The sequence below is a fragment of the Vicia villosa genome, linkage group LG6, assembly GCF_029867415.1.
Source record: "Vicia villosa cultivar HV-30 ecotype Madison, WI linkage group LG6, Vvil1.0, whole genome shotgun sequence".
Lineage (NCBI taxonomy): Eukaryota > Viridiplantae > Streptophyta > Magnoliopsida > Fabales > Fabaceae > Vicia > Vicia villosa.
The window spans coordinates 158,676,424-158,748,512 of NC_081185.1; the positions used below are offsets into that span (position 1 = coordinate 158,676,424).

Genomic DNA, 72,089 nt, shown 5'->3' on the forward strand with positions numbered 1-72,089 from the left:
TCAATCATTGAAGAGATATGAACTTTGGAAGTTATAGGTCATGAAAAACTTAGAAAAATTCTAAGTGTTTTAACCTAGTTTTCTTCAAACTTTGGGCCTGTTTTTCACAAATTTCCCAAATGATTTTGGAAAAACTCCAAACTAATGAATTGAATTACATGTTAAGGGCTTTCCAAATTATGCTCAACCTTCTCCAAATTCATTTTGAGCTAAGAGTTATGCTTGTTCAAAGTTGGCCTCATGAAGTAAAATTATAGGTCATGTACCATTTTGAAACTTTGCAATTTTGTGCAAAAGACTTCACCAATGGATGCTACACGACCCATAACACATAAGAAAATATGCCATGCATTCATTTTCACCATGGCATGAGAATTGAAGAATATTCCCAAAACAAGAACATGTGATTATGTAATCATTACTTTTGAGAATTTATGGTAAGTGATGATTCATCAATTGGAATCTTCTCCTAAGCCAATAGAAAGCTTCTACACATCAGAAATATTCCCTAAGATCTGCAAGGATCAATGACTAGGGGGAATGCTCGAAAATTCCATCATTGCATTTTGGAGATTCTTTGCATTTCTTCATGGCCAAGAAACCAAAACTCCCTCATTAAGCAAGCTCACTCCTCCAATCTGTACAGAGCTCTTTGCCTATAAATAGAAGTGTCATTCTTCATATTGATCACACCAAAGCAACTCTATTCCTTGCTTTCTCTTTCTCTCCCTCATGCTTATGGTTTTCAAAAGTTCTTTGGCAAGAAGAATCAAATTCTTCAAACCAGAGCTCTTCTTTTGAAAGTAAGCACTCTAACATCTCAAGGAGGTTCATTAGAAGTGATCCAAGCACCTGGATCACTTCTGTAAGTGCAAGAACACCATCTTCACTTTCACTTTGGAGCAGAGTCAGTTGGAGGTCTGTAGATCAATTCAGGAGGTGTCAAGCAAGTCTAAGCATTCAGACACATTCCTTAGGGTGTAGTGAAGCTATCCAGATGGTCGCAAATTATCTGTAAGTGCAGAATCACCATCTTCCATTTCTACTTGAAGCTCAAGCAAGAGGGGTCGGGTAGATCATTTCAGAGGTTTTCAAAGCAATCCAAGTGCCCAGATAGCATCAACAAGGTCCAAGGAAGCTTTTGTGATCATCCATTTAAAGTCAGGAGCTTCCTATCATTCACACGACCTTCAGTTTCAGAGGTAAGTTTTTGAACTCCACCTCTTTAATTTAAGCACTCTTTGTGATAAAACTCGATACCATTTCATTCAGCATCATCAGGGGATTAAAAACCCTCTATCATCATCTGTTTATCTTTTAGTATAGTCATTTAATTTGATTTTTAAGTTTTAGGGTTCTTCACGTTTTTCAGTTAATTCATTAGATGTTAGTTAATATAAATCTGTGTTAGCTATATATTTAGAATCGTGAGTGAATTTATAACAAGTTTCATGTTAACACCTTGGCCATTGGTTGAGAATTGAGAGATCTGGAAATTCAAAAATCCAAGAGCTAGAGGTTGAAGACGAAGATGGCAGTTGGCACGCCATTTTCAAACATTCCTGGTCAAGTTTAAAATATATTTAGTGCAAGGTATTCATATAACGAATATATTGTTATAGCCCAGTGGTAAAGAGAGTTTATGTGTTGCGCGTGCCCAAGGTCTGGGTTTCGAATCCCCCTAGCCCCAGACCTTTTGATTTTATTTTCTTTTTTGCTCTATGCACTTAAACAACATATGTATTGCATTGGAGTCACCACTATGACACCAAGCGCGCGTTGGCTGGTTGGTGTGTGTTTTGAGTACTGGCTTCAAGGGCGTGGGTTCAAACCATGGTGAGGCCAAAACCCATTTTTTACTACTTTTCTTCTTCATTTTCTTTACAACTTCACACAACAAATTAACCAATCAAATTAAATCATTTCTTTTTGATTTTTCACACACTTGTCATTTAACATATCTATTTTATGAATAATAAAAAAAATCACAAAAATATTATTTATTTGATATATTTTTATTAGGTCTAAAATAACATATTTTTAAGTATTTTAAAATACTTTAAACATAGTTTTCTCTTGATTTTCAAAACCTAATCTCTTGTAAATATTTTTGTGATAAAACCCTAATCATGTAGGTCTTAATTAGGTATAGACTTTGTCTTTACCCTAATTAAGTTGACTTTTGTCAATTTTCAAAACTGTTTTCAAACTTTAATTAAACAGACGACCAAGGTTTTCAGACAACAAAACCTTGTATCATTTCAAATCTCTCCAACTGTTTCTCATAAACAGTAAATCAATCCATGGGCCTCTAATAGAGTGTAAGTCCCAACACCTTTTTCTTTTCATAGTTTGATTTTCAAAAACTGTATTTACAAAATCTTCTTTCTGTTTTTAAAACATTCTTCTGGTATTTGAAGGGCATTATTCCCGGTGAAACTCTTCAGATACCTATGTGACCTATGTCCATTTTCACTTCTTCTGTTTTCAAAAAAACCTTTAACTGTTTATCATAAATATTCAACTGTTATCAATAAACAATCAACTGCTGGTAAGGCTTTGTACATACATCTTCAAAGGCCTCCACTCCATCCAGGTTAGGCTTTACAAGCTTTCAATTTACAACCTTCATTTAAATTACTGTCAAATATAAACTGTTTATATATTGTTTAGGACTACGTCTGAGTACAACCTTAGGACAGTTAAACTATATATATATATATATATATATATATATATATATATATATATATATATATATATATATATATATATATATATATATATATATATATTATAGGACTATGGCCTAGGATTGAGAATGTATTCCCGGTGAAGGCTCTTTCCTAATTAGAGATCTTTAGTTCAAACCCTCAAGATGAATTATTCCCGGTGAAACATCTTGAAAAAGCCTTAGAACCCAAACTAGGACACATCCACCCAAGAGGAATTATTCCCGGTGAAACCTCTTACCCATTTGCTTAGAGCCAAAATAATTCAAAACCACATAGCTTTCTCTTGTGCTATAACAAGGACCCTCGATGACCCTCGATTAGCCTCCTCTTGGGCTTTGTACAAGGACCCACAGGCTTCTTAAAAGCATTCCCAGCTTACTCTTGAGCTTGTATACAAGGACCCATCAGGTTTCTAATAAACATAGGAACAGGTCTTTAGTCACCCTTTAACCTATCTTGTTGATTTTCTTCTACTCTTCAAACCAGACTTTACACAAGCTAAGTATGTCTCAATCTCATATTGAGTTCACCTTTTGGAATGAGAGACATGGACAGTCTTTGTCACCCTTATCTTCATTAATTTTCCTCCTTAGCAGAGTCTAGGTTCCATATCTGTCTATCCTTAGTCAGTGTCAGCCTTAATCTTAGGCTTTAAACAAGAAGTCTCAAATAGATAATCATTCTGCCATCATCAAAAACCCCTGGAAAGGGTTAGCCTCCAAAATCACTCCTTAAAATTCCAAATTCCCTAGAAAGGGTTAGCTTCCAAAAATTAAACTTTCAAAAGATAAAACTCTCCAGCAGAGTAAAATCCATGGAAAGGGTTAGCCTCCAAAATCAATCCTCTAAAGTCATAATTCCCTGGAAAGGGTTAGCTTCCAAAATTAAGCTTTTAAAAAACAAATTCCCCAGTAGAGTCTACTTTAGGTCAACCATTCAAAAAGTCACCAGTAGGGTCAATCTTCAAACCTGGGTCTTTCATTCATTTATTCCTGTTTAACAGAAGAACAATCCTCAGTAGGGTCAACCTTTAGGATAATCCTCAATAGAGTCAAAATCTCCTCTGAGTCAAAGATCCCACACTGATAGATCTTTCTTTAAAAAGTCAGCCTCAACCTTGGGCTTTGTACAAGGCACATACTCCTCTTAGAGTCAAAACCCTACTCATAGGTATTCCCCTATCCAGAGTCAGCCACAACCTTGGGCTTTGTACAAGGCAGATAATAGAGTCTCCCTAGTGAGTCTTTCACCATCAAGTAGCCACAACCTTGGGCTTTGTACAAGGCAGATAAAATTACATTCCCTGTGTCAAAAGATTCCTAACCTTTAGGATCTTTTCCCCATAGAGTCATCCATATTCAGTTTCTTTAAGAGTCCGCCACAACCTTGGGCTTTGTACAAGGCAGAAAACAATGTCTTCCCTAGTAAGAGTCAGCCACAACCTTGGGCTTCATACAAGGCAGAAAATAATATACTCCCTAAGTAGAGTCAGCCACAATTCTGGGCTTTGTACAGAACACTAAATAAAATCCATCAAATAAACACTCTCCAACTAGAGTCAGCCTTAATTCTGGGCTTTGTACAGAACACAAAACCTTTTAGCTTAAATTAATCCTCAGTGGAGTCATCTCCCAGAGTCAATAAAAATCAATCAAAAAAGCCTCAAGCTTGGGCCTCATACAAGCCAGCTAAAGTCAAATCTTTCATACAATAGATAGACATAGCTTATCTCTATAGAGAGATCTTTCTCCTATCTCACCACATTCAAACAAACATTACATTACATTTCAATTTTAATTAGTCTCCCATTTAGGATTTTGAAAGTCATGCTCTGTCAGTAAACCCAGACATGTTGTAACTTTCCCTAATTTGGTTGAGCACCTTTCTTTCATTCAAGACGCAGTTGACTGGTATACTTGCACATACACAAGTAAGGTCTCCCTCTTGAATGAAATGAATTCAGCTTTTCTGTCACTCTTTTAATGTTTGTGGTGGAATAGTAGAAATACCTCTCTGTAAAGATAATTTCATGTCTCTTTACTGTAAACAGAGATTTAATTCAAGCTTCAACCTTGAGCTTTAAGCAAGGCACCAAAAATAATTAATTTCCCTATTTAGTTCTTTGAACTACAAAAAGCTCTGACTTCCATTAGGGATATGTAGGCATGAGGTTCACAAGGAATCTCAGCGAACTAATAAAAAACCAAAAATAGTCAGTCAGTCTGTCTTTCTTTTCATTCAATTCAATTCCTTCTCCTAATACAAAGGAGAAACTTTCCCAATCAATAAGCAACAAACACAAACACACAAAGAAGGTTCCCGTAGAGTACTACGGATATGTAGGGTGCTTAAAACCTTCCCTATGTATAACCGACCTCCCGGACTCCAGAATTTCTAGTCTAGGTGAATCCCCACACTTAGCAAACTCCTAGGGTTTATTTGAGATCTTTTTCCCCTTCCTCTTTCGTAGGATAATTAAAAAGTTCGTGTGTTATCGTAGGAAGAACTGAAACAAAATTCATCCCGCAACGGGCACATTCTCCTTCCAAATTCCACGTGAAGGGTCTAGCGTGCCGTCCTCCCAAGTGAAACGAGGAGGTAAAAAAAACAAAACCACACAAGGCTGCTGAGCTTATTGTAGTTGACATAGATTTGGAGACGGAGGCTTGAGAAGACATCGTTGAATATATAATCTTCAACACAAAAACCTTCCTCTTCACACCTTATTTTCTAAGCAATAAGTGAAAGAGGAATGGTAATAGAGAAATCATTGGCTGGATTTCAGAACCATTCTGCCCAGGTTGTCCAAGGGTGGCATTTACCCAAAACTCTAACGAAATTACGATAGATGGTTCCATTAAACATGTCAAAGTAACCTTCCCATTTTTGTTTGTAAACAACTTTAAGTAAATCAAAGGCTTGTCTTTTCAACTCTCTGAAATCAACCAACTTCTCATTGATAACGAACAAAAGATTTTCGGAAAACAATTTTGAAAAAAAGAAAAAACTTTAAAAAAATCAGAGGAAACAGGTTTGAAGACACAAAAAGATGGAAATGAAATGAGACTTAAGTAGTGTTTAAATATAGTGGAGAAGATGAAGTGAAACAATAAGAGAACCGCATATTACCTCCTTGAAAATTCAAAAGATACGTTACGTTTTGGATATGGATGATCATTGCTATTCTAGTATGTTTCCAAGACGCTTCATGCTTTACCTCGGTTTCTCATATAACTAAGGAGAAAATGTATTTAGGAACATTTCTTTTTATTATATTTTTTATTTTTAAGCAAAATGATCTATCGCGTTAGATTCATAAATAACTAAGGGATAAAATAATAAGATTTTACTATAAAAGAACTCGTTAAACATATTTTACTCTAATTCTAACATATGTGTAGTCGCCCTATTCTTTGGGATAAAATAAACCGATTTTACTATAAATGATCTATTCCGTCGGGTTCACAAATAACCGAGGGATAAAACAATAAGGTTTTATTATAAAAGAACTCGTTAAACAAATTTTACCCAAATCATACCGTTCATTTCACGAGTATCAACGCTCAAGACAATACAATTAATGATCCGCGTGAAACATCAAAAACTTCTTTTAGAAAAGCATTATGAATGCCATAAACAAGTGAAGCATCATGAAGCGCTCAAGACATCCACCACTTTAAGGTTTTCTATGAAAAGACCTCTGCGTTGGATTGCAAGAGAAGAAAATTATATGAGTTTAAGGTTGTGTTCTTAAATATTTATTTGAGCAGAACATCATTTGTGTATCTAACTTTTTTTTATCTAACCTTTTTTTTAGTTTTATATAAGAAACAAATAAATATGAGATAAATCCATTGAGAATATACTAACACTCGGCATTTGATCTTGCCCAAATATCAAGGATTTGATGATCCAACATATGATCTTCATGGACAAATTAAATTTTATTTTAATATTTTGTGTAAACAATGTAATATTCTGGATAAAAATTGTAGTTTGTAAACAAAATATTTTATTAATATCATGTGTGAACAATGTAATGGGTTTAATTTTAAGAAAAAAAAATCAATCTATCCCACAATTTTAATGATAAACCGAGAGGTATGTGGCGCTAGATTTGCAAATAGTAAAAGTGTAGATGTTGGAGTTCGAACTCGAGTGCAAATAACTTTAGCCCTCGGTGTTATAAAAACCAAGGTGCCAAGTGGTTACTTTTCATGATCCCGTTCGTTACCTCGCTTCTTTAGCCGAGGTAAAATATTTTTCACATTCGAGGTGTAATGTGTTATTTGTTGTAGTGTTGATTACTAACCATCTCATTAAAGACTAATATCCTTAATTAATCATTAATCAAGGTACTACCACTTATTTATCGGGTCATTGAATGATAAACATGCTTAGGAAAAAAATTGGAATATTATATCATTAGTAATCACATAAAACAATTTTACAGTAGTTCATTCAATTATTCTAATCAAATATGAAAGTTTTTGAACTCCAAACTATTTTTTTTCTCAACGACTTATTTCATTCATCTCCAAATTAATATTGATTCTGCATGTGTCGTAATGTGTGTCACAATAACCGTGGGTTGGTCTATTTTAAAAACTAGGAATGATAATTGTTTTGGAAGCTTTAGTGACATCAAAAGATGTGGAAACATGAGCATTTATTTGACGTGAAAATTGTATCTTGGCACGTCCGTGGAAAATTTATGTGTCTTCTCATATAGGCTTGAGAATCTTATTATGTGTTTAAACCATTAGAGAGGTGAGTGATTTCGACCTACATTGGATATATTCTTGCTGCGTCCTTTATGGTTTGGTGCTCTCTCGGGTGTCTTTGATTTGGAGACGTCTATCTTTTCCTAAATGTAAAGTTTTAAATGGATCTGTGGCTTTGGTGCATTAGCTGTTATTTCCTAACAACGTGGAGCAGCTACTTTCTTTTTTATTTTCTTTGTTGGAGACCTTTCATGCTATATTTTTTATTCTTATTTCCTTCTTCACGTTTATACTGTGTGTAGTGAGGATTTTTTAATTCGTTTTTGTATATTGCGATCGGGGCAGTTAGAATAATTAGGTGCTACTCTAACTTCTTTCTTATGGGCTTTCTTGGGTGTTTGTTAGGGCTTTGTAATTTTGTATCCTTAATCTTCTCTCAATAGATCTTAAATATTTCAAACTTTGATCTTAAATATTTCAAACTTTCTGATAGAATTGATTCTTTCAATGGATCTTAGATGTTGTAAAAGAGTTAATTAAAGTGAAATATAATATTTCTTTCGTAACGAATTATAAATAATTTGTTTCAAATTATAAGTTGCTTTAAAATATCATTTCAACAAATTTTTTTAATAAATTTAACATCTATTATTTAACACTTTTTTAAGCTCTATATTTTCTTCTTCTCATATTATTAATTAACAAAATAACACTTTCAATTTTGTAAAATCATTCATAATTTTTCATTTATATATAAAATTAGTTGAATTTTTATTTTATGTGAAATGACTAAAATATTATATAATTTAAGATAGAAGGATAAATAAGTATATATTATTAAAAAAATATTGTAGTGTTATTAAGAAATATACTTCCTCTGTTTTTTATTATAAGTCGTTTTGGAAAAAAATTGTATTTAAATATAGGTCGTTTTACCATTCCAATGAATAATTAATGCTATTTTTCCTATTATATCCTTAAATATTTATTATTCTCTCTCCTTTCAATTAAATAAATTTATCTTCCACATGTCATTAATGAAGGATAATTTTGTAAAAACCTTCATAATTTCTCATTTTCATACAACAATTATTATTTTTCTTAATCTGTGTGAAAAGTCTAAAACGACTTATAATAAAAAACGGAGGGAGTAATTATTTTGAGACGGAACAAAAATAACTATATTTTAATAAATAATATTTTTATTACTATTGAAGTCATCCAAATTACTCACTTTTAAATTTTTTGTGAAAGATTAAACATTTTCTTATAAATTATGCAGAAGTTTTTAATTATGTTAAAATCATATACATTTTTGGGACTCTTCAATTTGTTTTGGTTATGATAAAAATAATTGATGCTGGTATTATAATATCCTATACCCATGTCCTATATATACCCTACATTTTGTGATCTCAACACACACTTCTCATTTCTCATTTTCCTATATCATAGTTATTTTCATTCCTAGAGAAATGGCTTTTGAGACTAAAACATGTTTTGCTTTATTTCTTGTTCTCTTGGCTGCATGCTACATGCAGCATTGTGTCAATGGACAATCTCTAGTGCCTTGCATTTTCATATTTGGAGATTCATACTCTGACAGTGGAAACAACAACTATCTTCAAACCACTGCACTTGCTAATTACAAGCCATTCGGTATCGACTTTCCAACAGGACCAACAGGAAGAGCTACCAATGGAAGAACTAAAATTGACATAATTGGTAACATGAACTACTAAGAACTTGTTTGTTTTGTTTTTGTTAAATTTAGCATTCTAATTAAATTTTGATCAATTAACACCCTTCTTGATCCAAATTTTATTTTGACATTCATTTTATAAAATTGATATTAAATGTTATTAATGATAACATCACATTTTTAATAATAGAGTGAACAAAAAGATAAAAATATATCCTATCTTAAATTACATTTTTAAAAATAGAATGAACAAAAAGATAAAAATATAGCATATCTTAAATTGCATTTAGAGTTGTGGTTATACATTTGTTTTTTGCATCCAATATTTTTGTCTGTAATTATATATATTTCATATCATATAGGAACTTTGTTCATATGATTGCAATAGAAGTTCCAATACAATATGAGACAACAACAATCTTATAAAAAAAGTTCATTTCTTTTCAATATATCATTCATTTTTTGTTTTTATATAACTTTTTTTATTTAATATAGTAAAACCTATATTTATTAGAATAGCGTATATCCTTGTTATAAAATCCAAAAAAATTAAAAATATCAAAGGGTTGTTATTTGCATGCACGGTTGCATATATATGCATTCAAATGGAGCAGTTGTCTTCACAATTTTTTTTAAATTTAATATTAAATCTTTAAATATTATTTATATTTATATTTATCTTAAACCCAAAAAACTAACTGTTTAATGTTGCAGGGGAATTACTTGGATTTCAAAATTTTATTCCACCTTTTGCAAATACAACAGGTTATGACATACTTAAAGGAGTTAACTATGCATCTAGTTCAGCTGGAATTCGCTATGAGACGGGCAAAAAGACTGCGGTATTGTATATTTGCACATGTATCATTGTCTATTTGTGCACTTCTATAATATTAAATCTAAAGTTGGACTTTACTATGTTTGAGTTTTTACAAAATATACATTTCTTCTCCATTTTTCAATATCATAAAATTATTTTTGAGAGGTTCATATGAGCTAAAAAGATATAAATGAACAATTTGGGTATGTTATATATACTAAATTTATGTTATGAAATATATACGCAGGGTACTAATATCGCTCTGGGATTGCAATTACAAAATCATAAAATCACAGTATCCAAAATCGTTGCCAAGCTTGGAGGTTTACCACAAGCTAGAGATCATTTGACAAAGTGCTTGTATTATGTTTATATCGGCAGCAACGATTACGCATTAAATTATTTTCAGCCAGCATACTACTCAACAAGTAAAGACTATAATCCCGAACAATATGCTCAAGTTCTTATTAACCAGTTATCCGTTTATCTACAGGTAAATATATCAATTTTTAAGAGAATTGTTCCATTTTATATTTCAGTCTCCCAAATTAGTAATTTAGTCTCTTTATTATTTTCAATGATGAACAGGATTTGCATAGTGATGGGGCAAGAAAACTTGTACTAGTTGGTTTGCCGAAAATAGGATGCGCTCCCCTTGCAATTTATAATGATGGAAATCCTGGATCATGTGTCGAAGAACAGAATGCTGCTGCATTAATATTTAGTCAAAAGCTTAGATTTCTTGTTGACGAATTCAATGCTTTGCGTCTTTATACCAAAACTATCTTCGTAAATACCAATGCTATCGCCATAGAGAATTATCCTGGTAAATATATCAATTAAAACAATTAAAAATTTCTATGATTTAGGTTTGATAATATAACATAATATATATATTTTTTTTGGAATTTTAGGTTTTCTAGTTACAGATGCTTCTTGCTGTCCAATGAAGCCGAATGGATTCTGCTATCCTGATTCAGTTCCATGCACTAATAGAAATGAGTATGTTTATTTCGACGGAATTCATCCTTCAGAAGCTGTAAACAACCTCTTTGCATTAGCTTCGTATGACAGCACTAATTATCCAAATATGACTCATCCAATTGATATTAGACAACTTGCTGAACTAATGATTACAAATGAGTATTAACCTGTTTGCATTGAAGAAAGATAATTTCAATATTTCCTTTCAATAAAAAGTTAATCGTGTATTGCATTTGAATAAATTTCTAAATTTCTAATTCTTAAAGTTGTATTGTTGGTTTAGTTTTATGTTGGAGTTATCTCTTGTTCTCGTTCAGTGTAATGTTGTTATCTTTAATAGAATTGAGTTTCTTTGTGTTCATTTTTATTTTATTTTATTTGTTCATAATTAAAAATGGTTGAATATGACAATATGAAGAGTTTTAAATCAAGGTTTTAAATTGCGGCTGCGGGCGGTTACGGATGCGGTTGCGGCCACTGTGGTTGTGGTTGTTGCGACCGGATTGCGGTTGTTGAGACGTGAATTTAAATTTATGAACATAAAATATTATATTTTATCATTTATTTTAGATTTCACATGTCTTTCATTTTCTCTCTAAATTTTCATATATATATATATATATATATATATATATATATATATATATATATATATATATATATATATATATATATATATATATATATATATATATATATATATATATATATATATATATATCATCAACAATTCGCCATCATTTTGAATATCACTAATCTTTTTAAAACATACCTTAAATCAATGATATAAATAGAAAGGAAGGTAAACAAAATAATTTTTGCGAGCATTGCATAAACTGATGCGGCCTGATGCAGTTGTTGCGCTGTTACGATACGGCCGTTGCGACATTATGATAAAAGGCAAAATCTAAATAAAATAAAGTTGCTTTAATTCATAAAAATGGAACGCATGCATACTTTTCTCAGAAATCTCTCGTTTCTTTCTTTAATTCGAATACTTTGAGTTTTTCTTACAATATTACAAATACGGGCCTCTAAAACTGAACACAAATATTGTTTATATAGAAACTATAAAATGGCTACCCCCAACGTTCGACTTCTCACAGCCAGCCACATCGCCAAGACATTCATAACTTCCTTTTAAAACCATTCCATATGTCCTTGAGTAACTACCTGCTCTTTGTTCAACTAATTGCATCATTTGACCAAGCTCTGGATGATGAAACCAACTTATATTTTTTTAAGCCTTCTCTCACTGTATAATCCTTATACTTCGTTCTGATGGAAGGTTCGACCGTACCACTAATGACTTCTCAAAATTGGAGTCACTTTCGAGTTCGACAGAGGATCCTCAAGTTTTTTTGAATCTATTTTCGACTTACATAGAAAACCACAAACCTCTCCTTTTATGATGTTGTAATCTTTAAATGTTTTTCTGCTTCCAGTAGAAAATTCTAGGCTAACAAATTGCCCCCCAAAAATGCAAATTTCGATTGGAAAACCTTTGAACCGAGAAATTATGTGTTTTTCTTTTCATTAATTTTTGATGCCACGCATGTCTTGTTGACATCACATGTCATGATGGCTACTTTCTAGCATTGTCATTTTCGAGATTCCGTCATCATTTCTGATAATTGCCCACCGCCCTAGATCAATTAAAAATTCTTATCTGCACACTTATGAAATCAATAGAAATAAAATTGTTACATATAAAAATATATGTATTGTCATCATAAAAAACTTAGAGATTGATTGCAGAATCCAAATCTTGTTCTAACAGTTTTCTGATACCTGGATTGGTTGTACAGGATCCTTATTGATGACTTGTTTCCATACTTTAGTTGGTTCAGTTTTTTTGATGGAACAATTTTATTCAGCGCGCAATCATGTCTAATCCTCAAGCAATATTGGGAATAAGAAGGTTTTCATTCATATTCTATCCACTGATCCAAAAGTTTCATGTTGAGATCTTTGATGCAGACACTTTCCCTTGGCTTCTAAGTTATGTCTACTTCAACCAAGACACGGGCATATGAAATTGGCAATTTCTTTGCTGTGCACTCGTCCGTTGTGATCGGTTTTCCAATGGCACTAGTGATTTTCAAAATACTCCTCTCTCCCCACAAATGTAATGGTAAATTCGGTAAAGTTACCCACATATGAAGCACATATAACAAATCGTCGTTAATTTCAAAGTTTGTTGACCAATATTGAAGGAAGAGGGCTTACCAAAGATGAAGTATAGACCCTGAGCCATAAATTTTTCCTTGTCTTCATGGTTTATGAACCTAACAACAAAATACCCTTCCTCATTGTAATAAAGCTTAGGCATCGCCACAAAATTTTAGGTTTTTTCCATAAACTTTTTCAATGCATTCATGGATATATCCTGACCAAGAGCGGAAAGAATCAAGGCATTCCCCCAATATTCCAGTTCATCCTCCACATCAGAATCTTCAATTACAATTTCTACTACTTCATTGACACTTGAAGGAGCAATAAATTCAATTGCCATAGCTCTATTCTGGTTACGATTCCCAGAGATGATTTCCACCCAGGGTTTGCTTTTGGTCTCCTCATTTATCTCTGGTGGTTTCATGGTTTCTTTTTCAGATTGTTGGATCTCCCGTTCTTTTTCTTCTATACTCGAGCTTTCAGCTGGTTTTAGTTGATCATCTTCCTCCCTTGCTTCGTCGTCTGGTTCGATTACAACATGTGTGATGATAGTTCTGTGAGTCGTTCTCTGACGCGGCGCCACTTGCTTCTTTGGCCCGCCGACACCCCTTTTAACCAAGTTCATCGGAAACATAGTAGAGAATGCCACATTCTTCTTTCACATTTAATATTTTAATTTTTTAATATTCGATGTAAACAATGTAATATTTTGGATAAACTTTGTAGTTGTTAAGCAAATCATTTTATAAATATTATGTGTAAACAATGTAACGAGTTCAAAAAAAAATAAAATTTCTTATCCCTCGGTTTTATTGATAACCTGAGAGGTGTGATGCGCTAGTTTTGAAAATAATAAAAGTACAAATTTTGGGGTTCGAACCCATGTGCAAATAACTTTACCCCTCAGTTTTTAAAAACCGAGGGGTAACGTGACAGCTTTTCATGACGCCATTCGTTACCTCGCTTATGTAGTAGAGGTTAAATGCATTTCACGTATGATGTTAAATGTGTTTCTTATAGTAGTGATGATAAAACGCTTGTATGAACTTTTTAACTTTGTATTTGTCAAGTTAAAGTAAAAAGGATCAAGAAAGCACCCAAAATAGCCAAAATGCTCCATTCAAGCATCAAGACACACTTAGCCAAAAAGAAGACCTCGCTAAGCTATAAATGGAAAGTTATAAGACATGAACCTCAACCAAGCACAAAAGCTCACTACCGTACACACTAAGCGAGATATGGTGGTTCAAAAAGCCTTAGGCGACCAAGGCCATTTACAAATGAGTTTGCATTTATTATTAATGAGGAATATTGTAGGCGTGTTAAAAAAACTCCAAACTCTGCCTAGCGAGAATGGCATGCTAGGACTCTATAAATAATGATTCACATTGTTCAGTTGAAGGTAACTTGGTGTAACTTGATTTAATTAAGTAGTTCTCTTAGTGGGGAGTGAGAGAAGTCCATTTTGGACAAAAACGTCACATGAGAAAAACAAAGAGGGAGATTGCAAGCCATTACTAGATCTAAGTTTTTTATCTATTTTTTTGGAGAATAGTTAACTTTGTATTATTCCTAAAAAACAGTTAAATACAACCGATCCATAGGATCCAGGTACCCAAACTACAAGGTATTCAAGTCACACCATTACAAATCAAGTAATACTAAGTTGCTCTAGGATAATATGATTTCTCACTACAATTGCCATATTGCCTCTCACTGCTATTATATACTGCAGTTCCTTGAGCACATGTTCTTCAGGATTTTTCTGTTGGAAAATAACTTCATTCCTCACCTTCCAAATCATGTGTAGTGTTTCTGCAGTAGCCACTTTTAATAGAGTTCGTCGCCAACCTTTTTTGCTTGTTTCGTTCATTATCCAATTCTTCTCTCTACTCCAATTCCCACACTTCCTGTCATACTCGATCCAGGTCAGGATTTGATTCCAAATCCTTTTTGTGTACCTGCACTAAAAATATAAATGGTCTATCGTTTCTTCAGCATGACAAAAGCAACAATCTTTATCAACAAGAATTCCAAACTTATTCAGTCTATCCTTGGTTGGTATACGCCCCATTAGTACAAGCCATAGATGAAATTTTGACCTGGGTCTAGCATGATTTTGGAACATAATTTTCTTCTATGGGACATCAGCTCTATCTCCTCTAAGTAGCAAGTAATTCCCCCTATTATGAAATTTTTCCAGCTGCAGCCCTTGATCCCATTTCTGTCTATCACCAATCAGATCTCTGCTCTTCACCATTTGCTTGATTATCCAAGAACAATCTGCTGGCGGATTCCACTGCATTATATCTCTACCTTTGATGTAGTATGCATTTAGCCACTTCACCCACAACTTATCTTTTTTTTGCTTGGACATTCCATAAAAGTTTTAGCATAGATGCTTGAGCCCATTCCACCAGTGCTATAATACTGAGACCTCCAGCATTTTTAGGCTCACACACTTTCTCCCATGATACTGGTGCTTTTTTACTGCCCTCTTCCTTCCCACTCCATAGGAACATCCTGCAAATAGATTCAACCCTATGTATAAGCTTTTTAGGTAGAGGAAACACTTGAAGCCAGTATGCAGTCACAGAAAAAAGAATACTCTTCACTAACTGACTCCTCCCTGCAAAACTCAACAGATTTGCAGACCAATGGTTGATTCGTGCCACAATTCTGTCTACCAAAGGCTGACATTGATTAGTACTCAGCTTCTTGCTTGATAAAGGGACACCTAAATATTTGAATGGTAGTGTTCCTTCTTCAAAGCCTGTGATCCTCAATATAGTCTCTTTTTCTTTATCTTTAGTGCCACCAAAGTATACTTTGCACTTCCTTGGATTGGCTTGCAGTCCTGTTGAATCAGAAAACATTTTAAAAATATTCATCATAAGCTGCAAGGATTGTTCATCACCTCTAGCAAACAACATCAGATCATCTGCAAAACAAATATGAGTAATCTTTAATCTAGCACACTTGGGATGGAATTTGAATTCAGGATTGGTGTGGAGCTTGGTCATACATCTGTGCAAGTATTCCATTATCAACACAAATAATAATGGGGATATAGGGTCCCCTTGTCTAAGACCCCTTCTAGCTTTGAGGATTCTACTGATCTTCCCATTGATTGTATACTTGTATGAGACTGTACTAATGCAAAGCATCACCCAAGCAATGAATTCATTTGGGAAATTGAGTTCTTGCATGATCTGTTCCAAATCTCTACAATCCACAGTGTCATATACTTTTTGAACATCCATTTGAACTGTACATCTAGGAGATAAATGTTTTCTGCTGTAACCCTTAATCAACTGGTGAGCTATAATAATATTATCCTGAATGTTCATGCCAGGCACAAATGCTGATTGACTATCATGCACTACTTCTCCAATCACTCTGCTCAATCTCCTGGTGAGTATCTTGGATATGATTTTGTAAAGGGTGGAGCAACAAGCTATAGGTCTAAGATCTTTGACTGTTTTGGCCTCCTTTGTTTTTGGGATCAAAGTTACCAACGCATAGTTTACTGCAGCATATATTCTTTTGTGTATAAAGAATTCCTGTACAGCTTGTATAACATCCGTTTTAATCACTTGCCAGCTTCTCTTAAAGAACTTAGCATTAAATTCATCCTCACCTGGGGCCTTTTTGTCATCTATACTTTTTAAAGCCAACCATATTTCCTCTTCTGTGACATGATGTGTGAGGCTAGTAGCACTCTCCCTAGAGAGTTGTTTTCCATTCCTCAACACTTCAATGTTAACATGATTCAATTTGTTGACAGCAGTCCCAACTAGCTTGCCATAAAATTTCATTATCTCTTCTTCAATAGCAGTGAAATCCTCTAATTTGTTACCTCCATTGTCCTCCAATCTAGGCATGTTTGTTTGTATGTTTTTCTCCTTCAAATTTGCATAGAAATATTTGTTGTTCCCATCTCCAAGTTGCAGCCAATCAATTTTAGATTTCTGTTGGAGTACCTTCTCTTCAGTATCATTTAGCATTTCTATTTCCTCAGTTAAGCTCCTGGCTTTCCTAATAAGCCCCCCCTTAAAAGGCTCCTTACTCAGGCCATTCTGAGTTTCCTCAAGCTCCACCCTACAATCCTGAATTCTCTTCAATCTATGATTGATATTTTTGTTTAACTCATTCAAAGCAGGTTTTAGTCTCTTCAATTTCTGCCAGATTCTATATTGTGGTCTACCATTCATATTATGAGTCCAACTGTTTGAGATGATTTCATCATAGCCATTAGCATCAGTACTACAGTTGAGGAACTTGAATCTATGCTTCCTTCTAGCTGGCAAGTTGTCTTTAGTATGTAATATGAGCAGCAGAGGTGAGTGGTCAGAGATAAAAGGGTTCAGGACAATTACTTCACTATCTGGGAATTGCAAATGCCAGTCAGTATTGCAAAGAGCTCTATCAATTCTCGAGTAGATTAGATTCACCATGTGCTTATTTGACCAAGTGAACTGGTTCCTTCTTGTTTCATGCTCTGTTAACCCAGCAGCCTTCATCATATCTTCTAAATCCATATATTCATTAGGTTGAACATCATTTCCACCTACTCTATCATGGATTTTTAGAACATTATTAAAATCTCCAATAATGATCCAAGGTCCCTTCAAATTCCCCTGTATCCTCCTAAGATTCTCCCACAAATCTTTCCTCTTGCTGAGTAAATTATGAGCATATATGGCAGATAAATAGTGAGAGAATTGACCCTGTTTATCATTGAATCTACTATGTATAACCTAATCATGTGGAGCTGTCAAACTTCACATCCCATTGTTGGGGATCCCACATGCTCCATATTCTACCATTAGCATGATCTTTATAATTGTCCAGATATTTCCAGGTCCTATTCAGTTTATTATTTCTAATAGTCTCTTTTTTCTCTTCTTTTACTCTAGTTTCTACTAAGACAGCACTACTAACCTGTAACCGTTTGAGATGGGCTCCAACCTCCTTTATTCTAGCTGCTTTATTGAGCCCTCTAATGTTCCAGCTTACTATCATGGTACCTCAAATCCCCCACCCTCAAAATAGTTTCCAATTTTGAGAGCATCAGATCCATTTGTGCAAGCCACTTCTATTTCATGAGGACTTCCCTTTGCAGGTGCTTTTCCTTTTTGACTCCCACTGGCTACTGTGGTCCAATCTTCCTTTTCTTTCTCAGCAGTTACCACCTTTTCCTCCCCTATAGTCTTGTTTTCATCTGATTGTTCTGGGCCTTTGGTAGTCTGTTTCAGCTGCCATTGTTGCTTCACGTCACCCTGTTTCTTTTCCACCTCTTTGTGAAGTCAAGACTCTCCATCTATTTTGTTTTGATGAAGACAAAGTAATAATCAAAAGATCATGTCAAAAAGTATGGAAAAAGCCTCAAGTGAATTTAATCAAATCAAGTACTCAAGATTCATCATGCGTAAAAGCTAGCATCAAAGAATTCAAGAATTATATTTTGAAGAATAGCATTGATCTTGATTTATTAAGGTATAAGCATGCAATTTATATTGATAACTTAGTGCTCAATATTCTTCTAAATATTTAGTTGCATGCATGGTCCTTTTGGTTAAAATATCAATCTTTTCCTATATTTCAAATCAAAGTTGTTTGGTGTCAGGAAACAGATTTCCTGTATTTGGAAACAGATTTCCTGAACTGGAAACAGATTTCCTATATTTGGAAACAGATTTCCAGAACTGTTTTTTTAACATGGAAATCGATTTCATATATGGGTAAATCGATTTCCAGTGTCAGTTTTTGAATTTTTAGACACAACGCTTCAGGGAAATCGATTTCCTATAATGGTAAATCGATTTCCAACGTACCAGAGTCAAAAAACAGTCTGTTTCAATATTTGAACGTGAATCATTTCTATTCCATCAATCTTTGCACCTTTTCATTGAATCATACTCATTCCTAGGGGTGTTAAGACACTATATATACTCTATATTTTCATATTTGAATTTCACCTCTTTCATTACAATTTACCACATTTTTGATCATATATTTTCATCATATATTTTCATACAAGTGTTTCATACTTGAACTTTCATTGAAACTTTTTCTACACATTGTTAGAAACGTTTCTCATTCATACATAAACACTTGAGCTCTATTATATCATTGTAAATTGTCTGGCTTGAAAGAGAAGATCAATCTTATAGATTGATATATGTTCATCAACTTTATTACTCAAATATTTTCCAGATTTGGTTTGTAAATTCTTGTTGTTCATAATTGTTGGAAACAAGTTAGTAGAAAGGAAAGGATTGTTTTCTTGTTCTACTTGGTTGGTTGTTCTTGTTGTCCAGGATTGTTGGAAGCAAGAAAGTCATTAGGGGAGGATTGTTCTCTTAATGTACTTAGTAAAAATCCAAGAGGATTGTTCTTGGTGGTTTTGTTAGAAGATTGTAGGAGGAGTCTTGGTATAGGCTTGTACAAAGATCTAACAATAGTAAAATCTCTTTCATGTTGAAAGGGGACTGGAGTACTCTCGGATTGTGAGGGGAACCAATATACATCATTGTGTTCTTTACTTTTCCGCATTTTATCGCTTTCATCACCATTACCAAGAAAAGAAAAGAACCATTCAAAAACCTTCAAACACTTAACCAAAAATAAGTACAAGTATTCTCTAAAACCGGATAAATTTTCAAAATCCTAATTCACCCCCCCTCTTAGGCGCACTTCATACTTACAATTGGCATCAGAGCAAGTTATAGGTAACTTGTTCCTAAAGATCCAGAATGGCTTCCGCAAATCAAAATCCGGTTTTCAGAGATGGTGGTTCTAACAACAAGCCTCCATTATTTTGTGGTGAATACTTTGACTTTTGGAAAATCCGAATAAAGGCTCATTTAGAAGCACAAGGAGAAGAAGTGTGGGAGGCTGTCCTTGAAGGTCCTCATGTTCCTACAACTATTGTCGATGGCGTTGTATCAGATAAACTTAAAGCCTCATGGAATGATAACGATAGAAAGAAGGTTCTTGCTGACAAAAAGGCTATCAATCTTCTTCAAGGTGCTCTTAGTATGGATGAATTTTTCCGAGTATCGGCATGTACAACAGCAAAGGAAATATGGGATACTCTTGTAGAAACTCATGAAGGTACCACTGAAGTTAAAAGATCAAGATTGAATACCTTAAGTCAAGAATACGAACTGTTTAGAATGAAGCCCAGAGAAACTATTCTCGAATTGCAAAAACGATTCGTTCATTTGACAAATCACTTGAAGGCACTTGGTAAGACCCTCAATACCGAAGAACTAAATCTAAAGGTGCTTAGATCTTTAACAAGGGAATGGCAACCGAAAGTAACGGCGATGTCCGAGAAAAAGAATCTATCAAAGATGACTTCTGCAACCTTGTTCGGTAAACTTCAAGAATATGAAACAGAACTCGGAAGACTTGAAACACATGAAATTCAAATAAAAGATTCAAAAGATATTGCCTTAAAGACAAGAGTCAAGCATCATGATAGCAATCAAGAGGATGAATCCACTAGTGAAGAAGATGATGAGTTTATCAAAAAGTTTGAAAAAATTCTGAGAAAAGAAAGGAAAAAGGAGATCATTAAAGAGGAAGCACCAACAAGGAAGATTAAATGCTTTGAATGTGGAGAAAGAGGACATGTCAAAAGTGAATGCCCTAAACTTGAAAAGAAGAACAAATACTTCAAGAAAAATAAAGATAAAAAATCAAAGAAAGCATATGTAGCATGGGATGACAATGAAATAAGTTCATCTTCAGATGAAGAACATGTGAATCTTGCATTGGTAGCAACACACCATTCCGATGATGAAGACAATGAGGTTAGTAATGAATTTTCTCCTTATGATATTGATGCACAAGGCGCAATAGATGAACTATTAAAAGAATGCAAAATTCTCTATAAAACTATTTCATCTCAAAAGAAAATAATATCATCTTTAGAAGAAAAGTTTAAAAAAGTTGAAAAAGAACATAAGGATGAAAAAGAGAAAATTATTAGTGTTCAAAAAGAGGATGTGTCATGCAAGAATTGTGAATCACTTTCTTTTCAAATTGTTCAATTAAAGAGAGTCCTTGAAAGGTATGAAAAAGGACAAATTGGGTTGGAAGGTGTCCTTAGGCAACAAAGATTCCCTAATGATAAAAGTGGTCTTGGATATGCAAAGTCTAACAAACCAAGTACTAGTAAAACTATCTTTGTGAAGGCAAGTGAACAATTCAACAAATTGGATAAAGCACAAAAGGTTCATCATCATCCTAAAAGGTTTCCTAAAAAGAAACCATATGTTACTAGATATAAAAGTAATTTTGTTCCTACTTGTTTTTATTGTGGTATTGTTGGTCATACACCTAATGCTTGCTATATAAGAAATTTCAGTGTGGCAAGTGGTCATTATGTGTGGGTTAAGAAAGGAACTAACTATGATGGACCCAAAGCATATTGGGTACCAAATCAAACTTAATTTGTTTTGTAGGTTTGCTTGAGGACCACTTAAAATCTATGGTGTTTTTGACAAGTGGTGGTTCTAAGTTTTGATGGAAGAATTAAACTAACTTTCAAATCTAGTTATAAAGTCCAAGGGTGATTTCACATATGGAGAATACCTTAAAGGAAGAATTCTTGGCATTGGCAAAGTTGGAGTACTAACTTTCACATCCATTTGAAGATGTACTTGATGTTGAAAGACTAAAGAAAAATCTTCGAAGGAAAGCCAACTTTCTGACAAAGGCTTCAAAATCATATTCACCAAAGATGAATGTTTTGATGAAGTCACTCATGAGGTAAAACTCATAGGTATAAATTATATTTATTTTCATAAGTTTCTCTACATTTTAAAGTCTTTTCCCATCCTTTTTGCTAATGACAAAGGGGGAGAAGATATATATGTGTATGTGTATGCTTGTCTCTAACTATTGCAGCCCAAAAGTAAGATGCAAAATCTATATGAATCAAGGGAGAGATTTGATCAAGAGGGAGTTATCAAAGATAGGGGGAGCATTCACATAAAAGATTCAAGTTTTTTCATGAGAACCAAGCACTTCAAATTTCAATGGTTTGTCATCATCAAAAAGGGGGAGAATGTGAAGTCAAGACTCTCCATCTATTTTGTTTTGATGAAGACAAAGTAATAATCAAAAGATCATGTCAAAAAGTATGGAAAAAGCCTCAAGTGAATTTAATCAAATCAAGTACTCAAGATTCATCATGCGTAAAAGCTAGCATCAAAGAATTCAAGAATTATATTTTGAAGAATAGCATTGATCTTGATTTATTAAGGTATAAGCATGCAATTTATATTGATAACTTAGTGCTCAATATTCTCCTAAATATTTAGTTGCATGCATGGTCCTTTTGGTTAAAATATCAATCTTTTCCTATATTTCAAATCAAAGTTGTTTGCTGTCAGGAAACAGATTTCATGTATTTGGAAACAGATTTCCTGAACTGGAAACAAATTTCCTGTATTTGGAAACAGATTTCCAGAACTGTTTTTTTAACATGGAAATCGATTTCCTATATGGGTAAATCGATTTCCAGTGTCAGTTTTTGAATTTTTAGACACAACGCTTCAGGGAAATCGATTTCCTATAATGGTAAATCGATTTCCAACGTACCAGAGTCCAAAAACAGTCTGTTTCAATATTTGAACGTGAATCATTTCTATTCCATCAATCTTTGCACCTTTTCATTGAATCATACTCATTCCTAGGGGTGTTAAGACACTATATATACTCTATATTTTTATATTTGAATTTCACCTCTTTCATTACAATTTACCACATTTTTGATCATATATTTTCATCATATATTTTCATACAAGTGTTTCATACTTGAACTTTCATTGAAACTTTTTCTACACATTGTTAGAAAAGTTTCTCATTCATACATAAACACTTGAGCACTATTATATCATTGTAAATTGTCTTGCTTGAAAGAGAAGATCAATCTTATAGATTGATATATGTTCATCAACTTTATTACTCAAATATTTTCCAGATTTGGTTTGTAAATTCTTGTTGTCCATAATTGTTGGAAACAAGTTAGTAGAAAGGAAAGGATTGTTTTCTTGTTCTACTTGGTTGGTTGTTCTTGTTGTCCAGGATTGTTGGAAACAAGAAAGTCATTAGGGGAGGATTGTTCTCTTAATGTACTTAGTAAAAATCCAAGAGGATTGTTCTTGGTGGTTTTGTTAGAAGATTGTAGGAGGAGTCTTGGTATAGGCTTGTACAAAGATCTAACAATAGTAAAATCTCTTTCATGTTGAAAGGGGACTGGAGTACTCTCGGATTGTGAGGGGAACCAGTATACATCATTGTGTTCTTTACTTTTCCGCATTTTATCGCTTTCATCACCATTACCAAGAAAAGAAAAGAACCATTCAAAAACCTTCAAACACTTAACCAAAAATAAGTACAAGTATTCTCTAAAACCGGATAAATTTTCAAAATCCTAATTCACCCCCCTCTTAGGCGCACTTCATACTTACACTCTTCTTTCTTTTTGCAAATGTCGCCTACTGTGTTTTAAATGGTGCAAAATGGTGGTCTCCATTCGTAATCCACCATTTGTGTCTGTCTGCCTCCTACCGGATTACATATGATTATTTCCATTTTCAGCTCCCTTGTAACATCAACTTCAATTAGAACTCTTGCATATGACACTCTCAATTTCCTAGCAGTACATTCATCCGTCATGATAGGTTTCCCTATACCACTAGCTATTTTTCCAATACTCTCATCTCCCCACATATGAAGTGGCAATTGTGGAAATATAACCCATATGGGGATAACTCGTAGAACATCCTCCTGCAAATTGAATGTTGGCGACCATTCATACAACAGGATTGGTTTCTTGTAGATTGAGTAAGGCCCACCCTTGAGTACAACATCTCTATCCTTCCTTGACCTGAATCTCACCAGAAAATATCCCTCTTCATGGTAGTATAAATCAGGCAAGGTCACAAAATTCCATGTACTCATCATGAATCTTTTCACTGCATTCATAGCTAATCCCTCACCTATTTCATAAAGGATAAGTGCATCAGCCCAGAAGTCCATTTCAAATTTTATATCCTTTTCTTCTATAGTGACCTCTATCATACCATCAACAACTTTCGGTGCCGTATACTTCAGCCCCATTCCGTTTGATGGTAGTCTGTTTCCTTTAATCACATCCACCCATAGTTGTGGTTGCTTTTGTTCACCCTCATTCTCCCTCGTCAGTATTTCCTCTTCTCCTTTCTCTTCCACAATTGTTTCTAGTACCGGTGTCTCCGGAATCTTCACCTCTTTCGCAGTGGCTAGTCCACTCGCACTCCCTTTCTCCATGGAACTTGGTGAGAAAACCCTAATTCTCGCTGGTGGGGTCTGCGTCGCCTTCTTCTTCGGCCGGCCTCGACCCATTGCAACCCTAATTGCGCCAACTCCCCTCACTGATTTCTCCTACTGATTTGATCCATAGCCCTAGGACTAGGAGTTTAAATCTCCTCAATAGTCGAAGATCCCGAGGTTCGTCTAAGTTTTTTATCTATTAGATATGCTAAAGAAGGATATTACTAGAGAATAGGATGATAAAATCTAAGCTCAGCAAGTTTTTTCAACTTTTGAACACCAAAGTTCATTTTAATTTATGTTATTTTTTCTTTGTTCAGAAATGATCAAACATGTGATAAATTATTTTAAAGCCATAGAACTATTAAACACTCCTTAAAAGACAATCACTTCATATAGAGACGATAAACATATACTTACTTTTTCTCCAACAGAACTATGTAAGTTAACTTGTTTCATTTAAAATATCAGAAATGATATAATGACACCATTTCTAACACCCTACACCGTAATAGTATATATACATGATATCAATTTTGTTTTTTAATAATTTATCATGCTTTGGTTTTTGTGCAAGTGTATTTTGCTTTGCAATTTTATACGGTGTAGGATACCAGGTGTATAAAAAAAGTGTAAAAATAGCACATCTCTAAAATATACTCACAAGTGGGAGGACTTATATGCTTAGACCTTGTTTTGTGTTGTCATTATCAACCATTCTTTCAATTATGAAAAATAAAATAAAAGGGAAAGGGAAATAACCATATTATGAAAAATAACCATAAAAGGGAAAGGATAATAACCATATTACAATGAAAGGGAAATAGTTCCAACATCAAACCAAGCCATCAAGACAACATTAGAGACTAGGACATCAATCCTAATTTATTCTTGTGCAATATGATTGCTTATTGACTGAATAGAAATACGACTGCTTATAGCATACACATGGGCTTATTTAAAGACACCATTCAGACTAAGTCTGTTTTCCAGTAATTAACTGAGCAAGTTGGTTGATATCAATTGGATGAGTCACATTTCCATAGTAACTACTATCATACGAAGCTAATGCAACAAGATTGTTCGCAGCTTCTGTGGGATGAATTCCATCAAAATAAACATATTCATTCCTATTAAAGCATGGTATTGAATCAGGAAAACAAAATCCATTACCCTTCGTTATACAACATGAAACATTTGTAACGGTAAAACCTGAAACACAAAAGATCATATTCACTTCAGTAGTTTTATTATTAATATAAAAATATTAAATGAAATTAATCAAAATGTTCACCAGTTGAGTTGTCTAGGGCGACAGCAGTAGTATTTATGAAGATAGTTTTGGAATAAATAAGTAGAGCATTGAAGTCATTCACAAGATTTTTAAGCTTCTGACTAAATATTAATGCAGCAGCATTCTGTTTTTCAACACATCCAGGTTTTCCTTCATCAATAATGGAAAGTGGAGCACAACCTATTTTATCCAGCCCAACTAGGATCAGTTTTCTTGCATAATTTTTATGCAAAGCCTGCCAACCAAAAAAAAAAACAATTTATTACAAACAATAAATCATCAGTGAACAATAGTCAACTTGAAGTAAATTTTTTATATATTATAAATAAAAGTTAGTTTAAATCAATTTTACTAATTCAATATTTATACCTGTAGATAAGTGGATAATTGGTCTATAAGAACTTGAGCATATTGTTCGGGGGTATAAGTTTTACTTGTTGAGTAATATTGTGGCTGGAAATAGTTTAATGCATAATCATTGGTGCCTATATAAACATAATACAAGCACTTTGATAGATGATCTTTGGCTTGTGACAAACCACCAAGCTTGGCAACAATTCTGGATACTATGATTTTGTGATTTTGTAACTGTAATCCCAAGTAGATATTATTAATCTGCATATATTGCATAACAGTATAACACTACATTAGTGGCATTCATTATCGATAAATACTTACCATATTTAATAAAACAATACATTTATAAAAATATAAAATAATGAACGAATAAATAATAATATAGGTTTATATATTCAATACCGCTGTTTTTTTGCCAGTCTCATAACGAATTCCACCCGAACTAGATGCATAGTTAACACCTTTTAGTATGTCATAACCAGTGGTATTTGCGAAAGGTGGGATAAATTTCTCAAATCCAAGTAGTTCGCCTACACAACATCAAACTGTTAGCTTCTGTTAAAACAAATTATGATGTTGCTTTCGATATTAGAAGATAAAGAGGATAAAAAATCCAACTTTTGAAACAAAGAGGTAAACAAATTTTAAACAAAAATAATTGGACTACAAATGTATTTAAACTTAAAACCAATAACTTAAAAACTAAATTTTAAATATGCGAAATTTTAAATTTAAACCAATAATTAATTTAAACGTTGCTTTTCTTATTAACAATTTTGATTTTTTTTGGTTCAAATATTCTTAATTTAATTAAAATGATAAATTTAATTTAAACAAAATAAACATGTTCTTAGTAATTGATATTGTTATATTATTGTTACCAATTATGTCAGCTTTGGTTCTTCCATTGGTAGCTCTTCCAGTTGGTCCTGTTGGAAAGTCGATACCGAAAGGCAAGTAATCTGACTTTGCAACGGTGTCAATATAGTTATTATTTCCACTGTCAGAAAATGAGTCCCCAAATATGAAGAGGCAAGGTACTTGAGACGAGTTAACACAGTGCTGCATGTGGCATGCAGCCAAGAGAACAAGAAACAAACCAAACCATGTTTTTATCTCACAAGCCATTTCTCTAGTTATAAAAATATCTAAGATATAGGAAAATGGGAAATGAGAAGTGTGTGTTGATATCACAAAATGTAGGGTATATATAGGATATGGCTAGGATCATCGTACCAATTATTTGTTTATTTTAACTACAACATATTGAAGAGTGCCAAAATTTTATAATATTTTAACAGAATTAAAAAAGTATTCAAAGTTCTTTAATACATCAACTTTTTAAGAATAGATGTCATATTCAAATGTGCATAATTTTTAAGAATGTGTTGAATTTGCTTTATTTCTGTGATAAAATAAATATTATTTACTAAAATATATTTATAAATAATTCTTTTGTTGGTCTTTAAGGTTGGTCTCTTAGTGAAGGTTAGAATTCTAGAAATGTGTTACTCTTAATTTTTAAAATTTGAGTTTTATTTTTGGCTTGAAAATTGTAATTTATTAGGTTTTTAAAAATTCATATGCTTTCTCAGTATGACTCAAGAACTCTATCAAATATTTGAATAAGTTACGACCCGAGTGCCTTCGAATGATTATTAGTTTTTCCTTCCTCATTATACTGGTGTTTCTTTTTTGATAATTTGTATTGGTCTAAGTTTAATGGAAGTTATTATATAAATTATAAAATAAAATAAGGGTAGAAATGGTAGTAAAATAGGTTACAGCAAAAGAAAGTATTCCCTTTATATATTATAGATTGACAAAGCCCCCGAGCCGATATCCGTCTTGAAACATGATACCGAAATAAAAATAAAAAACATATATATACTTTCACAATCTCAAGAAAAGTATTTTATTTATTTATTTTCTATTTAAAACTAATTTAATTTTTAAAATATCAAAACAAGATTTATTTATTTTCTTTTTAAAATATACATTTTATTTATCCATCTTATATAATGTTTTGGTAAATTCACACAAAATTGAATGTTATAAAATATCATGAGTAATAAAATTAAAATTTTTTTATTAATAAAATTAAAGAAAAAAACTTAGTAAAAAATAGAGTAATACAAAATATATGATAAAATGATTTAAAAAGTTAATATTGAATTGATACTTTAAACCAACTAACAAGTTGAAACAAATGAGTTTTACATAATGACTATAATTTGTTATGGAAAAAATATTAAATTTCACTTTAGTTAACGTTATTTTTCATTACAACATTTAAATATATTGAAAGAATCAATTCTAACGTAAAGGGCAAAATTACAAAGCCCTTACAAACACCAAGGAAAACCCAGAAGAAAGAAGTTAGAGTAGCACCTAAATATTCTAACTGCCCCAACCACCCACAGTATACAAAACAAATAAAATATCCTTAATATACACAGAATAAACGTGAAGAATGAAATAAGAATTGAAAAGAGAAATTTTAACAGAAAATAAAAAGATAAAGTAGCTGCTCCATGTAGTTTCAAAATAAAAGCTAACGCACCAAAGCCACCGATCCATTAAAAACGAAATCGCACACAGATAGAAAACCAAAAGATTAACGTGAAGCAAAGGATCACCGTGAAAATTTGAATATCCTTACTTCTTCTGGTTGCATGTCTTTTCCACATGTAATACATGTAGAGTTTAGAGGTGGAGTTGTTGAGGGGTGTGTGAGCATTAGAATGTTAATTTTATTGATATTTAAATTAGATTTTTAATAATATTAGTAATATTATAATTAAATAAATATTTAGTTAGTATTTTTTTGAATTAATTATTGGGATTAATAATAATATTAATAATAACAGTAGTAATAATAATAATAATAATAATAATAATAATAATAATAATAATAATAATAATAATAGGAGAAATTAGAGAATAAGGATTTAGAATTGACATTACGTTAAAAGAGAAGAACCAGAGAGAAGAGAAGAGGAAAACAAGGTTAAGGTTCAGGGAGAAACTCCATTGATAAAGGTGAAGAGAGCTTTGCTAGGAATTTCAAGGTAAGGCACTACAAGAAATCCTGCAATTTGTCAGGGGTTAAACCCCTCACTAAGGGCAAAAACCCCTCACAAATTCACAATTTGCGAGGGGACAGATTCCCTAGCAAAACAGGGGGTCGCAAATCCATTACCGAGGGGCTTTAAACTTCGCTAATTTGCCCGGGGCTACCCCCTCGCTAAATGAAAAGTCAAAATTGTACTCTGCAACCTACAGCAATAGGTACCAGCTAGCAGTCTGCAAGGGGCAGACTGCGTCAGGTATTTTGCTTGGGGATAAGCCCCTCGCAAAATGTTTATATTTTGAAAAAAAATATAATTTTCAATCGTACATAATAATTTATATATATATATATATATAATATATATATATATATATAATATATATAATAATTTAAATTAAAATATATATATAATAATTCAAATTAAAACAAAATTATTATAATACATATAATAATTAATATTTAAGCAAATATATTAAAAATTAAACTCCATACAAAATAACAATAATATTTAAAAATAAGTTCAAAATAATTAACACAAATTGTTCCATACAAATTAAAATAAACTTAAATATGTAAATTTAATTATTCCCCCCATCTTGTTCCTCCTCTTCTTCATCAGCTCCTCCATATCCACTAGTTCCTCCAAATCCACCACCACCCATATTTTGTGAAGCAAAAAATTGATCAAACCTTTGTGACCGCTCATTTGCAATTCACATTGCTTCTTGATACTCTTGTGCCTGCCTCCTCATTTCTTCCTGAAATTCTCTCCTCATTTCTTCCCGTAATTCTCTTTCTCTTCTTTGCATTTCCTCCTGTATCTCTAATTGTTTTTTCTTCATCTCTTCAATTTCCAAATTTCTTGCTGCTACTTGTTGTGCTGCCTCAGTATTTGCCAAGTTTCTCACAGTTTCAAGCATTTCGGCGGTTAATATAGGTGGAGTGGATGATCCTTCTCCATCAGCATATCTCATTTTGAAATCTCTACTACGCCGCTTGATATTTTTGGAATACCCTCCAGTACAATACACTCTCCCATTTTTCTTCTTTCCACCTGAAACCTTATACCAAGTCTGAAAACTAATATTGGGGTCAACAGGATACCCTGGTGGTGGTTGGGGTATTTCAGGATGCTCTGACAACTTTATGGCAAGTTCTTTATCAAAATTCTCCTATAAAAAAATTAAATGTTATCATGATTCAAATAAACTATTACATATAAAAGAAATAAAACTATGTACATATAAAAGAAATAAATAAAAGGGTTAATGAACTTTTTCATCCCTTTAAATATTTCAAATTTTGTTTTTAGTCCCTCCAAAATTTTCCTTCAAGAAATCGTCCCTACAAAATTTTTCTTCTGAACTATTGGTCCCTAACGTCAAATTTCGTAGCTAATCGGTGGCTAAAGTAGCTAATCTCTAGCAAATTTGACGTTAGGGACCAATAGTTTAGACGAAAAATTTTGAAGGGACGACTTCTTAAAGGAAAATTTTGGAGGGACTAAAAACGAAATATGCAATATTTATAGGGACCAAAAAGTTCATTAACCCTAAATAAAATATCTTTGATATAAAAATAACTTACTTGAGTGATTTTTGCGCGCTCGTCAATAAACTCTCCATTTCTCTTGAGATGAGTCTCCATGTGGAGCTCATTAAGAAGTGGAGTTCTGCCTAATTCTTCACGCTAAATAAGTAAAAAAAATTAATTATACATAATGAAACATTTAAATAATAGTTTAATAAAAAATTAATAAATTTATGTACCATCCTTCGCGCAACTTCAGCCACACTAATACTTCCCGCTGCGTAGTTGCAGCCACCAACTTCAGATGCTCTATTTTTCTTTGCCTGCTCAAATATTTCCTTAAACTTATCAGAATTCTAATGATCAATAAGCTTTGGGAATATATCTTCTCCTATCCAACGTGGACGTGTCCCTTTTGCTTCCCATTTAAGTCTAACAGTCCTCATGGTATCAGAAAATCGAGCAACACATTTTGTGTGAAAGTTTTCTTTAATCGCGGCCTCATCTCTAACATCCCAAACACAATGCTCCTACATTGTTGTATGAATTTAAAAATATTAAATAAAGTAGAATCATGAATATCACAAAAATTAAAAAGGAAATGTCAAAATGAATAAGTAAATTATACCTGAAATGCCTGAAACCATTTTTCCTTTTCATCTTCATGTACAGCTCCATAAGACGGCCAGAATTGTGTGTACTTCTCTTTTATAATATTTGTTATGATCGATACTGCCTGATGTGAGGGAACAATTCTAAACAACAAAATCTTGAGTTAGTATTTATTAAATAAAACTCATATTTAAAATATAATATAAAAACACAAAAACTTACGATCCTGCATCGGGATAAATGATTAGTCTGCCCTCATGATACTTAATTTTTTGAGTCGTACTTTTTTTCAAAATACGCTTCCTCTTCGTTTGCTCCTCAGCACTAGTATCTCCATGAGCGCTGGTATCTCCAAGAGCACTGGTATCTCCAGGAGCACTGGTATCATCCTCTGAAGGGATGGGTAATGGCATGCTAGATCCACCTGTCTCCATATGCATGGGTAATGGCATGCTACCAGATCCACCTGTCCCCATATGCATGGGTAATGGCATGCTAGATCCACCTGTCTCCGTAGAAAAATATGTGGGGTAAGAGTATCCAGGAGGACAAAAAAAACCTGATCCAGGGGGCATGGATAGTAATCCAGTGAAAGATCCAGACATGGGCGGTGTAGGATGCATAGGCGGTGTAGGATGCATAGACGGTGTAGGATGCATAGGCGGTGTAGGATGCATAGGCGGTGTAGTAGAGCGTGGAGTAGAGCGTGGCATAGGAACGAACATATCTGAGTTAGGAACCTCCTCTACAATGAATCTAGTGCGACGAGGCTTTTGTTGACCCTTACCTTTTTCATCTTTTTTGGGTGGCATTTTTTCCTGTTACACAAGATAATATTTGAAAGATAATTGCACAAGATAATATTATCAAGTTAATATTACATAAGATGATATTTGAAAGTTAATATTACACAAGATAATATTTGAAATTTAATATTACACAAGATAATATTTAAAAGTTAATATTACACAAGATACTATTACACAAGATAATATGTGAAATACTCAAGATAATATTACATATTCAATTTATTCATCATCATAATCTTCGTTGTCTTCATCGCATCTGATATTATTGTCTTCAGACTCTCCTAGCTCTTCATGCTCTTCTTCCATAGGATTTGTTGACAACAAGATACTTGCGTCAACTTGTTGACCATCAACTGCAGTATCACACAAACTTACAATCTCCTCGGTTTCAATTACCTCATTAACAGGTGAAATCTCATCATGTTGGTATGCAACATCTTCCATTAACTCATCAGTCTCAATGTGACCCATTGGGTTGGACTTGATTACAACACACCATTCTCGTTTCCGTGGGGTAATTGAAGGATAAGGTACATAATAAACTTGCCTAACATTATGTGCCATAATGAAAGGGTCATACTCTTTGTACTTTCTATCTCTTCGAATCTCAACAATGTTATACTTTTTATCAATTTTTGTTCCTCTAGAAGATGGATCATACCAATCACAATAAAATAAGACAACTTTATTTTCCGAGTCCATATAATTATAAACCAACTCGTAAATATGTGTGATAACCCCATAGAAGTCGTCCTCACCACCCTCTGTAACTCCTTTTACGACTACACCACTGTTTACGGTTTTCTTCCCTACACTCCATTCCTCAGTGTGAAATTTGTAACCGTTTACAAAATATGTGTGCCATTCATTTACACGTTGACTAGGGCCTTCAGACAAATTTCGCAAATGTATTAAGTCAGGACTTAGTGTAACAATACATGATAATTGTTGCTTAAACCAGGTTGGAAAATAGGCATGTGTGTAACCAGTCGATGGTTGTTCGCCTGTGCTTTGATAATAGTAGGTACCAAATGCCCTATTTCGAAAAGAAAAAAAGGTTACAGAAGGTAAATCTTAACCAATTAAACATATACACTTAATTTAAAATATACTTACTCAGGATATGGTTTAACTTCAACGCAGTTAATCAGCACATGAACATGAGCAGATTGCATTTCTTTTTGTGAAAGCCAATGCTCACTCTTCTTCCCTGCGGGACGGTCTGGACGACCAAAAACTGATAAGGTAAATTGACTTCTTTCACTGAAGTGAACTTCGTTCCTTATGATTCTTGGAGACAACATCATGTGATTGAAATAATGAGAGCAAAAATGCGATGTTTCGCGATGTATATAATGTGCACAAATTGATCCCTCAACTCGTGCCTTATTTTTAACTGATCGCTTTGAATCACCCATGAATCGTTCAAATGGATACATCCATCTATATTGAACAGGTCCACCTAGAAAAGCTTCATAAGCAAGATGCACAGGGAGATGCTCCATAGAATCAAAGAAACCTGGCGGGAATATTTGCTCCAACTTGCAAAGAATGACAGGAATATTTCGGTCCAATTTAATGATGTCGTCTACTCTTAAAGTGGAAGCACAAATGTCTTTAAAAAATTGACTGATCTCAGTAAGTGGATTAAGCACATTCTTGGGCAGTGAACTGAATGCAATTGGAAGTAATCGTTCCATGAAAATATGACAATCGTGACTTTTCATTCCATGCAATTTCCCAGTGTTGGCGTCAGCACATCTTGCCAGGTTAGAAGAATAACCATCAGGCATCCTCAATTCATTTAACCACCGACATACAGCTTTTGCTTCTTGTGGAGTAAGAGTGTAACAAGCCTTGGGTTTTAATAATTTTCCGTTTGGTCGAGGTTTCAACTCCAATTCTTTTCGATTACAATAAAGTTCCATGTCTTTCCTAGCCTTCTCATTGTCTTTTGTCTTCTCATTATCCATCACCGTGTTAAGCACATTATCAAAAAAGTTCTTCTCAATATGCATAACATCAAGATTATGACGCAACAAATTATCCTTCCAATATGGGAGGTCCCAAAAGATACTTCTTTTTGTCCAATTATGGTCAACCCCATATCCTTTAATTCTACGTGCTTCACCATAGTCTGTGAATTTTGGTAGGTCACAAACATTATTCCATACTTGAGTCGATGATAATCGAGGGGAAGTAGATCTTTTACTTTTATTCCTTTTCTAAAAGCATCTTTATTCCTTCTAAATTCATGGTTGGTAGGTAAGAACCTACGATGACAGTCAAACCACGAACTTTTCCCACCAAAGTCCAAAGTAAACGCTTTTGTGTGATTCATGCAATGCGGACATCCCATTTTACCATGTGTACCCCATCCAGACAACATGCCATATGCAGGAAAGTCATTAATTGTCCACATCAAAGCCGCTCGCATATTAAAATTTTGTTTACGAGACACATCATAAGTCCACGCTCCCACCCACAGCCTCTTGAGATCATCAATTAAAGGTTGCAAATAAACATCGATTCCCGCCTTTGGACTCGACGGTCCCGGAATGATGCATGTCAAAAACATGTAAGGTTTCGTCATGCACATCTCAGGAGGGAGATTGTATGGGGTAACAATAACTGGCCAACAAGAATATGCATTTCCTGAAAAATTATAAGGAGTGAAACCATCTGAGCATAATCCAAGTCGGACATTCCTAGGTTCAAGTGGAAATTCAGGATGAACTCTATCAAAGTGTTTCCATGCCTCGCCATCAGATGGATGTCGCATCATGCCTGAACTAATTCTGTTTGTATGGTGCCATGCCATTTGGCTTGCACTGTGCATTGATGCAAACATTCTTTGCAACCTAGGTATTATTGGTAGATAGAACATAGATTTCACTGCAATGCGATTTTGCCTTTGGTCAACTCCTTTACTGCTAACTAAATACCTCAGACTCTCGCAAAACTTACATTCCTCCAATTCCCCATCATTTGTACCAAATTCGTTGTCATAAAACAACATGCAACCTCTAATGCAACAATCAATCTTTTTTACTTCTAATCCCAACTTCGACACCACCCTCTTTGCATCATAATAACTTATAGGCATGTTTTCTTTCACAGGAGTCGCGTCCAACATCATTCTCGCAAAGAATTCTAAACACTGATGTCATACCCCGAAATTTGCCCGATCAAATCTACGTCTAGTAATTCATCAAGGTTCAAAATTAAGAGTCACTGGGTTTGACATTTCTATTGTCAAACTCGCTCTCTTATAAATCGGGTTGAGTTAAAACAAAGGCGTAATTAACAGATATTTAAGGGTTTATCATTTGTGGGGGTATTTTGGGGTTTTACTAACATTTGCTTCGATTATTATTATTTTATCGTGTCTAACTATTAGCATTTAACATTATTGTTATTGATGATAGGATTAGTATTAGAATTAATTAGGTTTATTATTTTTATTAGGTTTTAGTAATTATATATAGTCTTATTAAAATTATTATCTTGGGTTAATATTTATTGACTAGTATTATTATTAATAGAATTATCATTATTTACTAGTTTCAATTAGTGTTATAATTAGTTGATTTCTTTTATTCATTTAAAATATGAAAAATATACAAGTGCATGGGACTTTGTTTGGATTATTCAAAAGTCCAAAAGAGCCAATATTGGAAGCAAAAGAATCGATCCATGGGTACTGAAAAGAGGAAAAGAAATATCTAAGAAATGGCAAGATTGGATTGATTCCAAATCAAATATTCTTGGCATTAAAAACAAGATTTCGGATCAAAATTATGGACCTAATTCATAGTACTATAAAGAGAAAATTGATCCAAGGCATTAGGGGAGTTTTTTGGCCGAAAAAACCTGTGCTCAAGAACAAAGAGGAACGTGGAAAAAAGGGGAATTGCAGACTGAGATTCAACGTGATTCAAACCGGTCCAGGATTACCAATCGATTCCTCATATTTTTCTGAAGCTAATTGGAACGTTCTTGATGATCAACGCCCACAGAATCGCACACACACGGCCATGGTTTTGGTGATAAAATTTTCTGTCTCCCATATGCATATACACGCGTTATAAATTGTATATAAATCTATATTCGTGTTTAGAATTGTATGTGTAAACTCCCCGTGCTATTTGATTTGAGTCTTGTTACAGATTTCGTGACCTACCATTGTTAGGGTTTATAGTTTGTGAATAGGGGTTTTCGATTCATAGGCAAAATTAATCTCAATTGATGGTACCATTGTGTTCGTGAGATCATGGGTGATAAATCTGGGCTCTTGGTTGGTATTTATTGGTGAAGAATTGTAGGTTTGAAGAAGACAGGGCTTTAGCAACGCGTTAAAACCGTTGCCATAGGTCTGTGTTTGATTTTATTTTACGAAGAAGAAGAAGTGCAGGTTCTGGGCGCGTAATTCGTTTTCATTCAAATTCTTCATTTTTTATGTATTGCATTGTTTCGTTAAATTGACAACTTATTGCGCTAGCGCAGCTGGCAAGTGATGTTTATGCGTGACCCTCAAGACGCGGGTTCGAGACCTGGCGTCTGTATTTATTTTTTACATGGTTTCTACATTAACAAACTTTAGGATCCAATGTGGCACATCAATGCACACCCATCATATGCCATTCGATGATCACCACCGGATTGCATCAGGATTAGATCCAACGTATCAGGATGTAAGGACTACCATGTTCGCCTCTCAATGCACCACACTGGATCTTTGCCAGGTTTTATTATTCTTTTATTTCTCTTTTAATTATTATTTGTATAATTAATTCCTAATGTTTTTATATGATTTAATTTTAAAAAAAATTAATTTAATGATAGAATGTAAATTAGAATTAGGGTTATGATTAGGGTTAGAATTATTCCCGACTATTTTCCCGATTATTCGATTATTTCAAGTAATTTGTTTAATTAATTTTAATCAATATTATAATCACAAAAACCCTATAAAGGTTATCATGTATTAGGGTTTGCCCTATCCTATTGACCAAAATATTAGGATTAAAATTATTATTCGTTTCGATTAAATCTATTAGTCGCGATGGTTAATAATTGATTAATTTAATTAATCAAATCCTATGAACTAAAATAAGATTTATTTTGCTAAATGGTTTTAACCAAAGCTATTGGTTACGATGATTAGCCTTTTCCCTTTATAAAAATTCGTTATTATCTGTAATCGAATCTATCGATTATGAGGGATAACGATAATTAAAATACGCACATTTGCTATTCGCGATAATTGAATCTATCGATTATAGTGGTTAGCAATCCTCCCTTTAATCCGTTAGCCATGGTAATCAAACCTATTGATTATTGCAACTAACGGTAACAAATTAAAACCAGGGTTGTACGCCCAAAATCTAAAACACTAAACCACAATACTACAGATTTTCATCCCTTCAAACACTGCGATGTTCACAACTACGATAAGGTAATTCAAAATACCTTCGAACTTCGCATTTCAAAACAACTTCAAAACAACTTCAAACACCTCCATAATCAAATTCTAAGGCGTACAACCCTGTTCCCGAACTACGTAGACTCTGATCCTCCATAAGGAGGTACGTAGGCACTTGTAATACTTAGTGAACATCTCCTCGACGAGATTAAATTGCTCTTGGCATTGCATTTGTGATGAACTACTCCCTGGATCAGCTCTATTTATATCTGGTTCTATATGTGTTTGACTACTAGAAGCCTCTCTACTCATCTCCTGCATTGTTTCCCCATTAGATGTCCAAACCCAGTAATTTGGCCTAAAACCCACTCTCTCCAAGTGACGTTTCACTTGACTAGCGTCACTAATAATATTTCTGCAACCACACTTTAAACACGGACACCTTACCCCTCCTTCCCTGCGACAACAGTCTTGAGCAAACGCAAACGAGAGAAACGCGGCAACTCCTTCCATAAAAAGTGGTTTAAGCCCACGTCGTCCAGGAAACATTCTATCGTACATCCAACTACGATAGAATTGGTAATGTTACATACTGCACATGTGAATCATGTTTAATTATATTAAATATTTGTCTTTTCCTAAACATATATAAACTATATATATATATACTTGTTTTTAATCCTAAACATACATACTTGCTTTTAAAATATTTATATACCGTTTTAATAAATATATTGTTTTTATATACTACTTTTTATTACATACAATAAACTATCAAATATATATATATATATATATATATATATATATATATATATATATATATATATATATATATATATATATATATATATATATATATATATATATATATATATATTAAATATAATATAAACTATCAAATATAATTTTAATTTTAAAAGAACAAAATTGATTTTTTTTAACTATCAAATATAATATATTGTTTTTAAATACTATTTTTTATTACATACAATAAACTATCAAATATATATATATATATATATATATATATATATATATATATATATATATATATATATATATATATATATATATATATATATATATATATATATATATATATATATATATATATATAAACTACCAAATATAATTTTAATTTTAATTTTAATTTTAATTTTTTAAATACATACTATTTTTAAAACTATTATATGAATATATATTTGTAATGCTTTTTAAAAAAAACTTATACAAAAAATCACATAAATTTTGAGGAGTTGTAATATACTATTTTTTTTATATACTGTTTTTTTAAACATATTGTTTTTGTGGAGTACTTTTTTATATTATGTACAAAATATACTTTTTAAAACATATATATTATTTTTTATATTATGATCACCACCGGATTGCATCAGGATTAGATCCAACGTATCAGGATGTAAGGACTACCATGTTCGCCTCTCAATGCACCACACTGGATCTTTGCCAGGTTTTATTATTCTTTTATTTCTCTTTTAATTATTATTTGTATAATTAATTCCTAATGTTTTTATATGATTTAATTTTAAAAAAAATTAATTTAATGATAGAATGTAAATTAGAATTAGGGTTATGATTAGGGTTAGAATTATTCCCGACTATTTTCCCGATTATTCGATTATTTCAAGTAATTTGTTTAATTAATTTTAATCAATATTATAATCACAAAAACCCTATAAAGGTTATCATGTATTAGGGTTTGCCCTATCCTATTGACCAAAATATTAGGATTAAAATTATTATTCGTTTCGATTAAATCTATTAGTCGCGATGGTTAATAATTGATTAATTTAATTAATCAAATCCTATGAACTAAAATAAGATTTATTTTGCTAAATGGTTTTAACCAAAGCTATTGGTTACGATGATTAGCCTTTTCCCTTTATAAAAATTCGTTATTATCTGTAATCGAATCTATCGATTATGAGGGATAACGATAATTAAAATACGCACATTTGCTATTCGCGATAATTGAATCTATCGATTATAGTGGTTAGCAATCCTCCCTTTAATCCGTTAGCCATGGTAATCAAACCTATTGATTATTGCAACTAACGGTAACAAATTAAAACCAGGGTTGTACGCCCAAAATCTAAAACACTAAACCACAATACTACAGATTTTCATCCCTTCAAACACTGCGATGTTCACAACTACGATAAGGTAATTCAAAATACCTTCGAACTTCGCATTTCAAAACAACTTCAAAACAACTTCAAACACCTCCATAATCAAATTCTAAGGCGTACAACCCTGTTCACCCCTAATGCGTTAGTGAACATCTCCTCGACGAGATTAAATTGCTCTTGGCATTGCATTTGTGATGAACTACTCCCTGGATCAGCTCTATTTATATCTGGTTCTATATGTGTTTGACTACTAGAAGCCTCTCTACTCATCTCCTGCATTGTTTCCCCATTAGATGTCCAAACCCAGTAATTTGGCCTAAAACCCACTCTCTCCAAGTGACGTTTCACTTGACTAGCGTCACTAATAATATTTCTGCAACCACACTTTAAACACGGACACCTTACCCCTCCTTCCCTGCGACAACAGTCTTGAGCAAACGCAAACGAGAGAAACGCGGCAACTCCTTCCATAAAAAGTGGTTTAAGCCCACGTCGTCCAGGAAACATTCTATCGTACATCCAACTACGATAGAATTGGTAATGTTACATACTGCACATGTGAATCATGTTTAATTATATTAAATATTTGTCTTTTCCTAAACATATATAAACTATATATATATACTTGTTTTTAATCCTAAACATACATACTTGCTTTTAAAATATTTATATACCGTTTTAATAAATATATTGTTTTTATATACTACTTTTTATTACATACAATAAACTATCAAATATATATATATATATATATATATATATATATATATATATATATATATATATATATTAAATATAATATAAACTATCAAATATAATTTTAATTTTAAAAGAACAAAATTGATTTTTTTTAACTATCAAATATAATATATTGTTTTTAAATACTATTTTTTATTACATACAATAAACTATCAAATATATATATATATATATATATATATATATATATATATATATATATATATATATATATATATATATATATATATATATATATATATATATATATATATAAACTACCAAATATAATTTTAATTTTAATTTTAATTTTAATTTTTTAAATACATACTCTTTTTAAAACTATTATATGAATATATATTTGTAATGCTTTTTAAAAAAACTTATACAAAAAATCACATAAATTTTGAGGAGTTGTAATATACTATTTTTTTTATATACTGTTTTTTTAAACATATTGTTTTTGTGGAGTACTTTTTTATATTATGTACAAAATATACTTTTTAAAACATATATATTATTTTTTATATTATGCAAAATGTTATACTACTTTTTTATACATTGTTTTTTTAAAAATTTTATTTTTGTATAATGTTTTTTATATATATATATATATATATATATATATATATTATAAACTATACAAAATAAATATTCTATTTTAATTTTTAAAAACACATAGTTTGTTTTTATACACTGTTTTTTATATATTATTTTAAACTATTTAAAATATAAAAGATATTTTTATATACTCTTTTTTAAAACAGATTATTTTTATACACTGTTCTTATTTATTTTAAGCATTAAATAAACTGTTTTATATAAACTATAAATTATATACTGTTTTTTGTTTTGATTTAAGTAATATAAAAAAATTGTTTTATATAAATAAATATTTTGACAGTATATAAAAATACAGTTTTTTTTCTAAAATTAAAAAAATATCATTTTTTGAAATTAATAAATATACACTCTTTATATTTACTTAAAAAAACGAAAATACACATAAATACACATAAATATACACTCTTTAAAATTAACACAATAAATCTCTAACATAACACAATAAATTTATATACTATTTTTAATTTAACAGTTTATATAATATATACACCAAATATTGTTATACAGTTAATAATATATAAATATCTAATAAATAATAATAATTTCGAAATTAACTTTTTAAAAAAATAATAGTTTATATTATTATTATACAAATAAAAAAACACACAAAATCAAATATATAAACACCAAATATATCTACTGCACCTTTTAAATACATACAAAATATATAAAAAGTTTAGTAATGTGTACCTGGAATTGATGAACAAATGGTTGTGTTTCTTGATGCTTTTAGTTCCAAAATTCTGCTCCCTTTAAGCAAATCATTTGATACATGAAAAACAAGAAATAATATTAAAATTTCGATTACAAATTAACTATAAAAATATTATCACATAACAGAATAATTATGTTTACTCACCAAGAAGAACAATGTTTGCAGAAGAGAAGATGAAGGGAAGAAGAAGAAGATGAATATCTGGAGAAGAAAAAAATTTGGAGAAGTAATTATAAGTGAATGAGGAAGGGAGAAGAAGAGATAAAGAAAAATCTGGAACGGTAACAAAAGCAGTGGTTGCGTGAATTAATTATGGTGTTATAATTTCCGAGGGGCACCCCCTCGCTAATCAAACGGTACAATTCTGCATGGGGTAGCCCCTCGCTAAAAAGCAACGTTGGAAACATAAACTGCACGCGCAGTCTGTAAAAGCAGAAATGGTAAACTTTGCGTGGGGTAGCCCCTCGCTAATGTACTAGTGGTTTATTGGGAGGGGTGTCCCCTCGCTAAAATCTGCCAAAATGCTATGCCTGATTTGACTTTTTAGCGCCATTCCCATTTGCCAGGGGTTGCCCCTCGGAAAATGGTTTTTTCAAAATTTAAATTTTCCTCTTTCTCTTTTGCGAGGGGTTTCCCCAAGCTATAATTAATTTTTTTCTGTTAACCTGAATTTAACTTTGCGAGGGGCTTTACCCTAAGCAACATTAGTTTTTTGTGAGGTGTTTTACCCCTGGCAAATATCCCTGGCAAATTCAACTTTTTCTTATAGTGAGGGTGGAGTTTCAATTTTCTAAAGAGTTGCATAATAGTTCTTAGGCTGGGGATTGTCACTGCAGCCATGTTTGTGTGTGTTATTCATGATAATTGCTTTGATTTTGATGTGTTTGAACTTATTTGATAAAAGTATGAATTGATGTTGTTGTATGTTGCGAAATTGTTGTAATTGATCTCAGAAATAATGTTGTGTTGTTGTATGTTGAATGTTATTGAGCCTGTAATTTGGAAGCATGTTTTGGTTGGGGAAGATTGGGGTTTTGAAATGATAAAAACTTGTTTTTATGTATTTGAAAAATAACAAAGTACTGCCACTGTCGCAGTGGTAACTGATTTCTGTAATAGGGGTGTTACCGGTTACACCTGCGTGACCTTAAATTTTTTTGAAAAATTTGCACTGGTAACCGGTTGGCGTAATAGCAGTAACCAGCTACTTCATCAGAAAATTATGATGTTTCGATATTGTCGTGTACAGTAACCGGTTACCGCTAGTAGGTTAGTCGGTTACCGCTATTTGACTAATTTTTATTTAATTTTGAAAATTCATAACTTGAGCTTCGGGTGTCCGATTGGGACGCCATTCGAATTGTTGTGTTGCTACTGTGGTGTACTTTAATTTAAAAGTATGTTTGTAAACAGTAAATAATTTTATGATGGGTGTTGGTGCTTTATAGTGTAAAATTTGACTGATGATTGCGATATTATGGACTGTTTACACTATGTTTGAGTTGTTGGTGGCCTGTAATTACGTGTAACATTGATGGATAGGAATATCAATGTTTGAGTTAATTATTGCATGTTGGTGTTGCATGCATTCATGGTGAGGACTTTAGTTCCGTTGGTGTGCTTTGGTCCTATGGTGGGGATCAGGAGCGATGTGAACCTAATTGTTCATGATATTGGTGTGCTCTGGTCCTATGGTGGGGATCAGGAGAGATGTGAACCTATTTGTTCATGATGGTACCGCATACATTGAGTCAATGTTGAGTCTCATTACATTGAATTAAATAATTTGATGATAATTGAAAGTTGGTGTATGTTTGATATATTGAGTTAATGTTATATGTTGATGTGAGTATCATTATACATGATTAATTTGATGTGAAATTGAACGTCATGATTTTTGGATGATGTGATTAAAGAATGGGTGTCTATGCATGATATAATCTAATATCTATTTATTATTATGTATTCCTTTATAATATTATGATATCTCACCCATGTTTGAATGTTGCCTCTATGTGGATAACTTAGGATGTGTTTAGCAGAGATTTCCCAAGGAAGTAATTTCCGAAGGATGTCTGTGCTAAGAAGGAGATTGAATTCCTAGACCTGAAGCAAGGGAATTCGTCTGTGAAAGAGTATGTTACCAAGTTCGAGGAACTTGCAAAGTTTTACCCTTATTACAGTGAGGCTACTACTGAGTTCTCTAAGTGAGTGAAATTTGAGAACGGGTTATGTCTTGAAATCAAGCGGGTGATTGGGTATTAGTAGATTCGTAGGTTTCTAGAGTTGGTGAACAACTGCAGGATTTTTGAGGATGATAGTAAGGCTCACTACAAGATTATGAGTGATAGTAAGGCAACACCAAAATTGTGGAAAGCCTTAAGGTATTCCAGCTGATAAGGGTAAACAGAAAGTTGTTGACGGCAAGAAGCCAATTGGGGGAGGTGCTGGTACTGCTCTTAAATGTTTCAAATGTGGTGAGCTGGGATATCGAATCAGTGAGTGTACGGGAGAAGCGAAGAAGTGTTTTCGTTGCGGTAAAGCTGGGCATGCGGTAGCTGATTGCAGATACAAGGCGGTGATATGTTTCAACTGTGGTAAGCAAGGACACATCAGTACTCAGTGCAGAAGCCAAAGCAAGTTTAATCCGGAGGGAAGGTGTTTTTATTAGAAGGGACTATGACATCCAGTGAGGACAAGTTGATCAGAGGTATATGTTTCATTAATAGTACTCCTTTAATTACTATTATTGATACCGGTGTTACACACTCTTTTATTGCTGCTGATTGTGTGAAGAGATTGGGTCCTTTGTTATCTGCTATGAATGGAGAGATGGTTATTGATACTCCAGCTAAGGGATTGGTGACTACCTCTCCAGTTTATTTGAAATGCCTTTTGTCGATATTTGATAGAGATTTTGCTGTGGATCTAGTTTGTTTACAATTGAGTGGTCTGGATGTGATCTTAGGTATGAACTGGTTGGAATCCAATTACATTTGCATTAAATGTTACAACAAATTTGTGTGTTGTCCTGCTCCCGAGGAGGAGTAGGATGCTGGTTTTCTATCTGCTAAGCAGTTGAATGACTTGATGCAGTACGAAGCTCAGGTGCTTGCATTACTTGCATCTTTGTCTCTTGAGAATCAAACTACAATTAGTGAGTTGCAGGTAGTGCTTCACTTTCCAAAAGTATTCCTGAATGATATTTCAGATGTGCCGCCAGAAAGAGAAATGGAGTTTTCTATTGATCTTGTCCCTGGTACTAGACCTGTTTCTATGACACCATATAAGATGTCGGCATCAGAGTTAGTAGAGTTGAAGAAGCAATTGGAAGACTTGCTTGAAAGAAAATTTATGAGGCCAAGTGTGTCGCCTTGGGTAACTCTGGTTTTTTTGGTAAAGAAGAAAGATGATAGTATGCAATTGTGAGAAGATTACCGATAGTTGAATAAAGTGACGATTAAGAACAAGTATTCACTTCCAACAATAGATGATTTGATGTATTAGTTGGTGGGTGCGCGAGTATTTAGCAAGATTAACTTGAGGCCAGGTTACCATCACATTCTAATTAGGGATGATGATATTCAGAATACGGATTTTCGGACTCGGTATAGACATTATGAGTATTTTGTGGTGCTTGTCATACCCTAATTTTTGACCCTAAGATTCTCAATTATTTTGCATTCCAATCACATATCAAGATCACTATCTTGATTTTGGTTATTTGGCTTTGTGCTCATCTTGCCTTTGGGGGAATCACCAAGTATCCATGTTTGTTTAATTTGTGAATATTTCTTTATTATACTAATCAAAATACCAAAAACATTGCTTTGTTCATCCTGTATATTGTATATTTGTGTTTTGTAGGTACCGGGACAAATTTGGCAAAAAAGGGCAATTTTAAAGTTTGGTGGTATTTGGCACCAATTTCATTTTTTGAGAGAATATTCTTGATCACCAAAAAAGTTCCCTACCTCATCATAATTAAATTCCATCATACACCCTCATTTGATGACATTTGCACCACTTGATCCTAATTTTGGCTCCAAAATCAGTTACCAAGCCTAACTTTGGTTCCAAACCAAACTCCAAAGCAACACTAATCCCAAGCCTAAACTCTATAAATAGAACCCTTATTTCATTCATTCAACAAGCTTTTGATAGCCAAATTCTCCTTGCAAAAAATTCTCTCAACTCTTTTCATCTACCCAAAATCACTCAAAGCTCCATTTCTAAAAGTTAATGAGCTTTTCATTGAAGCTTACTAATCTTTAAGCTAAACCTCCATCTAAACACGTTCTTTTCATTAATTCTCTAAATCAAAGTTTAGAAGAGTGATTCCTTGAGTTAATTTGAAGAGTTATCATGACAAAAGGAGAAAGGATCTTGAGTTTCAAGAGGGAGACTGTAACACCCGAGGCCGCAGAGGCAAGGGGTGGTTACACCGCATGTAACACCTGAGGCTGTAGAGGGCTAGGGTGGTCGCCACATCGGAATGAGAGGAATCCTGAGGCCGTGCAGGTATGGTACCGCATGGTTGAAGGAAAGCTCATAATGATTGATGGGTACGACCTATACCAACAAGATGCATCTTCTTTTCGGTAGCTCATTCCATAAGAATTCCATAGTTAAGCGTGCTTGACTTAGAGCAATTCTGGGATGGGTGACCTTCTGGGAAGTTTCCTGGAAAGCGTGTGAGTGAGGATAAATCATGCTGAAAAGATCCGTGTTGGTTTGTGGGGTCAGTCGATCTTCTCGAAAGCAGTCTGAGGCGTTACAGATACCATATTTTCTTGAGATTCACTCTGGTGACTGGTGTTGGACGTGATTTGAAGTCGAGGAAGCTTACTCTATGGTTTATTGGTCCTTATCAGATTTCTTATAGGATTGGGACTTGTGCTTATAAAATGGTGTTTCCTCCAAATCTGTCAAATTTTCATGATGTATTCCATGTTTCACAACTTTAGAAGTATGTTCCGGATCCGTCGCATGTGATTCCGATGGATGATGTTCAAGTGAGAGAGAATCTTATAGATGAGGCTTTACCTAAGAGAAATGATGGTCAGGAAGTGAAACAAGTGAGGGGCAAAGAGATTGCTCTCGTGAAGTTAGTTTGGGGAGGTGTTGCCTGAGAAAATATGACTTGGGAGTTGGAGAGTCAGAAGAGTTGTTCGCAACAGGTAATTTTCGAGGACGAAAATATTATAAGTGGGGGAAAGTTGTAACTAGGGATGTTCATGGTTCATGAACTACACTGAACCAAACCACAAAAATGGTTCAGTTTAGTTTTTAATAACCACATTAATAATAATTCAGCTAACTAGTAAAACAATTTCAAGTCAGTTATAAATTGTGTAAATCGGTTTGTATATATAAACCGGGTTAAAACCAATTTGTAGTTATAAACTAGTTTTACATTAAAGATTGTTTCAAAATCAAATTATTTTGAAAATTTGAAAAACTGGATTTTACTGTATTTTCAAAAAACACGATTTTATTGTTTTTCAAAAAACATGATTTTAATGTTTTTTGGAAAAATTTAATTTTACTGTATTTTCAAAAAACCTAATTTTAATGTCTTCTCAAAAAACCCAATTTTACTGAATTGTCAAAAAACTCGATCTTACTGTATTTTCAATAAAATCCAATTTTACTCTATTTTCAAAAAACGTGATTTTACTGTCTTTTATAGAAAACCGACTTTACTGGATAAAAAAATCGATTTTACTGTTTTTAAAAAATATTTTACTGCATTTTTTATAAACCGATTTTACTGTATTTTTGGAAAAACTTGATTTTACTTTATTAAGAAAAATAATTTTACTATATTTCCATAAAAACCCAATTTTATGGTTTTTTTTTTAAAAACAACGATTTTACTGAATAAAGAAAAGTGATTTTACTATATTTATAGAAAAACCTGATTTTATTGTATTTTAATAAACAAGTGTATTTTTGAAACCTTGATTTTACTGTATTTTTTAAAAAAAACTTACTTTTGTATTAGTTAAAAAAACCCGATTTTATTGTATTTTGTGAAAAACTTGATTTTGCTATATATTTTTTTAAAGAAAACCTTATTTTATGGTATTTTACAAAAAAAGTAAAATCAATTTTTTTGAAATTACAGTAAAATCAGGTTTTTTGAAAATACAGTAAAATTGGATAATTTTGAAAATACAGTAAGATTGATTTTTTTGACAATACAGTAAATACAGACTGCTGATAATATAGTAAAATAAGTTTTTCTAAAAAATAGTAAAATTGAGTTTTTTAAAAATACAGTAAATTCAGTTTTTTTGAAAATACATTAAAATCATGATTTTTTCCAAAAAATAGTAAAATCGAGGTTTTTTAAAAGACAGTAAATGGATTTTTTTTTTTGAAATACAATAAGATCGAGATTTTTGAAAATACTGTAATATCAAGTCAACTTTTTCCAAAAACAACAGTAAAATCAAGTTTTATGAAAATATAATAAAATTGAGTCTTTTTTGGAAAATACAGTAAAATCTAGTTTTTCGAAAATAAAGTAAAATTGAGTTTTTCCAAAAACACAGTAGAATCTAGTGTTTTACAAAAAATATGAAATATTGATTACATTTGTGAAAACGTAAAATAAATATTCTATACAAAATATTTATTTAAAAAATGAAAAATTAGTTTATATGATTAAACTAGTTTATTAAAGGAATTTGGTTCTCAACCGGTTGTAAATTGAACTTGAATTGTTTAAATTAAATGGTTCAGTTCATTAACAATTTAAGTGGATCAGTTTTTATATGGTGCAATGGAATTCAATTCAAGGATTCAATTTAGTTAACCATATTTTTGAACACCACTAATTGTAACGCCTCGATTTAACCTGTTAATTATTTTAAAGTGTTTAATATGTTGATGAGTGCTATCACTAGTACAAAAATGTTAATTTACACCCGTTTTTTATTAAATTAACACCCATTATTTTTAATAAAAATCGGGTGTATATCCACAGAGTGAGAAATGTCTAACGAATTTACACCCGTTATTTTTAACAAAAATCGGGTGTAATTGGCCGTAATTACGTTTTTAATTACACCCTGTTTTAATAAAAATCGGGTGTAATTGGGCGTAATTACGTTTTTAATTACACTCTGTTTTAATAAAAATCGGGTGTAATTGGGCGTAATTACGTTTTAATTACACCCTGTTTTAATAAAAATCGGGTGTAAATGGGCTTAATTACGTTTTAATTAAGCCCTGTTTTAATAAAAATCGGGTGTAATTGGGCTTAATTACGTTTTAATTACACCCTATTTTAATAAAACTCGGGTGTAATTGGGCTTAATTATGTTTTAATTACACCCTATTTTAATAAAAATCGGGTGTAGATATGTTCTTAATTACACCCTATTTTAATAAAAATCGGGTGTAAATACGCCATTTATGAATGAACAATTATATCTATTTACACCCTATTTCATATACACCATTTAGTTATATTTCATTTTCAATCATAATATTGCAATTACTATAAAATCATACACATAAAAATCATATTTTAACTAAGTCAAAATATTTTTAATATTAACCAAAAAGTATACAAAATCATGTACAGTCATAATATTTCAAGTATTATAGAATCATACACATAAAAATTATATTTTAACAAAGTCATAACACTTTCTTCATATATAATGTTACGCCATGCTTGACGGTTAGCTTCGGTGTTCTCTAATCCAATTGAATCCAACCGCTTTCCACATGTAGCATTGAATTCATCCATGGCCAAAATACCACGCCCTAGAGAAGCAATTGTTTTTTGTATGCAAAAAAACAAGACACAAGAAATTATTACAAGAAAGTGTTATTACAAGAAAGAGCCACATGTATCGATGGTAACCATACCGCGGTTTTGACGAGTCTAACCATGACTCTGATACCACTTGTTGGGCAGTTCGGAAAGCGTCGAAAGTGTCAATGATGATAAACATTCAGGTTCTAAGAGACTTTTATACTGCATATCCACCAAAAAAAATCATTTATTTATTTCATGCCATACACATCTTTCATGGGAAAGCACTTGCGAAGTTGTGCCAGACCAGAGTCAACATCCCAGAGTGAAATCATACCCTGATATATTACATGGATAATATAAGTATCACAAATGGAATTTATATGATCCATAAACTAGTAATGAAGACATACCAGGCATGCTACAACACTAGTCCTCCCGTGTTCCTCGTGTTTGAAAAGCCAATCTTCAAAATAGCTGCTTAAGCAATGTTTTTGGCAGTTAAAAATAGTAGCTTCTGATTTCTGAAAATAACTTCACACATACTTGTATTGCAGATTATTTTTTGGCTTTTAAAATATGAGCACCAAGTTCAACACATGTATAAAAAATCATAACCAATTGTTCAACAATCACTTGCAACTATTAATAAAAAAAAGCGTAGATTTAAAAGAAAACATATGCAAGCAGCAAAACTAATAGTTGTTTGTACCTCAAATTAAAAGAGCATGATTTATTTACATGCCCTTTCATCAAATTGGACCATAATTTAATTATTTACAATTCTAATCTTAGGGCATTAGATGTAAAAACTACACATGTACCGGGATTCATTGAGGCGGGACTAAATTTATTCTCAGTGTCAAACCTTGTATATATCCATAGGGGACTTGGCCTCCATGACTTCAAGATCACGAGCGAGAGCTAGATATCCTTCACTTAACTTAGAATTGTATAAGATATCCTGCAACATTTCTCTGTCGTCTTCATTTCCAGCCATTTCTATGTTGAGCACAAAAGCAATTCCCTACACACATCACAAAAATCATCAAAAGAGAGTCTCAATAAAGCTGATAGTGATATCTTCTTCTTCTTCTCAGTTCCTTTGATTCCCTGTAGCTTTGTCACTTGCCAACATAAAGCTAAAGAGAGACTAGCACATAACTCCACTCCACAGTTAAACAACTGATGTGTAACAATACACCTATTATCACTCAGAGAAACATTCAGAGCACCAGCACAGAATCCAGGACTTACATGACGTGCAATAATGTAACAAAATTGCTTCTTTTGATGCACATCATTGCAAGAAGTAAACACCTTCTTCGCATACTATCAACAATAATGCAACTCATCAGTTCCAAACCACAAGCATTTACGGAACAAAATATAAAATCACTCCAAGTGTGCTTCAACTAATTGTGTTCGATTTTTGCCAAACATAGTTTTTAATATAAAACTACATGTGTTTTGTTAATCTCATAATCATGCATACTACAACGGTGAATCAAAACTAGCAACTGCAATCATCAACAAAACAACCAAACCAAAAATGACACTTTCACATTCATCTCAAAACACACAAGTTCTTTTGCAATATTTGACGTACAAAAACAACTCAGAACATTATACAGCAAGAATAGGACAATACCAAGGATTTTTTTGACCGATATGAAATGCTCTTTCTCAATGAGACATGCAACCACAAGGGATGCAATGCGTCTAGCAGCCTCATATGCTTCTTTGGCAGATTCTGAATTTTTTAGCATCAAATGCCCAGTGATTAGCGAGCTTTTGAAGAAAGTTGACATTGGTTGGTAGACCTGCAACCTGTGCAAGATGTTAGAAACTTACACACGGAGCATGATTTTGAAAAGATATATGCAACTTGAAATTATAATTGAAAAAGCAATCAATTTACTAAATAAACCTCAATCATGATCACAATTATATCACATTTCCTATATCAAAATTAGCATGAAAATTAAGCATACTAACCTGAAAGTTTGACAAACTATCCTTCAGTTTGACCAATGCTGTAGCACGATTTTCTCCCCGCACCACAAGCTTAGCAATCATTGGATCATAGTGCATGCTAACAACATCTCCTTCTCTAACCCCAGTATCCACCCTGACTGCCAAGATAGTAAATTTTTTCGGTTAGTATAAAAGAAAGTATCTTGGAGTTTCATGTTCGTCCACAGTAGAAAATAGGATAAATTTTCAGATTGACCATAAAAATTATTAGGTTTACTTTGCACAACTGACCCCCTGATGAGTCCGGAATGCGATAATGGTGCAATACTCCAGTTGCTGGTAGAAACCCTTTTGGAACATTTTCAGCATAGATTCGAGCTTCAAAAGCATGACCTGCTTTCACAACAGAGAATTATAATATAGGTCAACTTCAAAGTGTAGGCATAACAGACAGAGTTTCACACACATTTTCACAATAGTATAATAAATAATTAACAAGCTCAAAATAATTAGCCAATGACTTATACAACCTTCTATATGATCTCATTTTCAGAAAACGAGTTCTTTTTATGTCATTCTTAAGTAGGTTACAGAGGATATCACTAAGATGGCTTTCTCCAGCAATTAGTCATTAATACCAAAATTAGAAGAGCATACTTAAGTCAACCACAGATCTGTAGAATTGTCAATTTGAGTTCATTAAGTTTAATATAAAATTAAACAATGTCAACCTAAAAAGTCCCTCGCCCACATATTAATTAAACAGGAGGGGGACTAAGATATTAACCCCTACCCACCACCAAAAGAAAAGAGACAAGGAAAAACCAAATCACCTAATATTGGAATCTGTGATTGACTCAACGAAAGAGGGTCTCCATTGGCAACATGGATTTGCCATTCAACAAGATCTTGACCAACAATCATCTCTGTGACAGGATGTTCAACCTGTACTAACATGCCCCATGTTATATTTCGTAAGCCACAATTCTAGAACGAAATGACAGTAAATATCAATCCAAGCACCTGAAGACGGGTATTCATCTCCATAAAGTAAAACTGGCCAGAGACCGTATCAACTATAAACTCCACTATCCCAGCATTGTAATAGTTAACTGCCTCCAGTCATCAGAAAGAAACAAGAAATCAATAAATGCTATCGATTAGAATGAAAATATTCAAGCCACGTTAAGTTATGCGAGAGGAAAAGGTTAAGTTATGCGAGAGGAAAAGGATAAAGGGAAACTGCTCATAATTTCTCAAGAATATTTTAATAAAGATTTCATATTTAATTACAATTTAAAAGTAAATCAGGCAAGACATGTGCATGGGTTTAGCATAAAGAAGTGCATATAACCATACCAGATGCTCAACGAGCAGAACAATAACGCATAAAAATTAAAGCCAAACAATTTCAAAAAAAATTGTCAAAGATACTGTTAATATGCCAAAATAGAACGGAAACAGAAACCTAAAAAATAGCACCCAAATGACTGAATGAAACCAAATCAAAAGTAATGAAACCAAATTAAGAAGTTCTTCCTCTTCTCTTTCACGCTGCACTAACCTCCTCTCGTCACACTTTTCTTTTTTCTTAATATACCCTCTACACTCTACTAGGCTTATAACTTTGCTAACTTAAATACAAGTCCTAAAAGATACCATATAACTATTTATAAACTGTTAACCAATTAACTATATAAATTCATTAATTCAGAGACAAATTATAAATACTATGCATGTATTATATAAATAAATAAACCTAATTGCTAAAACTCATATGGAACTTCCATGTTGAAAATTTGAAGCATGGAATTTTAACATTCTGTGATGTTCTCATCTTAAGCTTTGAAAGTATAGAAAAGAAACTAATCCAGTCATGAATGCAACTTATCTAAAAGTTTTCATTCTTGGTAGAAGCCAACAAACCAACGACTTCAGATTCGTCAAAGATTAATGAAGCAATAATAAATGGCTGAGAAAAACACTAATTAGCATTTTGAAACCAAATGATCTTACCTTTGCTGCAGAAACAGCAGCTTGACCTAAGTGTGCTTGAAACTCAGCAGAAATAGGTACGTCAAATCCCTGTTGGGCTTGTAAAATATTTTAAAAGATTTACAACACTTCATATAAAACCGTCAGTCAATCCAATAATGAAGATATAAGTAATATGCTTTGTAAAACATGTCCAATTTGGGAGTATGCACCATGGTCAGTGTATAGATATTATATACTTAGATGTATATAAAACATTTATCCAAACACTTGATACTCATGACCGAAAAGAATAGAAAACTTATCTTTTGAATGGCTGCATGAGCGATTACTGATGCTCCGCTGATTTCACTGTGCTACAAAACAAAGTGAAGCACCAAAAAATCATACAATCAGCATCAAGAAAGAAATTCTTAGACCATAACATATACAATCACAAAACTACTACTCCTAATTCTATAATCCGAATCTCGAACAAAATCTAAATCAAACACATACGACGCCATTGAACAACAACAAACGATCTAGAACAGAATTTCAAAATCTCCAAAATTCAAAATCTCACGAATCAACAACATCCAAGTTGCAATGAATTTCAATCGAACAACCTCAAACCTAAAAATTGGAATAGAATTTCCCAGATCAATGAAAATTTGGGAACGAAAACGAAGATTGAACCAATTTGATTTTATTTTAACAAAAAAAATGAAAAATGAAAAATGATATGTTAATTCTCTCTTCTTCGTCGTTTTGAATACCTTCGATTTGGTGTGCAATAGTTTTAGATGCTTCCTCCATTTTTGTGTGCTAGATTATTCACAGAGTTGAAAAATGGGTTTGGTGAAATGCATGCACGATGGGTTTAGTGAAAGGGTTTTAGTATATTTTATTCATCTAATAAATTTAAACCCATTAATATTCCCTCATTAATTTGATAATATTCACAAGTTATTAAAAATAATATTTTGAGTTATAAAAATAAATATCTTTTTAAAATCTATTTAAATTTACGCCCGATTTTAAATTTAACGGGAGTAATTGATATTTAAATATAATAATATTTTTAATTTACAACCGTTTTTAAAAAATAGGGTGTAATTTTCACATGATCAATCATAAACTTACATTTTATTTACAAAAGTGCCACCGTGTTTTTTATTTACACCCGTTTTTAGTATATCGGGTGTAAATTTTAAAATTATATTGTTCATTTTGCTGTAGTGTATTTGATGATTTGTTGTGTTTGAGGTGCCCTTTGGTGTAAGGTAATACATGTAGAGTTTAGAGGTGGAGGTATTGGGGTGTGTGAGCATTATAATATTAACATTATTGATATTTAAATTAGATTTTTAATTAAACTTAATAATATTATAATTAAATAAATATTTAGTTAGTATTTTGTTGAATTTATTATTGGGATTAATAATAATATAAAATGAAAAATAAGGGAGTTAGGATTTAGAATTGACATTACGAGAAAGAGAAGAACCAGAGAGAAGAGAAGAGGAAAGCAAGGCTATGGCTATAGGAGAAACTTCATTGTTAGAGATGAAGATAATTTTGCTAGGAGTTCCAAGGTAATGGTGGAATTCCAATTTTTTAAAGGGTTGCATAACAGTTCTTAGGTTGGGGATTGTGATTGACATGGTTGTGTGTGTTATTCATGTCAATTGTTTTAATTTTGGTGTGTTTGAACATACTTAATAAAAGTATGAATTGATGTCGTTGTATGTTGCATGTGATTGACCCTGTAATTTGGATTGTGATTGACCGCTAGTAGGGTAATCAGTTACCACTGTTTTGATTGATTTTTATTAAACTTGAAAAATTTATAACTTGAATTTTGGGTATCCGATTGTGACGATGTTCAAAGTCTTTTATTGCTACTGCGAAGTAGTTTTACTTAAACATATGTTTAGAAACAATAAATAATTTTATGATGGGTTTTGGTGCATTATGGTGTGAAATATGTCAGTTAGTTGCAATGCATATGTTTGAACAGATGGGTGAAGATGTGACGTGTTGTTGTTACGATATTGTTGACTATTTACAGTAGGGGTGTGCAAAAATATGGTTAATTGGACCATATACTTAAACTGAATTGTATTGAACCATAAAAAACTTCAACCATTTAAATGGATAATAAACTGAACCACATATTATAACCAATTCAGTTAACCAAACTTAAATGAAAAACTAGTTTAAACCATTTAAATAATTGTTTTGAAAAAACATTATTAAAAATAAAAATTTGAAAAAATTTTTTTTTGTACAATATAAAATAAATTTGTTTTTTTTTTCAAAAAATAAATATTTTATTCAGAAAATAAAATTTATTCTGAATACAGTATTTTTCTGGAAATAAAATTTTTTTATTCGTAAGAAACGAAAACAATTTTTTTGATGTAATAGTTTTATTTTCCAATTTTAAATTACTTTCGTGAATTGCATACGACGAATGCTGCAGTTAAATTTTATTTTAGTTGCCTTTAATTATGGCTTTTGTTTGGTCACTTTCAGAAAAGTATGGCCTAGTTAAGCAATGTAGTTTTGACGTATTTACAGTTTTACACTCTTTTTAACCATATTAAATATTGAATTACACCTTCATAAAAAATAAAACATAAGAAAAATAAAGTGGGGACTATGCGGGAAAATAAATTAGCTGGTATAACTCTAATTTAATGTCGTTTTAATATTTAGACATAATTTTGTTTTTTATCATTTTTCAGTTTCAATCATAATATAAATAATTGATATAAAAGTTAAAATGCACATTTAAGTTTAAGTACATGACACATGAAAAATATGGAAACTTTCATAGTATATAAAAAAATTCTAGAAAAACAAAAAATATAATTTTTTAAAAAATAATTATTTTTTTGAAAATAATTTTAAAATTTTTTGTTTTTGAGATTAAAAAAATTGGTTCTAAACAAGTTCAAAATATAAAATTGGTTTATAACTGCAAACTGATTATAAACTAGTTTATAAATACAAACTGGTTCTAAACCAGTTTTAAATTGAATTGAAACCATTTTAACAATTAATTGTATTTTTATTGAAATGGTTTTTGCAAACTGAACTGAACCATAAATATGGTTTGGTTCAGTTCAGTTCATGAACCATGAACACCCCTAGTTTACAGTATATTTGAGTTGTTGGTGGCCTGTAATGGCGTGTAACATTGATGGATAGGAATATCAATGTTTGAATTACTTATTGCATGTTGGTGTTGCATGTAATAATTAAATAAGTAGATAGTTCCACAAATATTTATAGCATACAATAAACAAGGGAAATTACTTCCAACATAATCTTATATTCCTTAAAATGCCATCCACTTCAACAAAACCATTTGAAGTGCGAATGAAAAATCACATCAGGAACAAATATGAAAATAATATCTCAGAGCAAAAACTCGAACAACAGATTTATGAGCGGAGAAAAACAAGTCTAGAGTGATGATAGTAAAAGTAATTACGATTTTTCGTCTTTAATTTTTCTTCTTTATTTACTTGTTTGTTTATCTTTAAGCCTTGTTAGTTTAGATGGCAGCACTTTAAACTTTAGTTAATTCACTTTGTATGGACAACAATTTAGAGATTTTGTCAATGACCAGGCTGCATCAAGGTTTTTACCATTTATTTATCTCATCTTAAGATGTATTGAAAGAATGGATTCTAACAGATCGGGTGAAAGAGAAGAATAAGGATCCAGAATTACAAAGCCCTTACAAACACCAAGGAAAATCCAGAAAAAAGAAGTTAGAGTAGAGCTATTAATTATTCTAACTGCCCCAATTGCAATATACAACAACAAATAAAAAAAAATCCTCACTACACATAGAATAAACGTGAAGAAGGAAATAGAAATTTAAAAAGTAGTTGCTCCACGTTGTCAGGAAATAAAAGCCACCGATCCATTAAAAACCAAATCGAAAATCTGCTAAAAACTAAACAACCAAACTCCATCAAAGATAGCCAGCAATAAAATTCATGCTATTCTCATACTATTGAACAAAATACACCACAACTCAGCAGTAAAATTCATGCCAGTAATACCATAGTTTTAAATTGTTGTTGCGAAACTTTTGTCGCCACCCTCATCGCCGTAACAGTCAAGCTCACTTAAAACGTTCATGCTGAAACGAAATCCTTAAATTTATATTTATTGTTGTCAATTGTTTTTAATGTTATGTTTTACTTTAATATTTGATGTTTGTTTTTACTTGTATTTAGTTACCTAGTCTTTGTATAAAAACAAGTATGATTTGTATGGATTCTTAGACTCTCCTTTAATATTCAATATTGAGGGCATCAAGCAAACGAAATTCAAGTACGCATACAAAATAATTTAAATAGTATGAATAAAATTTGTTATTTAACACTAGTTATAAAAGCGTTAGGATATATGAATTTGTGTTTTCTCTTATTTAGTATTCAATGTTGTATTTATTATTGTTGTAATCAAAGACGCACTAAGAATGAGGAGTTTTCTATAACAAACACAAGAAATCCTATTAGAGAGAGAAGATGGAAGAAGAAGAACAAAACTAGGTTGGTTAAAACTGTTTTACTATTCACTTTCTCAGTTATGGTTTTCAGATTACAAGTGAATAACAACCAACCTTAACCTCCTCTCAACAACCTGAGAGAGCAGCCTACTTATAGACTACTAAACTAACTTAAGTAACAAGCTATCTTAAACAATTGAGCTAACAGACTAACCCAATTCGACATGCTAACAACATAACATATATTTCGAGTGCTGCATACTTGGACGTAGTTCGACATGCAATACTTCGACATCAGCATGTGAACAAACTTCGACTGCATGCTTAACTTATGTCAAACCCATAAGCTTTCCTTGTCGAGACTAGATATTTATCCAAAAATATCATAAATCTCCACCTTCGAACAAACTATATAACTTTAAATAGAGAAACTAACTTTCATCACGTAGCTTTATCAACTTAATACATGGGATATCACGTGAACCTATAGCGGCTCTCCGTGATATAACCCAAGATCTCCACTGGGGACAATGAATCTACTCTACAACATGCGAACGCAAGAGGCACTATGTTATGTAAGACCTCCTATGGGGGTATCATGCGAACCCATAGTGGCTCTCTGTGATATAACTCATGACCTCCACTGGGGGTGATGACTCTACTCACTACGCCAAATTTAAGCTGTAGCAGCGCAGCTACTAAAGCGCTTTTAGCAAAAGCGCTCTCGTAGGGCTCGCTAAAAACAAAATTAATAAACAAGGAAAAATGATGCAAAAAAAGCGCTCTGGTAGGGGGAGTTATGAGAGCGCTTTTAAAAAGCGCTCTGGTAGGGGGGGTATGAGAGCGCTTTTAAAAAGCGCTATGGTAGGGGGGTTATGAAAGCGCTTTTAAAAGCGCTCTTATAGGGTGGGTGCTACGAAAGCGCTTTTGGAATAAAAGCGCTCTGGTAGGGGGTGTTATTAAAGCGCTTTTGAAAAGCGCTCTGGTAGCCCATTTAAAAAATTATATATTTTACAAACACACGCGTTTTGTTTCAGATCTTTCTTCTTCCTTCGTTGCTCCGCCGTCCTCTCTCCGAAACCCTAGCAACCTCCGCCGTTCTTCTTCCTTTCAGATCCAAAACACACGAGTTTATGGTGAGTTGAGGTTCGTGTTGTTGCTGAGTTCGGTTTCGATTCTGAATCTACAAACCAAAACCGGGTGAGACCTTTCTGAGTTTATTTCTTATTCTCTCTTCCTCTCTCAAATTTCTGAAGGGTTTGTTTGATTAGGAAAGTGATGAACAAATGTTTGGGTTTGATGAATGTTTGTCTGGTTATGTTTGATGATGATTTGTGAATGGTTTTGTTTCTGATGAATGGTTTGCGTGTATGAGAAAGATGAACAATTAGGGTTTTGGTTAGTGTTTGCGGCTGTGTATTGTGATTGTTGTTGGATGAATATGAACAATGTATTTACAGTTTCTGGAGAGGTTTTTCGAAGATGATGAACAGATTTTTTTTTAGGGTTTTTGGTTGTTGGCTCTACGGCTCTACGGCTCTACGGCTGATTTTTTTTAGGGTTTTTGGTTGTTGGCTCAATTGACTTGTTCTTTTATCAAAAACTATTTTTATGTGCATGTGGTTGTTAATTGATTTCTTATAAATTGGTTTCTGTTCTGGTATAGCACTATTTTTATTAACTATTTTGTCTTTTGTTCGGAGATGAGGAAATTTTTGGTTGATAGAGAAAATATTGAGAATGTGAATGTTGTGTAAATAATCACGTTTTTCTATTGTAGGTTGAGCTTCAAACAGTGGATGGACTGGTAAAGGATAGAACACAATGTGCCCCTGCCGATTATGTTCCACAGAATATGAATCAAGTAATGTACCCCGAAGTCTTATGTGGCAGGATCGTTCGGGGTACAGTTATTTGATTCATATTCTGTGACACAATACAACATAGCTCAGGTGACTACTGGTTCTCCACTAAAGCATCAATACAACATAGCTCCAGATAATACAGAAAGCGTACATTGGTTGCATAAAAACTCGGAAGTTGTTTCCCATTTAGTTGTTTTGGTTTAGAAATATGTGAATTGGTTTAGTTGTTTTGGTTTAGAAATATGTATATATGTATTTTGATTTACATTAATGGTATATAATATAATACTTTTTTTGTATATAATCGATATCGATTATAATGGTATATATCGATTTGAAATGATAAATTATAGGTTCATGAAAAAATACTGCCAAAAAATAGTAAATTACAGGTTCTGAAATATTGCTGCCAAAAGTGCAGGTTTAGAAATAATAAAAAGCATAAAAAAAAAACGCAACATACGAAAGCGCTTTTGGAAAAGCGCTCTTATAGGGGTGGCTATCAGAGCGCTTTTTCCAGAAAAAGCGCTCTCATAGGGGGGGTATCAGAGCGCTTTTCTTGAAAAAGCGCTCTTAAAGGGGGGCCTACCAGAGCGCTTTCTGAAGCGCTTTTGTTACCTACGCCAGCGCTGGCTTTCACAGCGCTTTTAAGCGCTCTTAAAGCCCAAAATAAGCGCTGTCGTAGCCCTTGTCCGGTGTAGTGACTCTACTACACGCAGACCCAAGAGGCACTTCGTGAAGTAAGACCTCATTAGGAGGTTGCACATGAACTCATAGTGGATCTTCTTGAAATAACCCAAAACCTCCACTAGGGGCTATGACTCTACGACTACAACACGTGAACCCAAGAGGCACTTCATAAAGTAAGACCTCCTTAGAGGCAGCTCGCTCAGTTAAACTAAGACTTCCACTTGGGAGATAACTCTTCTCGACTGAAAATTAAAAGGCAAAACCTCCTTACACTATTACGGAAATTGCATTTAATAACGGTTGATAATGATATATCATCACGCGGGACCTAGCGTTGTTATATAGAGTGTTATTGTAAATGCGTTACCTTCAATCACAGTCCTAGGTCCGTGATTGTAATATGAAATTTTCGCGCATTATAACAACGGTTCTTCAGCTCAATCGTTGTTTTAGACTTAAAGGTACCAGGTTCGATTCTCATCATTGACATTTTAGAATTTATATTACTTTGGTAGCGTTCAACATACAACCACTATATTTCTTTTAAGCGTTTTCAAAATACATGTTGTTATAAAAAAGAAATTTGTCATCTGGTTTTAAAAATTCTCCTATATTTTAACCTGTATCTATTTTAACCATATCACTGAACTAAAAGAAACCTGTGTTTTTGTTAACTATGCATAAAGAGCATAATAATCAACCTATATATTTTGCATCCAAATTCAAAATTAATATTTACATAGAACACAAAATATGTTATTTACATCTTTAATCTCAACAATATATCAACCATATTACAAAATCAACCAGCAGCTATCTTAACCACATTGAAGATAAACGTCCAACGTTTACGAATTTCTGAATATTCTTCAATGGGGAATGGGGTTTCATCGTTAAACATCTACATAAGAAAGATAAAAAAGTAAATATTATGCATGATAAACATCTACATAATGTAAAATTTATTCAATAGAAATTGATTTAGTGGTCAGATAGTGAAAAAAATTCATTTGAGAGTTGTGTTTGTCTGTTGTGTTGTGGATTAGTATATTCAAGAGGCTATGTTTTTTTTTTGGCGATCATTTTGTGGTAAATTTTAAGTTTGCAAGCTAAACCGATAATGAGTTTGGTGTAAGATTGTTGGAATGAACTTGAGTAAATTTTTAAGTTGTTGATGTAAAGTTGTTGGGTTGAACCCGTGTAAAAACTCAAAGTTGTTAGTGAAAATCTCGAGAGGAAATTTTTAAGAACTAGTGTAAGCTGTGTGATTTAAAGTCGAATCAAGATAATTTTTTATGTGATTTTTCTTACTCTGTCTCTTTATTTACGTGCTTTTAATCTTCACTTAAACTAATTCTTGTAGAAATCAATCATTTAAAAAAAATGAAATATTTTTTTTAATAGGCAAGATATCTATTAAAAGAGAAGATGCTTCTCAACCGCAAACTACAAAACGGAAAGCCTCTACCTTCCAAAATAAAGGGAAGGATGAATATTCCATGTATGAAATATGAATACCTCAATTCACCTCAATCAATCTCCTTTGTTCCGATTCAATTGTTCAACAATTAAAATTATGATATTAGGTCACTAAGAGAAGATAAATAGAAGTACCAACAAATACAAGAAAAACCTTTTAGTTTTACCGAATGTATGTCGGAATTGTTCATAATTCGTGGAGCTGGCTTTGTTCTTCTTATAAGAAGGTGAATCTTTGTAATTTTTATTATTGGAATATTCTACCTCTTGAGTGTTTTGAGAGGTAGGAGCTTTCCGTTTTGTTTCGGGGTGGAGCATCCCTTTTGCTCCTTTTAATTCCATTGCTTATTTTAAAAAAAAAATACAAGAAAAAAACACAAGTGAAATATTTTTCGAATTTATATATATATATATATATATATATATATATATATATATATATATATATATATATATATATATATATATATATATATATATATATATATATATATATATATATATATATATATATATATAAATTTTTACATTGAAATTAAATCAAACATTTTTTAAAAAATTTCACTCAACTTAAATATAATATTTAACATGAGAAGGATAAAGTACTAAAGAATTTTAATTAAATTTTGATTATCTTAAAATGATAAGAAACCTTGTAATTTATCAATTTATTTGGTTAAAAGACGAGGAATTAGTATTACTATTATAGGATTCTACTAAATTGTTACCCATTGTTTACCCACGTTTATTCTGTGCTTAGTGAAGATTTTTTTATTTGTTTTGGATATTGCGATTGGGGCAGTTGGAATAATTAGGTGCTACTCTAACTTCTTTCTTATGGGTTTTCACCATTGTTTGTAAGGGCTTTGTAATTTTGCCCTTTTGCGTTAGAATTTATTCTTTCAGTATGTTTAATGTGGTAAAAAATAATGTTAACTAATGTTAAATATAATGGGTACGATGATTAAAATATCCTAGCCATGTCCTATATATACCCTACATTTTGTGATATCAATACACACTTCTCATTACTCATTTTCCTATATCATAGTTATTTTTATACCTAGAGAAATGACTTATGAGATTAAAACATGGTTTGGTTTGTTTATTGTTCTCTTGGCTGCATGCCACATGCAGCACTGTGTTAACGGACAATCTCAAGTGCCTTGCCTCTTCATATTTGGGGACTCATTCTCTGACAGTGGAAATAATAACTATATTGACACCGCAGCAAAGTCAGATTATAAGCCATTCGGTATCGACTTTCCAACAGGACCAACAGGAAGAGCTACCAATGGAAGAACCAAAGCTGACATAATTGGTAACAATGGAAGAACTGCATGATTTTTTTTTTTATATTAGCCATTAAATAATGTGGTTTTTTTTAACCAACACAAAATAAAAATTTGTCGTCGTTGTAGGTGAACTACTTGGATTTGATAAATTCATCCCACCCTTCGCTAATACTACTGGCTATGACATACTCAAAGGTGTTAATTATGCATCTAGTTCAGGTGGAATTCGTTATGAGACGGGAAAAAAAACAGCGGTATTGTATACATACCTATATTCTTTTTTATTTCGCTTGTCAAACTATATAATTGAGAAAGATCTAATGAGGAAATGATATAAGGTTCGACTTTACTATTTATAATATTTTAAAGTAAAGTACTCTAATTGTTCACCATTTTATTTTTATTAAATACTGCAAGCGTATATAACTAATTTTTGGTATGTTTATTGGTGATATGCTCATAATTTCAATGATAATGAATGCATCTAATGTAGTGTTATGCAACATATGCAGATTAATAATATCTACTTGGGATTACAGTTACAAAATCACAAAATCATAGTATCCAGAATTGTTGCCAAGCTTGGTGGTTTGTCACAAGCCAAAGATCATCTATCAAAGTGCTTGTATTATGTTTATATAGGCACCAATGATTATGCATTAAACTATTTCCAGCCACAATATTACTCAACAAGTAAAACTTATACCCCCGAACAATATGCTCAAGTTCTTATAGACCAATTATCCACTTATCTACAGGTATAAATATTGAATTAGTCAATATCATTTAAAATAACTTTTATTTATATTATACTTAAAATCTACTTCAAGTTGAATATTAGTAAATGATGATTTGATTGTTCGTAATAAATTGGTTTTTTTGGTTGACAGGTTTTGCATAAGAACTATGCAAGAAAACTCGTGCTAGTTGGGCTGGATAAAATAGGTTGCGCTCCACTTTCCATTATTGATGAAGGGAAACCCGGATGTGTTGAAAAACAGAATGCTGCTGCATTAATATTTAGTCAAAAGCTTAAAAATCTAGTGAATGACTTTAATACTCGACTTATTTATTCCAAAACTATCTTCATAAATACCACTGCTATTGCCCTAGACAACTCAGCTGGTAAATATTTGAATTAATTTCATTTTCTATTTTTATATTAATAATGAAACTATTGAAGTGAGTATGATATTTTGTGTTTCAGGTTTCACTGTTGCAAATGTTTCATGCTGTGCGACAAAGGGTAATGGATTCTGTTTTCCTGATACAATTCCATGCAATAATAGGAATGAATATGTTTATTTTGATGGAATTCATCCCACAGAAGCCGCGAACAATCTTGTTGCATTAGCTTCTTACGATAGCAGTTCTTATCCAAATGCGACTTATCCAATGGATATCAACCGACTTGCTCAGTTCATTACTGGAAAAAAGGTTTACTCAGAATGATGTGTTTAAATAAGCTCGTGTGTACGCATTAAACAGTAATATTTCTATTCAGCCAATAAGCAATCATATTTGCACAAGAATAAGTAAGGATTGATGTCCTAGTCCTTAATGTTGTCTTGATGACATGGTTTGATGTTGAAATTATTTCCCTTTCAATGTAATATGGCTATTATCTTTAATAGATTTGTGTCTCTTTGTGTTTTCTTTTATTTTATTTTTTATGATAGAAAAATGGTTGAATATGACGGTACAGAATAAGGTCAAATCATACCAGTCGTCCCCATTATAAGAAAAAAAATAAGTTTTGCGGCCATTTTAAGAACAAGTTGCGGCGGTATGAACCACTGCAAAATAGAGCTTACAACAGTTTATCAATGGTCATAAAACATGGTGTCATGAGGATTGATTGTGAAGGTTTTAACAAACGTCGTGCAAACCGTCACTAATTGATTTACGATGGTTGTAACCGTTCAATGAACATTTTTAAATAAATTTGTACGTTGCGATAGTTTATAATACGACTTACAAAGGTTCGTAACCTCCGCTAGATATATTAATTCATAAATTTTTTTTTTATGATATAGTTATAAAATGACAACAAATACATTGCAAATGTATTAAAACACTACCATAAAAAAGCTGTTTTGTAGTAGTTTTAAGACCAGGTTGCGGCAATTAGTAACTTCGAGAAACTGACATTGCGATAGTTTTACAACCCCCCAAAAAACATGATGTCGTTGCCATTTTTTGCAACGGTTTCAAAAACCACTGTTCAAGCCGTCATTAGTTGATTACGGCGGTTGGAATTTATGTTAAATGTGATGTACATTTTTTAAATAAAATTGTTGTTTTGCGGCAGTTTTTCAGGTACAAATTACGAAGGTTTGTATCCCCCGCAAAGGCCACGGCTCCAACACTTCTAACATTGTTTTTACGTCACGAGAAGTAAAAGCTAACCTGTTTATTCATTTAATATTTATTTTTCAATGTTTTTAATAATAATGTCTACTAAATTCGACGCTACATTCATTCCTAGCCTCAAATAGTTGTATACTATTTATTTAAATAGATAATAGGTGAACACTCCGGTACCCTTGAGTTTAGTTGGGTACCGGTACCTTTATCCAATCAAATAAAGTTATTCATTGCCATGTCACATTTTAAATTATTTTTATTTTAAAATAAATTAATTTTATTTAATTAATTTACACTAAAGGTACCGGTACCCAACTATTTATCATAGGTACCTAAGAATTTACCTAGATAATATTAGCTTGCTCAGCATGGAGAACAATGAAAGTAATCCAAAACCCGTAAGAAGGTCAATTATTTTATGTATTGAATTATCTATCCCCCTATTCCAATTGCTATTACAGGTGACAACAACTTTAATTAAAGTTTTTAGATGATTTGTGCACTACAAGAAAAAGGGGATTTGTAATGGTTTATTTTAGAAGTTACGGCGGTTCTAATTAACCGCTTAAAATCTGGTTACGATGGTTCAATAAGGATTTGGCTAATATGCATAAGGATTTTCCTTATGCACCATGCATAAGCCTACATAAGCCATTGGATCATGTTTTTAATCCAGTATTGAGTATTGAGTATTGAGTATTGAGTGGTGAGTATTGAGTATTGAGTAATAACAATTGATGTCTAGAATTTGATCCAATGATCCAAGGGTCCATAATAATCTATGCATGGTGCATAGATTTTTATCTATGCACGGTAACTGCACCCGTTCAATAAGGGTCACAAAAAGGTGTGTCACGAGCCTCTTTTGCGACGACTTAGAAATCCAACCGTCGAAGATATCTCTGACGGTTCTAAACTGCCTCTATATTAAAATAACCGTCACTTTTATTTACATATTCTATATTTTGAAAGTCTATTGCGGCGGTTTAAAACCGCCAATTTTTTAAAAAAATTTGAGAGTACACTTTCTGACGAAACTAATTGACCCAATCTATGAAATCCACAATATCTATGACTTTGTTGGACTGAAAATTAAACTTACACGTGACGTCGAATTAAACAATGAATACAAAAAGATCTCATGTCATCAAGGATATCATTTAATTAAATGAAAACAAAAACCGAATAATTTACTAGCTTGCTGCAATATATATATATATATATATATATATATATATATATATATATATATATATATATATATATATATATATATATATATATATATATATATATATATATATGAGGGTTACATTTACTCCAAGAGTAAGTTATTATAACTTACTCCACATCTTGACAATTTATTATTTTCAATCTAATGGTTAAAAATAATAAGAAATTAAATATGGAGAGAGAAAACTATTCCTTATTATTTTTTACCATTAGATTGAAAATAATAAATGGTCAAGAGTTGGAGTAAGTTATAATAACTTACTCTTTGAGTAAATATAACCCTCCTCATATATATATATATATATATATATATATATATATATATATATATATATATATATATATATATATATATATATATATATATATATATATATATATATATATATATATATATATATATATATATATATATATATATATATTCAAACCTAAAAACAATTCAAATATAGATAAATATGGAGAGAGAAAACTATTCCTTATTATTTTTAACCATTAGATTGAAAATAATACATAGTCAAGAGTTGGAGTAAGTTATAATAACCTACTCTTTGAGTAAATATAACCCTCCTCATATATATATATATATATATATATATATATATATATATATATATATATATATATATATATATATATATATATTCAAACATAAAAACAATTCAAATATAGAAACATACAGTTGCTGTTGCTGTTGATGAACTTGAATCTTCACTAGGGCCGGTCTTCCCCATGTGCAGCATGAGCTGCAGCACTGAGTCTCAAATTTTGAGAGGCCCAATTTTTTTTTAATTACAAAAATAATAGATTTTATATCTATTTTTTTAGAAATAGGTGTAAATTAATAATTTATTTTTCAGCATCAATCATTTTATATCATTTTTAAAAAAACAGGTTTAAAATTATAATTTTTAAAATTGTATTTTTCGTAAATTTAATCCTATTTTTAAAATTTGAACGGGGACTCCAGGCCGATTGGGCCGGCCCTAATCTTCACCAGTGTGTTGATGAGTCACATCAGCTCCAAATATCATAGTAATGCGTCGTGAAAGTGCATTAACAAGAACAATATTCCTACCCCGAATCTAGCCGCTACCAGCATTTGGGGGAGTATTTCAATCCAAGTAAGAAGGTGTAGTGATCTTTTCCAAGCGCGTTGAGGGAATATTCTGGACTGTCAATACACAATATTAGATAATTATCATTTTGTATAAAAGTTGTAGATAAAAAAGCAAAATCTAAATATTTGCTAATGAGGCGAGGAAACTCACTGAGTGAAGCAACGCAAGAAAGTTGCATGACATATTTAAATGAAGACAAAACTATTTGAAAGCTCGTTTTTATTTTTCCTCTACAACAATTCTTTCTTTTTCAGTATTCTCTAATACACGACTCAATCACTCTACGACTTCTGGTTGTTATTGACTTACAGAGCTCTTTGGATTCATTTGAGTGTTGGCGGTAAATGTACCTCGTTGTTCTGCCAATTGTTTTGCAATTTGTCCCACCTGTGTTTTCAAAATTTTAATCGAAGCATCAATTTTCTTCTGATTTACAATAGACAACTGCATGAATTGTTGTAATGTATCTTCTATCTTGAAGTTCGATCTTGTTAGGGCAAATTCTAGTTGAAACTCTGGTATGGATTTTGCCTATTTGACGGTCCCAAATCTTGCATCCAATTTTTGACATAATTTGCGTTTTCTCTGTTCATATAGCTTTGGTTCCCTTGATATGGTGCTTACATTTACTGTTGATTTCCCAAGTAATTTACTTCCTTTTTAGCTAGAGGACAAAAGCCGATTGGGTGGTCTCTGGTACAAAGTTCGCAAAAACCTACCTGCTGAGTTTTTACCCAAGAGAAAGAAAATTTTGACTTGATCCTATCAAGTCAGAGGCCTAGGGATGGCAATTTGGCCCATCCCCAGTGGGTACCCACAAAAAACCCCATATCGGGTAGGGTAAATACCCATAAAAATGAGTATGGGCACGGACACGGGTAATTACCCATTAAAGTATGCGGGTATGGGTGCGGGCACGGGTACCTTACTACCCAACCCGCCCCATACTCACACTACATATTTCTATAATGTAATTTATATTGTTATATAAAAATGCATGATTCTAAATTTTTTTTAAAATATATCGCTATTAAATCATTACACATTTTAATAAAAGTGTTTATTTGTTTCTTAACTCAACAATAACATACATAATTTTTTTAATATTGTTAAAAATACTTAAATTATATGATTTTGTAATTAAACGATTTAACTTTACTATAAATGCGGGTAAACGGGTACGAGTATGGGCATTGAGGTACCCACAGGGTACGGGTACGGGCATGAATATTGATACCCACGCGGGTTTGGGCTCGGGTACGGGGATTTTTTTAAACTACGGGTATGGGGACGGGTACTATAGTACCCTGCCCAAACCCTGCCCATTGCCATCCCTACAGAGGCCTTCCTTATAAAAGTGAACAAGAATTCAAAAAGAACAAAAAGCCTAGGGAAAAAATAGATAAGAAGAAAAAGAATCGTGCAATTAATAAATGCACACACTGCAAAAGAATAGGCAATTTCGATCTGTTTTGTTTTGACAAACTGAAAAGTTCTAAGTGAAATAATCTTGGACCTTTTTGAAAAACTTAACCCACTTGGGCCCAAGAAAATTGAGGTACAAAGGTGAAACCTTAGTATTTTTTGAAGGCAAGCAGTCTGCAACGCGAAGTCTTAGCAAATAATAAATGAAGTTGTGCAAAGAAAAAAGAAGTATAATTTTAAGTATACACTAATTTAAAGTCCATGATTAAGAATATTAGTGATGATGGTCAAAGAAAACGTTATTGAGGGAGTCTCAACATTTATGATTACTATTACAAAAAAAAAGAACTTAGGAATCACTTTTTTTTGTTAATAAGCATTATCTTATATATAACTTACACATTAATTTTATTTGGCTCAAGTCATCTTGAGGCAACACCTTATATTAATAGGATTTATTATATATAAAAATAGCACCGCCTACTACATAACAGACCATGATGTCAAGACATCTGGACAAAAACACATGACAACAGAACTGTCATGTTAGATGATCATGATGTTTTGATATTCTGCTCAACATCAGTTCAGAACCATGTTTTACTAAAATTTAGCCAATCATAAAACCATGGAACTAACAATCTCACCTTTTGGCAAGTTTTGGCTAAAGCAACTAAAGTTTGATAAATTTGGAGATACAAACTACAAACAGAAAACATATTCGAAAAATCATGCATTTATAGATCATCATCTTCAAGCACACCAGAAGACAGATGTTGAGACATGAGGTATGACATCATAAATAGATCCAAACTCCTCTTGTCACACATGATCAAGACTCCCCTTCAAAGAGAAAACCCAAATCACCATAAAATCCTGTAAAATATGAACTACCCAAGTCCACACATCAAAGACACATGTAGCAGATAAATCAAGAGAAGTCCAACCTCACAATAAACAGGGAAATCCAGAGTTAGCAGGGTACTCCATAACACATCAGGAAAGATGTCAGAACATGTGGTTTGACATCATTGCACATAGGCACCACATAAGTAGCAGAAACACAAGCACCAACAAGCATGACAGACTATTATGCTCCCCCTAAATAGTTGCATACAACAAGCAACCACAATAAATACTTTCTCCTTAGTAGTAGCACAGTCCTATTAGGATGCTAATCAACATGTTAAGACATGTGTTATAACATCAGCACAGACAGAAAACACTAACACTTCACTCCCTTTTTGAGCCAGAATATTGACAAAAAGCCTAGAGTAAATGTAAATAAATTGGAAGCACACATGGAAACAAAAAAATCTTTATTGATGGAAACACATTAATTGTTAGGAATTACACCACAACAACACAAAGTGCCTTACAAAAACATGGTTCATAAGCCCTTAAACATTACATCAGAGAGAAATAAAAAAAATATAAAGAATTAGTCATCAGGAGGACATCCGACTTCACCACCATCACCTTCTTCCTCCTCATTACATTCTTCAACCCCAACATCCTTTTGAGCACCTTCTTTAGCCAAGGCTTTAATGACCTTTTCAAGAGTTATATTTCATGCAATACTAACTCTGATATTCTCATCCAACTCTTTACAGGTTCCCTTTAATTATGCTATGACATAGGCCTTAGAAGTGGAAACAACACGTCCCTTCACTAGTGTAAATAAGGGATCTAACACCAATTTTTTAGAGATTTAACACCTGATTTTTTTCGGTGTTGTTGCCGCCGGTATTGTAAGTATGATTTTGACACCGGTTTTAAAAAAGGTATGGTAAATCGATTTAACACCGGTGATAAACTGGTGTTATAAGTGTTACATATAGGTATTAAAACTAACATTCGACACCTTTTTTATCCTTCAAAAAGGTGTAAACACTTATAAATTGAACCTACTTTTTCTAAAAACAGGTGTTAAAGTTTAATGGAGAATAGTTTGATTAGAAACTAACTTATGACACCTATTTTTTATCCAAAAAATATGTAGAACATATATATCGTACCAATTTTTTCCAAATTTGGGTGTTCAAAGTTTAACGAAGTGTTATTTGGTTAGAAACCAACCTTTCACACCTATTTTTTTCTTAAATTGGATGTATAAACTTTTTTTATAATGTCTGTATAGCATATGTATCACACTTGTTCTTTATTAAAGTTGGTGTTATAAATGACATTGAGTGTGATTTAGTTTTAATTAAATCATAATTGCTATATAACATAATTGCTTAATCTTAAATCAAGTTGAGGTCATATATGGCACCGATAAATTTTTTCTTATTGTTTCAATTGAAAAAAAATAAACTCACCAATTTTGGTTTAAATTTAACAAATCGTACCCATGAGTGTAAATCCAAATTAAGAAAAAAATTATATTAAAAAACAATGTCAAATAATAAGTCAATATTAATTCCTATAAAACACCATCTTTTTCTGACTCCTTTTTCGTTCTCTTCAAGCTGATTTTGTTCTTCAACTATTTGTAAAAGGAATTGAGTCTAGAGTTGTCGAATATTATCAATAACATCTTTGTCAT

At 32.3% G+C, this 72,089-nt stretch overlaps 5 protein-coding genes and 2 long non-coding RNA genes across 7 annotated transcripts; 2 read left to right on the forward strand and 5 right to left on the reverse strand.

The window, feature by feature from the left end:
• Positions 1-8,934: 8,934 nt before the first annotated feature.
• Positions 8,935-11,131, forward strand: LOC131615135 (GDSL esterase/lipase At5g45670-like). Its single transcript, XM_058886629.1, has 5 exons — positions 8,935-9,184; positions 9,876-10,003; positions 10,229-10,474; positions 10,570-10,807; positions 10,896-11,131. Exons 1-5 carry the CDS (start codon positions 8,935-8,937, stop codon positions 11,129-11,131), a joined length of 1,098 nt encoding a protein of 365 aa, XP_058742612.1.
• Positions 11,132-25,196: 14,065 nt separating this feature from the next.
• On the reverse strand, positions 25,197-27,292 carry LOC131612958 (GDSL esterase/lipase At5g45670-like). Its single transcript, XM_058884694.1, has 5 exons — positions 27,007-27,292; positions 26,528-26,655; positions 26,138-26,383; positions 25,769-26,003; positions 25,197-25,686 (listed from the first exon to the last, which is right to left on the reverse strand). Exons 1-5 carry the CDS (start codon positions 27,251-27,253, stop codon positions 25,451-25,453), a joined length of 1,092 nt encoding a protein of 363 aa, XP_058740677.1. The 5' UTR covers positions 27,254-27,292; the 3' UTR covers positions 25,197-25,450.
• Positions 27,293-29,911: 2,619 nt separating this feature from the next.
• LOC131615136 (uncharacterized) lies at positions 29,912-31,174 on the reverse strand. Its single transcript, XM_058886631.1, has 4 exons — positions 31,166-31,174; positions 30,968-31,084; positions 30,786-30,887; positions 29,912-30,370 (listed from the first exon to the last, which is right to left on the reverse strand). The coding sequence occupies exons 1-4, from the start codon at positions 31,172-31,174 to the stop codon at positions 29,912-29,914; spliced, it is 687 nt and encodes a 228-aa protein (XP_058742614.1).
• A 30-nt stretch (positions 31,175-31,204) lies between these two features.
• LOC131612960 (uncharacterized) lies at positions 31,205-31,622 on the reverse strand. Its single transcript, XR_009287515.1, has 3 exons — positions 31,563-31,622; positions 31,357-31,483; positions 31,205-31,258 (listed from the first exon to the last, which is right to left on the reverse strand). It is a non-coding gene; the product is annotated as an uncharacterized LOC131612960 (long non-coding RNA).
• An 8,478-nt stretch (positions 31,623-40,100) lies between these two features.
• Positions 40,101-42,053, reverse strand: LOC131612961 (uncharacterized). The gene is made up of 3 exons (XR_009287516.1): positions 41,949-42,053; positions 41,780-41,839; positions 40,101-40,277 (listed from the first exon to the last, which is right to left on the reverse strand). It is a non-coding gene; the product is annotated as an uncharacterized LOC131612961 (long non-coding RNA).
• Positions 42,054-51,346: 9,293 nt separating this feature from the next.
• Positions 51,347-52,638, reverse strand: LOC131612962 (methylcrotonoyl-CoA carboxylase subunit alpha, mitochondrial-like). The gene is made up of 4 exons (XM_058884695.1): positions 52,579-52,638; positions 52,389-52,500; positions 51,577-51,948; positions 51,347-51,408 (listed from the first exon to the last, which is right to left on the reverse strand). The coding sequence occupies exons 1-3, from the start codon at positions 52,600-52,602 to the stop codon at positions 51,767-51,769; spliced, it is 318 nt and encodes a 105-aa protein (XP_058740678.1). The 5' UTR covers positions 52,603-52,638; the 3' UTR covers positions 51,347-51,408; positions 51,577-51,766.
• Positions 52,639-63,133: 10,495 nt separating this feature from the next.
• Positions 63,134-65,058, forward strand: LOC131612963 (GDSL esterase/lipase At1g29670-like). Its single transcript, XM_058884696.1, has 5 exons — positions 63,134-63,421; positions 63,522-63,649; positions 63,908-64,153; positions 64,286-64,520; positions 64,603-65,058. The coding sequence occupies exons 1-5, from the start codon at positions 63,172-63,174 to the stop codon at positions 64,845-64,847; spliced, it is 1,104 nt and encodes a 367-aa protein (XP_058740679.1). The 5' UTR covers positions 63,134-63,171; the 3' UTR covers positions 64,848-65,058.
• The last annotated feature ends 7,031 nt before the right edge of the window (positions 65,059-72,089 follow it).

Bases quoted from the DNA above. Each gene is read 5' to 3' on its own strand.
- LOC131612963 (XM_058884696.1), top strand. From the start codon at position 63,172: ATGACTTATGAGATTAAAACATGGTTTGGTTTGTTTATTGTTCTCTTG. The intron at 63,650-63,907 runs GTATTGTATACA...CAACATATGCAG, and splicing joins AGACGGGAAAAAAAACAGCG to ATTAATAATATCTACTTGGG. The intron at 64,521-64,602 runs GTAAATATTTGA...TTTGTGTTTCAG, and splicing joins TGCCCTAGACAACTCAGCTG to GTTTCACTGTTGCAAATGTT.
- LOC131615135 (XM_058886629.1), top strand. From the start codon at position 8,935: ATGGCTTTTGAGACTAAAACATGTTTTGCTTTATTTCTTGTTCTCTTG. The intron at 10,475-10,569 runs GTAAATATATCA...AATGATGAACAG, and splicing joins AGTTATCCGTTTATCTACAG to GATTTGCATAGTGATGGGGC. The intron at 10,808-10,895 runs GTAAATATATCA...TTGGAATTTTAG, and splicing joins CGCCATAGAGAATTATCCTG to GTTTTCTAGTTACAGATGCT.
- LOC131615136 (XM_058886631.1), bottom strand. The intron at 30,888-30,967 runs GTACATAAATTT...TTACTTATTTAG, and splicing joins CTGAAGTTGCGCGAAGGATG to CGTGAAGAATTAGGCAGAAC. The intron at 30,371-30,785 runs GTAAGTTATTTT...ATTTTTTTATAG, and splicing joins AGCGCGCAAAAATCACTCAA to GAGAATTTTGATAAAGAACT.
- LOC131612958 (XM_058884694.1), bottom strand. From the start codon at position 27,253: ATGGCTTGTGAGATAAAAACATGGTTTGGTTTGTTTCTTGTTCTCTTG. The intron at 26,004-26,137 runs GTATAAATATTG...TTTGGTTGGCAG, and splicing joins AATTATCCACTTATCTACAG to GCTTTGCATAAAAATTATGC. The intron at 25,687-25,768 runs GTGAACATTTTG...TTTGTGTTTCAG, and splicing joins CGCCCTAGACAACTCAACTG to GTTTTACCGTTACAAATGTT.
- LOC131612962 (XM_058884695.1), bottom strand. From the start codon at position 52,602: ATGGAGATGAATACCCGTCTTCAG. The intron at 52,501-52,578 runs GTGCTTGGATTG...ATGTTAGTACAG, and splicing joins AGATGAATACCCGTCTTCAG to GTTGAACATCCTGTCACAGA. The intron at 51,949-52,388 runs GTGATTTGGTTT...TTGTGAAAGCAG, and splicing joins ATCACAGATTCCAATATTAG to GTCATGCTTTTGAAGCTCGA.